The sequence below is a fragment of the Hypomesus transpacificus genome, chromosome 21 (assembly GCF_021917145.1).
Source record: "Hypomesus transpacificus isolate Combined female chromosome 21, fHypTra1, whole genome shotgun sequence".
Taxonomy (NCBI): Eukaryota; Metazoa; Chordata; class Actinopteri; order Osmeriformes; family Osmeridae; genus Hypomesus; species Hypomesus transpacificus.
Genome location: NC_061080.1, coordinates 1,838,966 through 1,908,396, shown reverse-complemented (window position 1 = coordinate 1,908,396; position 69,431 = coordinate 1,838,966). Strand labels below are relative to the sequence as shown.

The 69,431-nt window shown below is 49.7% G+C and overlaps 6 protein-coding genes across 8 annotated transcripts; 4 read left to right on the top strand and 2 right to left on the bottom strand.

Moving 5' to 3' along the window:
- Window positions 1-12,143: 12,143 nt before the first annotated feature.
- Window positions 12,144-15,227, bottom strand: LOC124483227 (N-acetylmuramoyl-L-alanine amidase-like). Its single transcript, XM_047043569.1, is given in 6 exon segments — window positions 12,144-12,509; window positions 12,634-12,928; window positions 13,061-13,271; window positions 13,420-13,543; window positions 13,545-14,266; window positions 14,365-15,227. Coding segments are annotated over 6 exon segments (1,434 nt in total). The 5' UTR covers window positions 14,429-15,227; the 3' UTR covers window positions 12,144-12,491.
- A 102-nt stretch (window positions 15,228-15,329) lies between these two features.
- On the top strand, window positions 15,330-16,966 carry trappc5 (trafficking protein particle complex subunit 5). 2 transcript variants are annotated; one of them, XM_047043603.1, is made up of 3 exons: window positions 15,330-15,422; window positions 15,656-15,928; window positions 16,027-16,966. In XM_047043603.1, exons 2-3 carry the CDS (start codon window positions 15,659-15,661, stop codon window positions 16,321-16,323), a joined length of 567 nt encoding a protein of 188 aa, XP_046899559.1. In that variant the 5' UTR covers window positions 15,330-15,422; window positions 15,656-15,658; the 3' UTR covers window positions 16,324-16,966. The 2 variants fall into 2 exon arrangements, with proteins under 2 accessions (XP_046899559.1, XP_046899560.1); XM_047043604.1 differs by having other exon boundaries at window positions 15,341-15,426.
- Window positions 16,967-17,215: 249 nt separating this feature from the next.
- On the top strand, window positions 17,216-27,389 carry mcoln1a (mucolipin TRP cation channel 1a). Its single transcript, XM_047043564.1, has 14 exons — window positions 17,216-17,336; window positions 20,573-20,823; window positions 21,206-21,373; window positions 21,599-21,755; window positions 22,012-22,093; window positions 22,311-22,407; window positions 22,510-22,609; window positions 22,946-23,052; window positions 23,278-23,427; window positions 23,706-23,807; window positions 24,281-24,403; window positions 24,745-24,951; window positions 25,158-25,288; window positions 25,498-27,389. The coding sequence occupies exons 1-14, from the start codon at window positions 17,300-17,302 to the stop codon at window positions 25,532-25,534; spliced, it is 1,749 nt and encodes a 582-aa protein (XP_046899520.1). The 5' UTR covers window positions 17,216-17,299; the 3' UTR covers window positions 25,535-27,389.
- Window positions 27,390-30,254: 2,865 nt separating this feature from the next.
- Window positions 30,255-54,343, top strand: si:ch211-214c7.4 (proline-rich protein 36). 2 transcript variants are annotated; one of them, XM_047043532.1, is made up of 6 exons: window positions 30,255-30,587; window positions 42,272-42,996; window positions 43,091-43,169; window positions 48,826-48,995; window positions 49,099-51,732; window positions 54,199-54,343. In XM_047043532.1, exons 2-6 carry the CDS (start codon window positions 42,354-42,356, stop codon window positions 54,201-54,203), a joined length of 3,531 nt encoding a protein of 1,176 aa, XP_046899488.1. In that variant the 5' UTR covers window positions 30,255-30,587; window positions 42,272-42,353; the 3' UTR covers window positions 54,204-54,343. The 2 variants fall into 2 exon arrangements, with proteins under 2 accessions (XP_046899488.1, XP_046899487.1); XM_047043531.1 differs by lacking the exon at window positions 54,199-54,343 and having other exon boundaries at window positions 49,099-52,440.
- Window positions 54,344-54,493: 150 nt separating this feature from the next.
- Window positions 54,494-58,122, top strand: LOC124483704 (proline-rich protein 36-like). The gene is made up of 2 exons (XM_047044250.1): window positions 54,494-56,587; window positions 56,787-58,122. The coding sequence occupies exon 1, from the start codon at window positions 54,494-54,496 to the stop codon at window positions 55,187-55,189; it is 696 nt and encodes a 231-aa protein (XP_046900206.1). The 3' UTR covers window positions 55,190-56,587; window positions 56,787-58,122.
- Window positions 58,123-58,127: 5 nt separating this feature from the next.
- c21h19orf67 (chromosome 21 C19orf67 homolog) lies at window positions 58,128-61,142 on the bottom strand. The gene is made up of 9 exons (XM_047043583.1): window positions 61,074-61,142; window positions 60,827-60,928; window positions 60,371-60,461; window positions 60,058-60,259; window positions 59,743-59,890; window positions 59,490-59,590; window positions 59,082-59,345; window positions 58,729-58,881; window positions 58,128-58,334 (listed from the first exon to the last, which is right to left on the bottom strand). Exons 3-9 carry the CDS (start codon window positions 60,405-60,407, stop codon window positions 58,154-58,156), a joined length of 1,086 nt encoding a protein of 361 aa, XP_046899539.1. The 5' UTR covers window positions 60,408-60,461; window positions 60,827-60,928; window positions 61,074-61,142; the 3' UTR covers window positions 58,128-58,153.
- Window positions 61,143-69,431: the final 8,289 nt, after the last annotated feature.

The window sequence follows — 69,431 nt, the reverse complement described above, 5'->3', positions numbered from 1 at the left end:
TTCCCTCCTCAAGGAACTACGGCACACACAAGCGTCCACATGTCTAAATCTTCCTGGTAACAGTCATAGTCTCTGCGTCAGGACCCAGGCCAAGCTTGGCTGTTGAAACTAGGAAGCCCACGCACACTGGTACCCCTTCAGTGCAGTAAGCCATTACCGGTACGTCCACGCCCCCCACCCCTGCCCTGTTATGACTCCTGTTTCAGCCCCACACTGTCTCATTCACAGCATTGTTCCACAGCAAACAAAAGACTTCCTTTTCCCCTAGTCAAGCCTCCTTGGAGGCTTTAGCTGAGGGAACCAACACACACACACACACACATCAGTGCATTAAAAGTATAAAGTAGGCTCTGCTACGCAACACACACCAAACAAGTGGCATGTCAACATCAACACGCGCTGCACAGAAGTCGCCGCACCACAACTCTGATCTACCAGAGGACTTCCCATCGGCGTTCAATGACTCCGCCTCCTACCTCTCCTTTCCTCCCTAGCTCCCTCCATATTCTAGATGCTCTGGATGCCAGTCATTCATTAAAGAGGCGGGAAAGGGGGGGGCGGGGGTGGGGAGGGTTGTAGCTGACACACCCACCCTGCACCCTGAGGAAGGAAGTATGACAGCTAAAGGAAGAGAAAGCCCGTGAAAGGAGGGAAAGTGGAGGTGAAGGGGAAGCACGGGACGGAGGGATGGACGCGCGCGGGGGGGGGGGGGGGGGGGGGAGACGAGAGGAACGAAGCGAACGAGGGGTGGAGAGAGGCGTGAAGACGGGGAAAGGTGGGGAGGTAAGCGACAGCATGCGGAGTGGAGGGGGGGATGAGGAGGAGGAAAGGAGAGTGGAGGGGGGGGATGACGAGGAAGAAAGGAGAGTGGAGGCGCGAGGGAGGGATTTCGAAAGAGGAGGGGCTAAGCTTCGTATTCTTAACGGCGCACGTCTGGCGTAGGCGACTCGCCTTCCAGCAGTCTAGACGCCAACCGGCTGTGTGGTTGTGAACGTGGTGAAACGGACCCTTGGAGCAGAGCCGTTGCTGATGAGTCATGCCTACTCAGAAACAGGTTCTTCTTTTTGCTTATTCCGCTCGATCTGATAAGAGCAGCAAGAGTATCTGTTTATCCGACGACCGCAGCGTGGGAGAGGAACCTGACCACGAGGCGGGTAACTTCAGAGGAACTAGCCCTTGTTGACTTTATGATGCACGCAAAACACAAACCGGTCTGGAATGTAAAGTAACTGTGACCAACGGCACTGCCGTTTCCGGCCGGACAAGGCTGGGAGCCGGCGCTGGGCTGTGGGCTGCTATGGGCACAGGAGAGACCTACAGGTGCGTGAGTCAGGGGCGGTAAGGAAAGGTGTTTTACCATCGCCACCAGCTGCCACTGTTGGCTCACAGTACCGGAGTGGGATGGGACAGGAAGTGAGGCATGTACATCGACATGGAATGTACAGTGCATTAAACAGTGATTCAGCGATGGCACTTCCTGTTCATGGCGGAGTAATGAGTTACATTTTGGTTATTATTTTAAATTGGACAACTAAATGTGAGGAGGGGGGTTGGGGGAGGGGCATGACACAGGACTGTGAGAATGCAGGCACATTGCACAGGAACTTCATGTCACACCCATACCAGTCTGAATTTTCAACCACGCCCGCCCACACACACACACACACACACACACACACACTCAAAGTATGGCTCAGCCCATTCAGAGAAGATGAATCATTTCCCATCTGGAGTGGGTGATGGGGGGGGGGGGGGGGGGGGGAGGAAGAGGAGGAGGAAGAGGAAGACAGAGGGCTCGCTCCAGGAAATGGATGTGCCAGTTTTTCTTAAGTCTGTGACACAGCCACTCAGGGACACTGTGTCAGTTGAGGAGGGAGCTCCAGCACTCCGGTGTGTCAACCACTCCTGGGTAGAGGGAGAAAACGATGGGACCCCGTCGTATCTACACGCTCTCACACACACACACACACACACACACAAAGTATAGCTCACACACCAGGTCAAACATCAATGCACAAACAAGCACTATGCCAACAGACATAGCCGTCAACACTTCAAATGTTACATTGACGCCTTAATGACAAATAGAAGTGTGAGAGACTCGAAAAACGCAAGAACCACCAGCCTCGTCTAACACCCTTTCCCCCCCCACGCCCCACCCCCCGTCTGATATAACACCCCCCCACCCTCCCCTCCCCCAGTCTAGTCTAACACCCCCCCACCCTCCCCTCCCCCAGTCTAGTCTAACACACCCCCCCATACGCTCCCCTCCCCCAGTCTAGTCTAACACCCCCCCCCCCCCCCCCCCAGTGTAGGACGTCTCCAGCAAGGAGGAGGCTCTGTCGTGACCCATCCAAGCCCAATCCTCCCCACCCCACATATGGGCTGGACTAATGAGACGCCTGGGCGGCCCTGGCACATGGGGCACCGGGGGGCTTCGCCTTCTCGCCTCCAGCCCCACAGACGGTACGGCAGCGATGCCGCGTCGCCACCTGCCAGTATGGCACTGCGACCGGGGGGCGCAGGTGCCAGGTGCCGTGTCTGTTCCTTCAGCATATGGACTCCCTCTCTGGCACAATCATGTGTCGCGATAGGTGAAGGAGCCAGGGCAGAGAGGAGCGGGAGAGGAGAGGATTTCCATGTGCAAGCTGGTGAGAAGAACAGTAAGACGGAGAGAAAGACAGGCGTATGCGAGTGAGTGAGTGAGTGAGTGGAGAAGAGAGAGGAAAGGAGAGATGGATGACGGAGGTAGAGAGATGGAACGCAGCCTGTCATGTTCAGTCTCTGCTGTTCAGTTGATTCCCCCCCCCTCCCCCCCCACCCACCTGAGAGGGAGAGAGAGAGAAAGCTAGAGATGCGGGAGGGAGAGAGAGCTAGAGATGCGGGAGGGAGAGCGAGCTAGAGATGGGGGAGGGAGAGCAGCAGCTCTCTGTGTATACATAAATATTCAGCCGAGCTTGGCAGACTTGCACAGGGCTTTTGTGGCCTGGGAGCGCCATAGTAAGCATGTAATACCAGGCACAGAGACCAAGCACAGAGACCAGGCACAGAGACCAGGCACAGAGACCGGGCATGTAATACCAGGCACAGAGACCAGGCATGTAATACCAGGTACAGAGACCAGGCATGTAATACCAGGCACAGAGACCAGGCACAGAGACAAGGCATGTAATACCAGGCACAGAGACCAGGCACAGAGACCAGGGCATGTAATACCAGGTACAGAGACCAGGCACAGAGACCAGGCATGTAATACCAGGCACAGAGACCAGGCACAGAGAGCCTGAACTTGACACCCCTACTCAAACACAGCTTGTGTAGCCTTATCGCTTACAGTGAAGGCAGAGAACAGGTGCTAATAATGAGTCAGATAAGGCAGAAGGGATGAAGCTAATACGAATGCCAAACCATGGAACCACCCTCACTCCAACAAGGCAATGGATATTAGCCATCTCCTGCTAATATCAGAAGACTTCACCATGACATTAGAGTCAAAGACTAACCCCAGCTGGTTTGAGCGCCAAAACTTGACATGAGCGTGACAGCAAAGCCCTTCATTGTAAGTGAACCAGCCAGGTGGAACCCCCCCACCCCATTCAGGCTGGGTGCTGAGTGAGAGAGATGCAATGTCAAAGGCATTAATGCTGCAGCTCCTTCTATCGTGCTAAATAGTCAATGGACTGCCCCACGTTTTCTCCCTTTAGTACCTTTTTATGGTACTCAAAGCGCTTTACATCTTTGCCTCTCATTCACACTTCACACACTCGCGCACACACGCGCGCACACACACACACACACAAATAGCGGTTCAGCTCCACTGACGGAGCGCCGAGACAGAGCAGGCATGGCGTCGAGCCACAACCCACCAAACATCCCTCAACAACGTCAGGAGATGTAGCACAAAACTGTCTTTAGAGGGGTTGTGAACGCTGGCGGTTGCTAGGTACGGCGACAAATCTGTACTGTTGTGGCGGCGGCGGGGACGGAAGGTGGTGGGGGGGGAGGGAGAAGGGCAGGAAGAGGAGATGCTAGACGAGGCAGATTCAAAACCGCGACAAGAGGCGACGCCGTCAGCACCTGCTGTCTGAGCCAGATCCGGGGCAGACGGGGAACGGGGAGGGCGACACCGAGAAATAGGGGGAATCGAGGTCATGTTGGGGTCAACGTGAATGCCATACCGATACAGGTCTAAGTGCAGGAGCATTGGTGAAGTGCGCCTTGCAGCGAGTCTGCGTCTTTAATAGAAAGAAAGAAAAAAAAAACCCTGCCTGGAACACAAGTCACGACACTGTACAGTGTGAAGCCTACAAGCCTGACCGAGTCCATCAATGCTTTACAACTGCGAAGCTGTGAAGGAGTTCTTTGCCAACGACAAGCGCCTACCCAAGGCTTTAAACGGCACTTTGGGCCGGTTTAATGTATTCTGCATACCGAGTGTGGTCTTTGAGCCCACCTTGACGTCTGCAGCACTGCCGTTATACAACCGTGAGGAGGGCGGTCTTTCCGTTTCCAAAGTTCAAGTCTAATTTCAATAGCAGATAAAGCGAGCTCGCTCTCTCTCGCTCTCTTTTCAGTGCAAGCTTTCGGATTTCGACAGACTGCGTCACGCTTGTTAGGGGTTGAAAGAGAGAAGCCGAGAAGGTCTATTCTTTATTCTCGCCCTAATCTTTCTCTTTGACTTTGCCCGCCTCAAATTAAATCATCAGAAACCATATTGAGTATCAAGGCAATCCATCATGAGCTAACCACGTTAGCCAGCCTGTTAGGGACAAGTCCCCAGCCAGCAAACTTGTCTCGGCAAACAGATTTTCCATGTCGACTGTGTCATGCGGACAGACTCAATATGAAGCCCGTGTAAACCGAAAACAAATGTATCAATGAAACCGGACGCCATAACGTGACACGCCAAGCTTTGGGGGCTCGCCCCCCTCACAGCATGAAAACAGAAGAGGTGAAACCAAGATGGCCACAAACAGCGAGGCTGTGCCATTCCTCGCCCCGCATTATGGAATTACACCCCCATAAATCAGAGTGAGTCGTGCCAGAATCCAAAACAAAAACACACACGGTAGTGTGAGAACATACCAAAATGGCCCGTTCTGTCGGGAGAGGGGGGTGGGGGCTCTTTTTAAATCCTCGGATTCGAGAGCTGTAATAACAATAAAATTCTTGCTTGTTGTCTAGACAGAACTTCGGTGGCTGCCAGAATTCCTCGGCTGCAAGAAATCCGAGGGAGGGGGGGTCAGAAAAGGAGGTGTGGGGGGGACAAAACTTGCATGAATCATCAAAACGAAGACAGCTTGGAAAAAGCCGGCACCTCCAGACGTGGAGGGTTGCAGGTACAGCCGGGCGGAACGTAGACAGCCACATTAGGCTAGACCACGTCTTCCAATGACACGGCAAAAAAAGAAAGAAAGAAAACACATTTCAGCAGACGTTTTGACAGCCTCCCCCCCACCTCCCCCCCCCATCTTTTCAACGCCTCGGACCACAAAGGGGAACATGGAACATCGGTTAGGAGGCGGGTCTACATCTCCTCCACCTGCTTGCTCTGGAGCAGAGTAAAGACAGGCCTTTGTATGTGGTGTCAACATTGCAAACAGACAGCTGCCTGCCACCCTTCGCTGCCCGCCCGCCCGCCCCCCCCCCGCCCGTCTTGTCTGGGCAGGTGAGCCACATGGGACAGGACATGGGACATGAACCTGCTACAATCAGAGCACGCACAGCAAGGCGTGCGCCAGAACCCCGGTAAAGAAGTCGAAGTCATTACAGGCCCCTAGACTTTTAGAGTTTGTTCCTATGCCAACGTGTCCGACATTAGGATGAACTGAGATTAGCTCACACTTCAATCCCCCAGACCTGTTGGCGAACTGGTGCCATCCTACAAAAAACACACACAGACACACCACGCAGTGGGCACTTGGCAGTGAGGCAAATGAACTAGCCCATCTTGATTGGAACGGAATGTGCCAAAGAGGCTGCTTAAGCAGCTGTGAGGCTACATTACAAAACCATTACGCGGGCAAAACCATCTGCTTGGAGAAGGGGAGTGGGGGGGGGGGGAAGAGAGAGAGGCGTTGGCTGAAACTGAATTGGTGATGATTCCACTTTCTCACTTCGAAGTCGTACGTCTGAAGCACGAGACGCGTCTAGTCAGATATTCCCCTCCCGGCGCATGGCACGGCCGTGGCAACGGAGGGCATAACAGCCTCCTAACCATGGCCCGGGCCCGTTAACGACGACGGCTCCCGTTATCTTTCTCTCCCCCCCCCCCTCGCCCCGGCCAGCTGAGGCTCGGCGGCGGAGGGACGGGAGAATGGGTCATCTGTAGCGAGGGGCCGCGTCTACACAGCCTTGACGGGCAGGACATAAAGCATAAAGGGCTTCCATGTGAGAGGGAGGGGGGGGGGGGAAACGAGCGAGGCGCTGACACGTGAACACCGGGGGCCCCCTGGCGCAGCTCCGCGTCTGGGCCCAGTCATCTGGAGTGTGTGTGTGTGTGTGTGGGGGGTGGGGGTTGGGGGGCAGACTAAACAAGAGGGGGAGGAAGTCTGGATGGACGTGCGTGGCAGGCAGGACGGGGCCGGGCCCGCACCTGGACCACAACACAAGGACCCCTCTCTCGCTCAGGAACATCCCCCCCTTTGCCGCAGTTCACTGACAAGGCCCCTGCACACAGACTACACAAGCCCAGCCTGCAGCCCGGCTCCTGAGACTGGGGGGGGGGGGGGGGGGGCCCTTGTGGATGACACAGGTCTCTCCAAACAGGAACTGGCAGGCTCGCACTTAGCCGGGGAGCATGCATTATACACAAGACCACCCTATATCACTGCCCCGCTTTGACAAGGGCTCTATGCGTCGCGGCACATAGACTACACTCTGAAACAGACAAGACTATTCAGACTGAGGGTGGTGGGCGTAGGGGGGGGGGTTAGGAAAAATGGCTGGACGGTATTGATTCCTGCATCAACTTACCTAGTCATCTCATCGTTACCTTCAAGAACATAATGACACAGTCAAGGTTATATATACTAAGAGCTTAGAGCCAGTAGCTTCTGGGGGGGGGGGGGGACTACATTACCCAGAAGGCTGTGTTGAGCTATCAGCTCACCTTCAGAAGCCTGGAGGGCATTCTACAGAGGAAGCCTGCTTTCTGTGCGTCTGCGCTCGCTTACAATACGACAGCATAGCACACGTTTGAAGTTTTTTAAGGGAAAACACGAGAAGACAGCCTCAAACGAGAGAAGGAGGAGGAAGAGAGGGAGAGAGTGAGCAGGAGGAGGAAGAGAGGGAAAAGGAGAAAAGAACAGATGCATACTCCCAGATGGCCCGCTGCATCGCTACAGCACGTCAAGTGTGAAACGTTTGAGCAGACAAGACATGCACTGCCTACACACACACACACAAGCACACACACAGAGCTCTCAGTGGAACATTGTGCTGACGTGTCCAGAAAGCACAGTGACAGCCCCTATAGAAGAAACATGGGGCCAAGTCAAAGAGGAGAGCGAGAAACAGGTCTTTGATACAAGACAAGAAAGCCAGAAGTAAGCATTATGGAAATGGCCAAGGTAAAGACCAAAGAATAGCCTACCGTACCCTTGTGATCACCAAGGGTCGGGTCACGCACTCCTTCTCTTTAACAAGAGCATCAAAAGCTCTACACTCGGGGACAGCGAGCCCTCAGAAGAACACAGACACGAATGGCAGCGCCAGGCGTCCATTGATATTCAGCTCGAGAGGCAACACAGGGCCTTTTCATTTTTCAGCTGAGAAACTTAGGAGGAGATTGCTGAAATGGATTTTCAGCAATCAACAAAGCCCTGACAAAGCCCCGGGCTATTGATTGCTCCTTAAGTGGGTCAAACCGCTCGGCGGGGCCTGGCGGAGTCCAAATGAAGCTTCTGTCTGGATGCTGCCGTCGCCCCGGCCAAACGGCTGAATCACACCATTGTGAAATTCAGACTTGCTCATCGCAGGCCACTTGCGACCGTCGTGCTCTTTTGTATGAATCTAGTCTGGAGCGGAAAAAAAGGACCGGGCGAAGCCACAGTGGCGAAAGCGCGATAAAACAAAAGGCTCAAAGACCGGCCAAGTTGACAGGACAATACCCAATGCGTGCTTGATTCTTAACGCTGGGCAACCCACGTTTCACGTATAGATTAAGAGCAAATATGGGCCTTTAATCTGCTTTCATTCAAAACATCTGGTCAGGCCTGCTGGACTGTGAACCAGCACTAATACAACAGACTTGCTAATCCAGCTAGCAGTTTGCAGGAGGAGAAGATGGATTGATGGGTGTCTCGCAGGCAGGAATAAGGGTATGGACACAGACTACTCCCGTTTGTTGGTTTGCATCCCAAAATGCATTTCCAACGTTTTGGGAGAGTCAACAGGGCTCCCGAATTAGTTCAGCATCGCGTGCTGACGATACATCCTGTGGAAGTGTGTGTTCCCTTCGAGGAAACACACAGACACAGAGGAGACATGCGCTCACACACACACACAAACAGCTCTATTTTGTGGCCGCTGACAGAATGCCTAGACCGGTGGCCCCGTCTAACTTCCCTAAAATGCACTCCCCTCCACCGCTAATGTTTGGCCTAGGACGGAGGCTGGGCCTTTATCTTAATCACCAGCTTCCTGGCTTTTCCCCACTCACACACACTCACGACGGCTCCAGGGTAGACTTTCCAAAATGCTAGCGAGAGCGAGAGAGAGTGAGACAGAGCGAGAGAGAGCGAGAGAGAGCGAGCGAGAGAGAGCGGTTGGGAGACAAGGCGATGAGGGGTACAGAGGGTTCTTCTCAAGGGAGAGTTCAAGTCTCATGATGGTTGATCTGGAATACTATTCCACTGAGAGCTCTGTGTGAGTGTGTGTGTGATCCTGAGACAATTCTTCCAGTCTGTCACTGCGAGCAATGTGCCAACTGGAGGTGAAGGACCACATGGATACGACAGCACGGCACAGCAGTGAGAGTATGCGGCCAGGCCGGCTCCCAGCAGCAGCTATGGCCCGCTAGGAAGAGACAGAAAGACAAGACAAGAAGAGCGAGAACAAACAGCGATTGTCACCTCCCTGCAGTGTTAGAAATAGTAGCTTTCTTGTGGCCCAGATTGTTCCAATTTACAACCTTGGCAGTAAACATGGTGGGGGCGCCCATCTCATTCGGAAACCGACGGGCGACATCAGTGAAGGGGGGGGAAATGCCCAGTGGGCAAACAATAACAGAGCCGCCAGTGCTAAACAATCCATCAATTCCCCCCTGAGTAGCGCTTCTGGGGCCAAGGTTTGTGGAAAACAGTCGGGAAAGAGGGAGGAGGGGAGGAGGGGGGGGGGGGGGGGGGGGACTGATCTCAGATGTCGGAGGAATGTAGCTGAACCGCTGGGTCTTGATTAGCCCCCTTATTCCTTGAGTGAAATTGCATCTGAGACAGAGAGGAAATGGTAAATAAATTGCAGGCAAGCAAAAAAAAAAGCTAACTGACAATTTGAATGCTCGGTAAATGGCAAATCCACAGAAGGAAAAAAAAAAAATACAGAAAAACACTGCCAGGGAAACCTCCCCAGGCCTACTGGCAGCAGATAGGAGTTTATTGATTAGACAGCGGAGTGTGTTGGCTAGGCACTGAAAAGGTACAGTTCTAGCCTGGTCGAGTGATCTAGTGGTTGAGGCCATCTCTAAGCTCATCTCTCTCTCTCTCTTTACCTTGTTGCAAGCCAAGCACTGGGGGAGAGCGCAGAGCAGACACCATGAGACCATGCTATGTCAGAAACCTACACACATCCACACCCAGAACCACACACACACACACACACACTAAAGAACAACTTGAATGCAGTTCCCCTCAGAGCGGAAGGTGGAGGCCCTCCCCTCCCCCCTCCCCCTCCCCCCCCTCCTGGGTGAACCAACGAGACAGAGGATGTTCCTATGATCGGGAGAGACTCACATTTCCTCTCTGAGGTCTCACATTCCAGGGATTCCTAATGTAGACCACTGTGGCCCATTTAAAACCATTTCCCATATGGAAAAAACAAGACCCAGACATTTGCAATGGCAGCTCATTGGTAATGCTGCTCCCTAACACAGAATTTCTTGATTGTTGCGTACCAGCCTTCTACGGATCGCACACAGACAGACCCAAGATCCACTTATCTCAGCATTCAAAAAATTTCATAAGGGAAGCCTATCTAGCAGGTATGCCTTGACAGTAGCGCACCACAATAGCAAACGATAGCAAGATATCATGACATGTCGAGTAAAGTATTAAGAAAAGGAAAAACCCATCGGAAACCATAACTACTGCCAGACCGAGAAGCCCTTTCTTCCCCTCTGGAAGCTCCAGCTAGCACATTAGCAGATTAAATATTTAATTTGGCCAGTCCCACAAGATAGAGAGGTCTGGAATTTGCTTTGACCTGATCTGGGAGAAACATGAAAAGCAACGCCTGTCATCTCCCTCTCTTCCCAGTCAAAACAGGGCCCTCTCATGTAAACCCTGCAAATGTTTGGGTTGTAAAACACAAGAGAGAAGCTAATAGAACATGTCGATTGGATGACCTTATAGGAGACGTTAAAAGGGATTTTAAAGCATGGCTCATTGTGCAGAAACATTCCAATAATTAACTAACACCACATTTATAACCTCCTTGATATGGCTTAGTCTTGGCAGGGGTTATAAACTGGCTCGTGCAAAAGGTTATTGTCTTATGAACGCAACATCATTTGTTTAATGTAGCCTAATGATAATGGGATGATAATGGGATAGCCTACATTGTTACAATTTGGTGCATACACACTGAACTTGATGAACCAATCAAATTTTATGCAACCAATATGACATGCAAGACACTTAGCAGACATTTGGAAAACAGGCAAGTTTATTAGCTTTTAAGTTAAGGAACTAATACTGTTTGATAGCATGATATCAAGCCTATTTTTCTTTTAACAAAAAAATATTGTGTACAAGCTGGTTAGAACATTTGAGATAAGAACACCAGCTAACTACATACACATCCACTGAAACTGAACAGAGGCTCGCACAATTTAAGCAGAATTGGTAGAACGTAGGGCAGATATTCTCTTTGGAAGAATGGGGGTTAGCCAACGGGGGGCTAGACTAATTCATCAGGTTAGCTAGCCTAGCTACCTAGCATTGTTGTTTGCTAGCCAGCTTTATAAACCCATCCATCAAATGGTACTAGCACGCTGGTTATAGTCAGTGTGCTAGCTACCTATCTATAGTTTCTTTCAACAACATACGTGCGTATATGACTGAGTTAACGTGGCTAAAAGACAAAAACTTTATCTGAATAAGTTAACAACACTGAATTGAATTTGTGGTTATAGCCAAAATGCACGACATACAGAACTTGCTAGTAGGCTAAGCTAACGTTAGCTAGCTAGTAGATGGTTAGCTGGGGTTTTAAATTCTTACCTGTCAACCGCAGCTTTACTGGGCCATTTCTCCGAACTCCTTGATTAGACATACCCCTTAGAGTTCCAGCTTGACGTAAGTTTATAGAAAATATTTATCATTCATGTGTCTGTGTCTATTACTTTTCAAAATGAATTCCGACGAACCCTATGGTTGTAGCGGGTAGCTAACGTTAGTCTCACAGTGAATGGAGAAGAATGGAGTCACGGCATAGTGGCCTGCATCAGCATAGCAGTGCCATGATTACACCCTCCCTCGGCTCGAGCAGATACTCGGGTGCAGGAACAAAAAAAATTACGAAATTCCCAATAAACGTGTATTTCATCCCCTAAAACGCAGGCTTATCAAAATCCGTCAGGGTTTCAAAACCGAAAACTGATTTTATCTCCCATTTGGGCCGGCATAGTTTATGTTTGAACTCGATGTTGCTGCAGAAGTTTCGCTACTATGTTGCTGGTGGTGATTGTTGCAGCTCCACCGCCTGGTCTCAAGGAGTCGAGGAGATTTTGAACGGCTAGTTACCCTACCCACTTGTGACATCACCAATCTGAAACACAATCTACCCAAGTTTTCTTCCAGCCATCAATTCTTTTTAACTACTTTGTCCATCCATAGTCTCTCCATCATCCAACCATCAACCATGCATGCAGGTTTCCACCCATCCATCTAGTCTATAAGCTGGTAATTAAATTATTCAAATCAACTCATAAGTATTGTCATGTTTTATTTTCCACATCGAATCTTTATCAATGTATAAATGTATATTGGTATTCCCAAATACATTATTATGACCACATGTTTTCCTTTCATTATACATTATATACTTTTCGAATGACACTGGGACAGTTAAGGTACCTCTTGCAGAATGTAGTCCAAAACGGAATGGCTTTGGGCTCCACCTTGCGGCCTCTTTTAGAAGTTCACAATTCCACTGACATTGATTGCCTATCCCATAGGTGTACACATAAGTGCACTGCTTGAATCATTGACTCCAGTTCAAGTTTTGACAACAACACCGTCGATCAAAAATTAATAATAATCCTTCTTTTTTATTCACATGGAACTCGGCTCCTGTGAGGAAAAAAAATAAGTGAGCAAACTTTATTCACAGTCTGTAAATCATAACTGAAATACATAAATGATTGTATAGGCATCCTTCAACTTTATTTTACATTATAACAGACCCGTTTCTTACCCTAAAATTCTCCCAGCTCTTGATCTCTGAGAAGAGGGAGTCTCCTGGGCAAGTAGTGTTGACCACTTGTCGGTGCCCGTGGATGGTGTAGTTGGCGGCCAGTCGCCCCTTATCCACAGCACACTTGACCAGATGGTGTCTCACCAGCTCCAGGGAGTGGCGGCTGGGCACAGAGGAAGAGTAGTCACCGATGAAGGCCACCCCATAGCCTATGGAGTTGTGACCCCTGGTGTGGCGGCCACGGTGAAGCCAGCCTCGGCCCTCGTAGACGTACCCGTTGGAGCCTACCACGAAGCTGCAAGGGGAGGGGGTGCAGTCCCAAGCCAGCGTGTCAACAGAAGTCCTTTTTGAATCATGACGACTTTGAATCCCGTGGTTGTGTTTGGCTGTTCACGCGTTTGCCAGCAAACAGATGAGGTCAACCCACCTGTCTCCAATGTCGTCCCACCCGCGGACGTCCTGGTGGAAGAGCTGCATGGCCCTCATGTCCCTGGAACACTGCTGGAAGGTCAGACAGGGCTGGCTGGGCTCATATGTGTGGTGGATGTAGAGGAAGGGGAGGGGCAGGGAGAGTGGGATGGGCGAGGCCTTGTGAGGCTCGGCGCCCCACTGACACCGAGGGATGACCGGTGGGCAGTCTGGAGGGGTTCGAGGAATGACAGAAAAGATCATACTATATCTTGTCATTTATAACCAAAGTATTGTTTTCCAGACAAGGTTTGAGGCTCGTCTCAAACAGTTCGGAAATCAAAAAGGGAAAAATGTTCAGTTTTAGATCAGACTCACCCCAGTACCTGTGGACAAACTCCAGTACCCCATCTCTCACAGCCTTCTTCACCCCTGTATCCTTATGGATCCATTCAGTCCCCTCCAGTTTCCAAACCATAGCTAGGGTCTCCAATGACTTGTCTCTGGGGATCCAAAGGGCCGAGGAGGGCTCTGGAATTTTCCCTGCGCCTGGGGCTAATGTGGGTGGATACACCCTCCAAACCATGCCCCTTGACACCATCAATATAGTAACCCCTCAGGATGTCACTGAGCCTGTTAGGACGTTCAGCGGAGGGCTGGTGCGCCAGCTCCATCCCTAAGATCGCGCCGTCCATCCCTCCGTTGATCAGGGCATCGGTGGCCAGCGTGGGCAGTCGAGATAGCCTGAAGACCCGAGGGAGGACCACGCTGTCCCAGCAGCCGTCTGGCCCCAGGCGTTGAGAGGCCGGGAAGTCCATGAGTTGGAGGAAGGAGAGTCCGAGGTTCTGGGCCAGAGTGAGGGGTATCATCCCCAGGGGAGGGGTGCCCTCCGTCTTCGCTTTCAGCCCCACTTCGATGCCGAGCAGCAGAGGCGCGAGGGCCACAGTGGTCCCATCCTGGGTGAGGACCACCCCTCGCTCCTCCCCGTGGTCCGTCACGACATGGTGGATGGCCTTGTCGAAGAAGCTGAAGAGCGTGGTGTTGAACTCGGACATGCTGAGGTTGTTGGAGGCGCCCAAGAAGTGGAGGGTCAGTTGGTCCTCGTGCCCTGCGGTTTTGCGGAGACCTCGGACCACAGCGAGAGGGGGCAGGTGGAGGTTGGACTTCTCCACCAGCTCAACAGCATTGATGAAACTGTCCATGTCCCTCGTGTGGAGCTCTGAGACTAGAACATTGTCGTTTTTAGTTTGACGCAGTGCACATGATGTAAGTGACATATTAACACAATATTACATTTTCAGAAGATCAGGTTGTGTTCGTTACCTGTATTGTTTATGCTGTAGCATATCCCAGACAGAGAGAAAAGCCATATGATCACAGAACCCATTCTGAAAGTTGTTGACCACCGAGGACACAGTGCATGAATTCAACTCCCAGACAAGGGCAACACTGATAACAAAATAATCAAACTGGTTATTTCAGTCTGTAAATTGGGTTTGGAACTATTGGGTCTGTTCCCAGTATTAAAGTATTTCAAAAGGTTGTCTACCCAAGATTCCAAACAATTTGTTCTCCGAATCAATCATAGTTCTAACTCGAATGAGTACCGTGACGTAGAAGTGAGTGTCTTTGTTTGCATATGCTGAGTCAATAAGCAAGGCTACTCTATGTACACACATTCCTTTTTGTATTGATTGATTCCTGTCCAGTTAAAGTTCAAATAAATAACTACTAAGTTTTACTTTGATCAGATATAGCTTCAGTTTCCCTGACACAAATTAAGTCAGACTGAAGCTATTGGAGAACCCTTACAAAGAACGCAACTCTCTCATATACAATGTGCTTATCGCTCCATTGTACTCATTCAAAACACAGAGGCATGGCCTTTGGAAAGGTAAACCCTGGTTAATGTGTGCCAGGTACAGGGTAAAACATGTGGCTGTTTACAGAGAGGTAGTGTAAGACCACCTGGTTCACCATCACATGTGTTTTAATGAGGGCGGGCACTATACAATCATGCTATATGATCCTACAAAATAGAATATCATGGTAATCAGGCTGTATAAGTTATTCCACGCTCACCTGCTTACTGACATCCTGAGATAAACCCTATATTGAGGTATACACCCTATTATAAGAACATTAGTTTTAGTTGGTTCTTTTTTGACATAATTTGTTGCTTTTCAAGTAGTGGGACGTCTTTATTATTCTGTCCATTTGTGTTGTCAAATGTTCATGCATTGTAAAACATGTTTAAAGTGCTCTGGTTTACACCTAACATGTGACCCAATGACGTATTACCCGGAACAGGAAACATTCGATCTTAGCACAAATCCAGAACAACAACATCAGTTTGGTAAAGTTGGCTACATTTAGCCCTTGTAAGTACGTTTTACTCCTTTACTAAATCAATATCTATATTGTATTCAGTTTCATTGCATGTATGCTTATAGAGTCTATTATCACAGTTTTTCATTCAGACTGAACAAATGGCTTTTGCTGTTAGCTAAGCTATGTTAGCCCTAGCTAGTTTAGCCAACTCCGCTAAAGGCTTGTAAAGCATTAATACCATGTTTCGAGAAAACAACATAACAGCATTTCCTATTCTGTGCAGAACATGGAGACACGCTTCACCAGAGGGAAGTCGGCTATTTTGGAGCGATCACTCACGCGTCCTAAAACGGAGGTCAGCGTGAGTGCATTTGCGTTGCTCTTCTCCGAGATGGTACAGTACTGTCAGAGTCGAGTCTACTCCGTGTCCGAGCTTCAGGCTCGCCTGGCGGACATGGGTCAGGGCGTGGGTGCCAGCCTTCTGGATGTGCTGGTGCTGAGAGAGAAGAACGGTAAAAGAGAGACAAAAGTACTGAACATCCTGCTTTTCATTAAGGTAAGTTAAGATCTGCATGAAAAGCAAAATTAGCAGGGGGCTTGTGTAGTATGCCCCAAGCTAGACCCGCAGTTTCACCGCGACCTATCGTACTCCAGGTGTCTGTGTGGAGATCCCTGTTCGGGAAGGAGGCAGACAAGCTGGAGCAGGCCAACGACGATGACAAGACCTACTACATCATTGAGAAAGAGCCCCTCATCAATGCCTTCATCTCGGTACCCAAGGAGAACAGCACCCTCAACTGTGCAGCCTTCACTGGGGGCATCGTGGAAGCCATCCTCACCCACAGTGGCTTCCCTGCCAAGGTGACCGTACACTGGCACAAGGGCACCACTCTCATGATCAAGTTTGACGAGGCAGTCATCGCCAGAGACAAAGCGCTGGAGGGCAGATAGAGGGAGGGTGAGAGAGGAGGAACAGCGGACGGTGTGAATTGACTCGTATTAGGTCCGTGTTTGTCGGTCATTTTCTTTTTTGTAGAGGTTCAAGGATTGTGACGAGTCATAAAGGGTGTTTGATTCTTGTGCAGTTCAAGCTGACTAGCTGTCTTGTTGAAATAAAAATGAGTTTCACTTCAGTAGCCAGTATTTAGTCTGCTTTGATGAACGACAACAACATGGGGACACAGATAGGAACCATCTGTGTGTTATGATCAGTTAAGATATGTACAGTAGAAGAAGAATACTCATTCAAAAGAAAGTAGAATAGATACTGTAATGGCAGTTTGGGTGAGGTTGGGTAAATGAAATGACGTTTGTTTAATCTGATGAACGTTTAGCAACATACATACAAGTATGTTTTAGTCTTTTTGGAATCATCTGATTAACTGGCAGCACTTTAAACTAAGTAAAATGCATTTGCATTGACATCTTGTGGGTGTACCATGTCAGTGTCAGTTCAAACCTGTAAGCGTCATTGAAAAATGTAAATACAATAAGATATACAGTTATCTGTTATTGTTTTTTGACTTGCATGTGTAGTGTATAGTTTATAGCTTGTATATTGCTTGTCAAGCTGAAAATAAAATGCTCAAACGAATTTGTTTGCTTGTTTTTGGCATGAAGGAAGCTTTGTCAAATAAGTAAATCAAGTATTGTGTGCCGTGGGGGAGGTTTACTGAACAGAGTAGAACATTTATATGAAATACCCACAACCTAACTGGTTTATTGTTGTCTTAACTAAAAAAAAAAAAACGGTTTCACGCTGTCACATGGCGTGCGTCACATGACTTTGGTCGGAGGAAGTGCTGTTTCAGTATAGTCTAGGGCAGTAACATAGACCTGATTGGATCCTGATTGGAACATTGATGTGTATTTATTGTGACACTGTTCACATTTTATGTGTATTTATGCATAGTTTTAAGACATTTACATGGCTTCCTCAACCGTGATCAACGATGTCTCAGGAGGTATGTATGCCGCTGCCCGGCTAGCTGGCTAGCTTTTGCATTTTCCAGGAGTTGCGACTTTAATGTTACTGTTTCTGATGTTAATTATTTTAGCTTTAATGTATGTATCATATGTTGTATCACTGAGCTTTTAATTATCAAATGAGGATCACGGATTCTACATGTTATTCAAGCTCGTGTCGCCAACGTTTCTTAACGTTACTGCAGCAGGTTGTAGACCACAAGTTTAGTTTTTCGTCCCAGACGATAACGTCCTAAAATGCTATGCACATGTTCAAATGTTAGCATTAACAGTGTGATTGCAACGCTTTAGCGACGGAAAAGTAATAACTATCAGAGGTGACAATAATACAACAACAGATGTTGTTACTAACACATGAATTACATTGTGTGTCACGTAATCCGTAGTCTGTAGGTCATGTAAAGTGAAGTCTGAAAAACAACTATTATGACCCAGGCTGTGCATCAACATGTTTGTGAACGTGCTTGATCATCATCATTTTGTGTAAGTGCAGTTACCATACTATTGTACCCTAATGCTGTTGAGGGATTTGGCCTGAATTCCAAAGAGAAAAGTAATTGTGCCCCGTGCAGGTTGAAGCTGAAAGAATCTATTGTTGTCTATCCCCCCTCCCTCCCTCCCTCCCCTCATCCCAAAGACCTCTCCCAGATTGATCTTGCCCCATGGTCTGCACCCCCCGCCCTGCACCCCCCGCCCATATGTCTGACTATCGGACTGACATTAAAAGTTTGCATTGTTCCATTCCATGCACTTTAATAACCCCTCTGTGGAGCCAGACCCTGTCCACACGAGATCACGTTTTTCAATATGTGCGGTTAGAAACTGTCACTTCTGTATGGCAGGAGATGTTGATTCAGTTGACACTCAGCTTAGCACACCACCTGTGTGTTTTATTACGTTTGTCCAAAGTAAATCAACGTCCTCAACTCGTTACCGATTTAACTCTCTTTTATGACAGGAAGTGAGAGCGTAAGCTTACCAAAAGCGTGTGGATTTTTGATGGTACTATAGCGTGGATCAAGGATCCTTTTACATAACAAGACCTATTCCCCACTAACAATATTCCTTTAGTCAACAACACGTGTTCTGTTTATTGTCCAGTCATTCACATTTCTTTGGCGATGCGCAATCTCGGCCACCACAGAAACAGTTCCTCTTGTTAAACGGGAAATGACATGGAGGTGAACTCGATTAGTGTGCTGTGGTCGAGGTGCGAGCACTGTAGCATGAAACACCTACAGGATGAGATCGTGGGTGGCCAAGTGCAGACGGATGGCAGCAGATCCAGCCGTCTGATACAGAGATTTTGTCTGATTTACGGAGATCATTTCCCTCATCTGGTGGGTGACTGACTGACAGGTTCACTGCTGTGACAACATAGCTGGTGGGGGGGGGGGCGGGGCATAGCTCGCTGGTATGTCTCCATTGGCCCTGTTCAGAACTTGATCCACCGGATTTGATTTGCGTTGAGTGACAGTATCGCAGCATTGCTGATACTGTTTGTTTTGCTTAATCCTTATCGCCTTGTCCCCATCCGTGATAAAACATCTGCCCTTTTATTGTCTTGGCTTGTCTCTTGACATGGAATGGTGTTTGGAAGGAGAGTGACACATTCCTTTGAAGCAGGCCAGGAGAACGTTATTGCCTCTCGAGTTCTTTGGAGGCCTTTCAAGACACAGACTTCGTATACCTCCGATGGATTTGTTATATTCTTTTATCTCTTACGCCTACCCACTCATATATACTCTAAAGATCAGAGTGGTTATCTAGGTGCTTTTTAATAGGAAGAGGTAAATGCAGGTGCTGTTAATCGGAAGAGATTTTTTTTGATGTAGCAGTTGAACCTTTTCATTGTGGAGGGATTTTAAACAGTCACATAAAAATCACACTTTTTCGCGGAAGGTTTTACTGATGGAGGGTGTGTCATGCTTGTGTGTGTTCCAGGCTAGAAGTTCACCAGAAGTGTGTTGAACAGCAGTTCATTTCCACGTCCAACTCCTCTTTCCTCATTTGCTGCAAAGATTCCGTTGGGTCAGGGTTTTTTTCAAATGTGCCATAGCCTGTTTCAGTAAAATGCTGCAATAATCTCCAGCAAGCATCAATAAAATATCCTAACCCTAACCCAACAAGACAATGTTTTTCTTGAGCGCAAAAATAACCACCAGTTGAACTTGTTGTGCTGGAGGGAATTTGCCAACCTCAGCACCCACATGCATTGCATATCCAGCAAGCTACTAGAAACTCAGGTCATCAATCACAGACAAATTGTGTATAGGATAGCGATCCTGAAACATTGAAGAGCCTGTCACCTGAAGGTTAAGGTGTTGCTTCAGCCCTACTATCTCACTCATCCCAGGAATCTCACTCTCCCAAATATCTTCAATGGTTTCAGTTCTGGCGTGGCGGAGCTTCGCATGCGTAACCAGAACCGCCCATCTCCGCTTCCGTAAAAGGCCGCCAGGCTGCCCCGCGCGTCCAGGCCAAAGGTTTACGCTGTGGGAAGGCTGTTTTGAGTGACATGCCTCTGCCTTCTGAGCTCCAGAAGTTGATTTAAGAGGCTTTTTCCCCCCCAGATGCGTGTGTGTAGAGCCAGTGAAACTGGAACAGACGGTGACACTTTCAGCCTGGGGGATTTGGGAGAGATGGGGACTTCAGGCTGTGCTCAGGGCGGTGACAGTACAGGACTGTCACACGCAGCCACGTGGGCGGTGACGGAAGCTTGTCGTTGGTTCGCGGTCCAAACACGCCAAGAGAGCAGCTTTAGCAACTAAAACAAAAAAGTAAATTTGTCTAGTCAGTAAACTAGACACACTAGACAGGACACTAGTGTGAAGCAAATTGAAGTCAGTCATCGTTCTGTAGGATAGTGCTAGATCATCCACTTCCTCCTCCACACCCTCCTCACTTCCTCTGTCAAACACATTTCCACGTACCAAGGAAGACTGGGTAGTTGTGGTGAAGTGACACAAGGGCAGAGGTCAGCGCTGCAGCAACCCTTGTGTTCATTGTAGAGACGGGCCTTTCAGTCTCCTGCAAAAGGAAAAATGGAGGGAAAAGGGAAGTTGCTGAGACTGAGTTTTTTTGCGGTGGTGTCTGGTGGTCATCAGATTACCCTGGCGTTCTCAACCCACATTTGTTAATCTGATAGTTTACTTTCACATCCTGAAATTCACATTCTAACCCTGTTCTCTCTCTCTCTCTGTTTCTCCTCCAGAGAAGGAGAGGCTGTTCTCCTCTGTAGCTCACTACGGCTCCAACGACAGCGGGGGCGAACACAGCCATGGCAACCCCCGGTTACCCACGACAACGGGGAGCTGGCTGGGCGCCGACCAGGAAGAGGAGGAGGCACTCCGCAGGAAGCTGAAGTACTTCTTCATGAGCCCCTGCGACAAGTTCCACGCCAAGGGGCGCAAGCCCTTCAAACTGGGCCTGCAGCTGCTCAAGATCATCATCGTCACTGTTCAGGTGAGACGTGGTCACCTTGGAAGGCGGCCATTTTGTTTTCGTAGGGATTTACTACTGTCAAGCCAGGCTCGTTTTTATGCATAACAAGCGATGCAAACGTTGCTTACTAAGCGGTCCTGTGGTTAACCTTCCAACTGTACAAACACCGTCGATCCATAAGGGCACGTTGACAATCAATGAAGTCTCTTTGGGTAGGATAGGAAAGCTGTATTATGTCACAAATTATGTACACAAGTTATGTAACATTTGTGGGTATGTATGATAATTCTTTCTTTAAAAGTTGAATGACTCACTCTTACCCCTTCACTCTGTCTTTCTCGCTCGCTCGCTCTCTCTCTCTTCCCCCTATCTCCCCCCCCCCCCACCCTTCTCCTCTGCCAAGCTGGTGCTGTTTGGCCTCAGCAACCAGATGGTGGTGACCTTCAAAGAGGAGAACACCATGACCTTCAAACACCTCTTCCTGAAGGACTTCGACGAGGGCTCGGACGACACGTTTTCCGTCTACACGCAGGGCGACGTCTACAAGCACATATTCTACGCCATCGACCAGGTAACTCACGCCGCGTGTAATCCGTTCCCCAAAGTCCCCTGCACATCTCAGTGAGGGTCCACTGCATCGTGCGAACGATCCATTTCCTTCCCACTTCTCTTTTATCCGGCTGTTTCTTTTCCAGAAACAAAAAAACTAATCGTGTTTTGATTAGGATTTCGCTTCTTTCACCCTTCCGCCTCGCGTCCTCACCCTTCCCCCTATTCCCTCCCCCCTCTCCCCCAGTACTTGGTGTTACCGGAGACCACCGTGGGGCGCTACGCGTACGTGTACGGCGTGGGCTACAACGGGAGCGCCCTCTCCCTCTGCCAGCAGTACTACAAGAGGGGCAGCATCGACCCGGCCAACGACACCTTCAACATAGACCCTCGCGTCGTCACCGGTGGGTGTGTCACTCTCCCCCTCCCCCTCCCTCCCCCCACGTGCTGGTACAAGGGAATCACCTGTCTCTTTTAAGCGTATACACACGCGAGTACATTTAAAATAAGACGGTATATGTGTAAGCGTGCTTTTCCGAGGGAAAGAGAGAGAATATCCTTTATCCTTAAGCTACCTTTAATCTTGGGAATGGCATCATGTCTGTCTGATGGTGTTATAGACATCTACTGGAAACTAAGGCCTGTCTGTCCTGTCTCCAGACTGCATAGGTGTGACTCCCCTAGCTGCCCCTCCAATGCCTTTAACCAGCGATTACAAGAACTTTACCCTCAAGTTCCACAAGTATGTTTTCCTCCATGCCTCCTGGCCACTGTGTTTGGTAACAACACTTTGGAATTTAACAGTGGAATGAACTGAAGTAAACGTTGTTTTCTACACACACTTTATGTAAGTTTTGTCTTGTAATTTTCCTTCTCTCTCTCTCCCCCTCTCTCTGTCTCTCTATGTCTCTCTGTCTCTCTCTCTCTCCCTCCCCCTCCCCCCCCCCCCCCCCCGGCAGGCTCATCAACGTGACAATAGAGTTCCAGCTGAAAGCCATCAACATTCAAACCATCATCAACAACGAGATTCCCGACTGTTACACCTTCTTCATAACCGTGAGCGGCGGTCCTCAGCGCACCATCACCCCCCCGATCATGTACAGCCTCTGTGTGTTCCAGCAGGACGGACCGTGTGTGCTGTCTTTTCCCCCCTAACAGATCGTGTTGGACAACAAAGCCCACAGCGGCAAAGTGCAGATCAGCCTAGGCAACCAGGCGTCGATAAAGGAGTGTAAAGACCCCAGTGTGTCCGGACATGGTGAGAGGACCATGCACACACACACACAGATACACACACACAGATACACGCACACACACACAGATACACACACACATGTACACACACATGTAGATACACACACACAGATACACACACACACACACATGTAAATACATACACCCATGTAGATACACACAGATACACACACATATAGACACACTCACACAGACATGTAGATACACACACACACCAATACACACACACACAGAGATACACACACACACACATGTAGATACACAAAAAAACACACACAGAGATACACACGCACACACACACACAGAAAAGAGACGCGCCGTCCTTTCCCCCTCCCCGTAGCGGAGAACTACACGCGGCTGACGTTTGACGTGGCGGTGGCGGTGGTGTGTGTGCTGTCCCTGCTGCTGTGTGGACGCTCCATCCTGAGAGGGGTCATCCTGCAGCACGTAAGAGGCCCTGCAGGGCCAGGGGGGGGGGGAGGAGGGAGAGGGGGGAGGGGGAGGAGGGGGGAGGAGGAGGAGGGGGGAGGGGGAGGAGGGCGTGTGAAGGGAGGGACTGTATCAATACCCAGGTGTGGAGTCATTGATGAGCGAGATATTTTCATCCAGTCCCTTACTCTCTTCTCACATCCCCCCCCCCCCACACACACACACCCCCCCCCACACACACAGGAGTACGTCAAGTTCTTCAAGGACAGCCTGAGCCGCCCGGTGAGCTGGTCGGACAGGATGGAGTTCATCAACGGCTGGTACATCCTCCTGATCATCAGCGACGTCCTCACCATCACCGGCAGCTTCATCAAGATCGGCATCGAGTCCAAGGTGGGCCCACGCTGCCCCCCAGGAGACCCCGTGTGGCCTGGCATTCTCCAGGAGTTTGCCTGGTCGAGTCGGTCCTTAACCCTGGTCCTCAGGGCCCTCTATGTTTCTAGATGTTTCCCTGCTCCCACACACCTGATAGTTGTTATCGGGCTCCCGCAGAGCTTGGTCATTCCCCATACGTTTGAGTCAGCACTCCTATTCATTGTGACACTCTGAATAGTTTGTGGTCCATCTACAATCTCTAAATGTGTGTTGTGTTTTTGCTTGGGCCTGGTCAGAACTTATCCTCGTATGACCTGTGTGGTATCCTGCTGGGAACGTCCACCTTACTGGTGTGGGTTGGAGTCATTCGCTACCTCAGCTTCTTCCAGAAGTACAATGTAAGACGCGCTCTTATACACGCACACTGCAGACTTGTGTGAATGCCTTTATACAGGTAGCACACACACAGCTTTGATGTATGTGAGACTGACTGCCCCTCCCTCCCTGCCTCCCTGCCTCCCTCCCTGCCTCCCTCCCTCCCTCCCTCCCTGCCTGCCTGCCTGCCTGCCTGCCTGCCTGCCTCCCTCCCTCCCTCCCTCCCTCCCTCCCTCCCTCCCTCCCTCCCTGCCTCACTCCCTCCCTCCCTCCCTCCCTCCCTCCCTGCCTCCCTCCCTCCCTCCCTCCCTCCCTCCCTCCCTCCCTCCCTCCCTCCCTCCCTCCCTCCCTCCCTCCCTCCCTCCCTCCCTCCCTGCCTGCCTGCCTGCCTGCCTGCCTGCCTGCCTGCCTGCCTGCCTGCCTCCCTCCCTCCCTCCCTCCCTCCCTCCCTCCCTCCCTGCCTCCCTCCCTCCCTCCCTCCCTCCCTGCCTCCCAGATTCTGATCGTCACCCTCCGGGCTGCGTTCCCCAATGTGATCCGTTTCTGCTGCTGCGTGGCCGTCATCTACCTGGGCTACTGCTTCTGCGGCTGGATCGTGCTGGGGCCCTACCACGTCAAGGTAGACCAGCACACATCCCCTCCACAAACGAGGGCACCCACACCCCCGTTGCTACGCTCGCTCCATACCTGAACGGAGTCGGAAGTCGTCAGAAGGCTTGGAATTGAATATGTTGGACGTTTTTTTTGTTTGTTTGTTTATTTGGGTCAGACTGAGGGCAGGGAAGTGACGGGCTAACAAAAACAGGAATATGCCCCCTTTTTCCCTCTAATTCTGTTTGTCGATCTCTCTTTCTCTATGCCTCTTTCACTCTGTGCCTCTCCTTTCTTTCCATCTCTCTCTCTCTCTCTCTCTCGGTCCATCTCTCTCTCTCTCTCATCCCCCCCATCCCTCCCCCTCAGTTCCGCTCCCTCTCCATGGTGTCGGAGTGTCTGTTCTCGCTCATCAACGGCGACGACATGTTTGTGACGTTCGCCGGCCTGCAGGAGAGCAGCACGCTGGTGTGGGTGTTTAGTCAGGTGTACCTGTACACCTTCATCTCCCTCTTCATCTACATGGTGCTGTCGCTCTTCATCGCGCTCATCACCGGCGCCTACGAGACCATCAAGGTGGGCCCCCCCCTCCCCCCGTTGTGAAAAGAGGTCACGTCGCCCGGTGGCGTCGCGTAGGCTTACGGGAGGCGTCGCCGCCCACACGCACGCACCTCATGGCTCCTATTCGTATCCTGTGATACGCTTGTGTGTTAGATCCCGCCCCCCTTCCCTCCTCCGCACACACCACAGCGATCTTGTTCCTCCTGTTCCCTCCCTCACAGCACCAAGTCCAGGAGCCCGTCCACATCACGGACCTGCACGCCTTCATCGCCGAGTGCACCGACACCCCCTGCTCGGGGAAGTTCCGGGGGCTGGAGACCTCGCCCTGCTCCTTCTTCTGCTGCTGCGACAGGTGCGGGGGGGTGGGGGGGTTGGGGGTGAAAGGTCAAAGAGGTGGTGGCGGGAATGATGTTTACTGTACAAAGTGTGAATATATTGCAACACAGGAGTAAGGGAGAGAGTCTGGTCATGCGTTGACAAATAGTGACTGTTCTGACATATTGACCGATAGATAGGATTTTTTTTCTCTTCTCTAATCTTGAATTTGTTTTGTTTCTTCAGAACCACAACATACGAGGACACCCTCCTGGTCAACTGAGTCGCCTCCTGTGGCTGAACCCACAGCGCCCTCTGGTGGTCGACACACGGCACACTCCAGTCTGGCTTGGTCAACATCCTCTCTGGACCATACATGAGCACATACTTAAGCTTCGAGGTTCTCTGCTCAACAACATACAGACAGGGGCCCGACACCACGAGCTTAAAGGAACTGGAGAGGAGAATGTGTTTTGTCTGTGTTAATGTCGTGCAGGATGTTGTGCAGTTGCGTGCTGGTCAGCCAACCTGTGTTTTGCACCACGGCCCCCACCCATATTAACAAATCTGGATTAGCGGACCATGCTAACACTATCATGTCCACATCCGTGGAGAGGGGATGCTGGGAACTGGACACAAAATCTGAGTTTCAGTGTATTTTAATTCTTTATGTATATATTATAATTTGTTCTTCCTTTCTTCAGTGGGTACCACTACAACACAAAAAACGTGGACAAAGCGGGTTTTTGCATCTTGTCCGGATGCTTAAGTAGATGAGATGTATTTTACGAGGCTAGAGAAAATGATAAATGACAGATCTCGTTACCTCTATAGAGAGCACTTATGCAGTCCTTTCTCAAAAACTCTTGAAAATGTGTTACTATTTGCCTGGCCTTCGGTTCTGAACAGATCTCTTGCCAAATAGTGTGTCACGGTGAAAGATCACCGAATACTCCTGAATAAGCTGAAGTACCTTTAATATATGATTATTTCAATCTCAGCTCAAGTACCAGAACTTCACCCAGGTTTATGTAAATGGTTCACAGGGTAGTAATGAGGTGAGTTTTCTCACACAGTTTTGTAAATACTTTTTTGTCAACTGTACACTTGTCAACCATCCAAATATTGAACAAAGTTATTTGATTGTGGACCAGTAGCTGTGTGAATTTCCTCTTGCACGCCAAGGAAACTAAACCGTCTTGTCACATTTTGCATGACTTGGATGTCACTTCTCTAAAGGAGGTAAGCGAGGGACGGAGGGAAACTGAGCTCATGCATCTTTTAAAAGCCGGATGGCGTTTCAAACGTTCCGTCTATCTCCCTTTACCTCCTCTGCTCGTGGTTAATGTACGAACTTTGTCGTTCAGACTGGTCTGAACAACAAAGACTGGAATGAACTGGGGGAAAATGAGAGGATGAGGAGAGGTAAACAAGGCCGGTATAGACGGCGCACTGAACTATTGACCCAGAATCATCTCAGTGTTTTTATTTTTCTGGTTTCTGTTTCTGTTGTTTTTATGTTGTTTGGTTTTTTATTGATAACTATGTCTGATATAAAAACTCTAACCAATGACTTTCTCGCTAGAGGGAGTTCAGTGTCTGTTTTTAGTTGTTGATCTGTAGCTTGAAAAACAAACGCACAAGGGGGGGGATAAGGACTTGACATGTAGGGACTTTTCTATAAGTGGTCAAGTGTTGTGCGCACTCTGGATTTTCTTCCTCAGTGTCGGATAAACTGCCTTGCGGTGATTTTAGACTTGTTCTAATTAGTATATGTTGAAAGGGGTATAAGGCTAATGTTAAATCTAAAAGCTTAGGTTAGGGAAGGACCTTGTCTGAAGAACATTAGGTCATAGCTTAACCATTGAATAACCTGACCAACAAACAACAGTGTACCATGTGGTAAATCTTGATTCAAAATCTTCTTGCCTTTTACATGTCTGCCTACTTAGATGTACCTATTTGCAGTTTTTAGTCATTCGTAAATCTTCTCCATGTTTACAGTAGCCTACCGCATTTGAAAATGTTGACCATCTGCCTGAGTTTTAATCTTGATTATGAATGTGTGCCTACCACTCGCAGTACGATGCTAATCCTCACATTAAAAAAGCCTGCCTGAAAAGCCATGTGGATATATTTAATAATATGTCGTAAGGATGACGCAAAGCACCAACCATCTGTGTGGAATTTCCATAATCACAGCTGGATTCATTTACTTCATTTGAAGCATGAATATTCACCATATTGGTTAAGACGGCCCTTGCCGACCAGCATGCAGTCTCTGGTAGAAGCATCTGGAATTTAAGATAAGGGCCCAACCGTTCCTTCTACCTTTGACTGTAATTACTTGCAACATCCACAAGAGGGAGCACATGATTCACCAATCGCTCCTGCTTTCCAGACACAGACAATAACATCCTTGAGGAAATAGCCTGTCAAGGTTAACAGAAGGAAATAGATAACCAGACACACAACAGAAACATACATTATAAGCGAGCATATGAATAATCCCTTTTAAATATGAATAATAGCATGTCTGATCAACCTTGGAGCAAATTCAAGGCAGGAAAATTCTCAACAGACATTTCCATGGTGACCTTCTTGCTGATGTAACTTCCTGGACAGCGTTTGGCAGCTGATAAAGTACATCGTTGCCTCCACTCCACTTAACCTAATATGATCATACATTATAGTACTGGCTGGGCCTCCACTCGCAGGCTGTTGGCTACTGACCACCATCAAACCCCAGCTCACCAAACTGCCAGACCAAGTCAGTTTACTTACAGCTACAACATGTACATATTGTTACTTTCATAGTTATTATTAGCTTAGGTTGTTCTCAGTTGTCTGTGAATTATTTAGTATTATTCTTTCTTTTTTGTATTCTCACCTTGTTAGATATATTGTTGATAAGTATAGCAGCTCCTGTAGGTAAGGACTCTTTATAATGTTTTTATAATTGTTTTATTTCAGGGTAAATAGGTTGCTAGGGCTTGTGGAGTGGATGGAGCAGGACCAAGTATTTGAATTGTTAAAAATGGGTAATAAACTTGAACTTGATGCCTTACAGACTAAATGCCTTTCCGTTGGCGGTTTGATTATATGTGTGTGTGTGTGTGTTGGTTGCTGGGTTATTTGAGGACAAAGAGAGGGTGTCTTTGGGAATATGTCTGACTCACTCTCGGCTTTGCAAGTACATTTATTTTCTTTCATATGGCGCATGTACTGTACTGCATCTAAATATAACAGGGATAAATGGATCGCACTATGAAGAGGAAACTGTGAAGATATTACTCAGAGTGGTACAATGAAAGGTGTGAGATCATTGTTTACACTGTGTCATATGAACCTGAAGTTTCACAAAGTCAAAAGAAAGTTGTGTTCTGTTGTCAAGGGTGTTGTTTTTAATGTCCAGGGAATCGGACATTAAAAACCGGGGGATTTTTCTGGGGAAATATCCTTGTGTTTCAGCTGTCGTTTGTGTGTGTACGTGTGTGTGTGTTTGTGCACCCTCGTGTCGTATATCTGTGACTTCAGCGACGTGTCAGTGTGAGTATGTCTGACTCTGTCTCACCCCTCTCCACCGCTGGGTATGTGTGGGCTTGTTTATTTGTTTGTGCTGTGGGCAGCGCATGCAGCTGTCGCGTCATTCCCCCCCCAAAAAAAGGAATGCTGTTTTCTCCAAAGGCCAAGAGAGAAGACCACACGGAAAGACCCAGAGACAATCAACCAGGTGGACTGCAACCAACCTCCTCGGTACCACAGTCCCCCCCCCCCCCCCCCCCCGCCCCACGCTGAGCCACGCCCGTGTTTCGACGGCAGGACAGGACGTCAGGTAGGAAAGCAGGAAGTGTGTGAGCTTAATGGCTTCAATAATGAACCGATGACAGCTTACCAGCACGGCGTGGAATATACTAAGCTAGTGTTAGGGTTAGGGTGAGGCCATTCAGCCCATGCCCAGGCCCAGGCCCACCCCCGACCCCCACCCCCTCCCAGAAGACTGGAAAGGCAGGCCAAAGATTACACTATCACCACAGCCCTGTGAGCAGCTGGGAGAGAGAGGCGGGTCAGTCAGTCAGACAGACAGGATGACTCATCCACTTCCACACAGACTCTAATGAGGTGCGGCTGAAGGACGGACACACTCTGACATCCACACACACACAGGCAGGGCCAAAGACACGCACACACACACACACAGACACACACACACTTCTGGAACGGGATGAGATTTCCTTGTCAGCGTCTTCTTACTCAGACCTGCGTTTGTGTCTTCTGGCGACCGCTTCCCTTCTCCCCTCTGGCTCTGAATTGAGTTTTCTCTGCCCGAGGCTTACTCTCTTTTCAAATCCTCCTCTTCTTCTTCCCGCTCCCTCTTTGTCCTTGTGTTCCATAACAGAAAAAAAAAATGGTTGATGTCAGATTTCTTTGCCCATTCAAACTCTCTCTCTCTTTCGTTTTCTCTCTTTCTGTCAATCCCATAGTCTTTGTATGGTTTCGTCTTTTTACACAGTCCTATTGTGAGGCCAGCAGCTGCAACTGAGGGCTGGGAAAAAGACTGCCACTTCCTTTGTGGGTGTATCAAGAAGACCCATGCAGAAAAGAGACTCTGTTCTCTTCATAAGATCAATGTACAGATTTACTTCATGAAAATATATGTGAGGCATTCTTGTTTTGAACGATAAGACTATATGAATATGGGCTTTCCCGTGTTTTAAGGAATTTCTATTGTTTAAAATGCGTTCATGTTAGACGTCTCTGCGTGTCTTGATGTCTAATGTGTAGTCTGGTTTCAATGGAGACACTCAGAGCCATGTTTACATTGGTTTTAAACATTAACCATTCAGCTGGATTTTGGAACTTCATACAGAGGGTATGGATGGAGGGTGGGGTGGGGGGAGAGGGTGAGGACCAGCGAACTAAAGAAAGGGAAAAGAGGGAGGTGGTTCAATCTGACATCATTGCTGCTTTGAATAAACCACGGCCCGTGTTTGTGATTGGCTAATGACTGTGTGCGACTTATTCTTTGACCATGCTTCTCCTTCAATTTCACCCCCGCGCGACAATGTGGTGACTCCCCCTATTCGATTCCCGAGCTCCAGAAGTAACGTCTGTTGTCCACAGAACGTGACTCAAGACATCCCGCTGTCCGGAAATTTTGCAGGGAGCTGTATGAGAATTTCCTACACTAACGTTGCTGTTTTGCCAATCCTAGCTTGTGTCCACTCGATTTGTAGTTGTTCATACTCGTCTGGCCCTGCATACTCGCTGGCAGGACGGGAAAAGGAGGACAGTCCTTCAAGAATCTGTTGAAACGCTGAGAAACGATTCTGACGGTAAGAATGTCGTGCAGATATGGCAAATGCTTTGCTAACCAGCTTGTTGTAGACTATAGGTTACATTGTTTTCCTTAATTTGCATTTTTCTTATATCGTTTTGTTTTTCTTGCGTGAATGACCCGGTATCATTCGACCTATGAAATAAGCGATATGAAAAGGCCATTATCCCTATTCGAATGCCATGCTTGTGGTTTGTTCATAAAATAATGGGACAGTGGATCTAGCCTGTGGTTTCCCTTTCCAGCTCGTTATGACATGCACAACGAAACGCACTGGCTTCGAGGACAGCTACCATATAAATGTGGATTCTGATTTGGGCAGGTCAGACCACATCGCTTAAAATGGTTCAACGTGCCACTTGCCTCGTCTCCGTGCAGACTCCTATTGTTCTGCTACCAAGATGCCCAAATGGCTAGTTGGCGTCTGCGAAATCGGGATTTTGTCCTGAGTTTTCGGCTGTTAAGTGCTGTCCGATCGAGCTGTCCTATCAGCAAGTGTTTTATGGAAACTGGGTGTGGCGAATCCGCAATCGATTCATCAATTGTGTATGATTAGGGACGCTCCATCCATGCAGATGAGTTCCTTTGTTGGAATCATTCTTGTAGCCCACAGAAAAGCAATAGCAATAGATGATAAAATGGCATGCTACTTTGGTTGTCTATTTAAGGCACTTCGCATAGATTTAGGATGTCATGCTTTTGGAAACGGGAGGTGCCCCCTTTCAGGTCTTGCGCGCCTCCAGGTCTGGAGATGTCTGGTAGATTATGTTGTTTACGAAGATTCGCATCTTGCTCTCCTGTTTTCACTTTTCGCACATAGCCTGCACACCGAGTGATATCATTGGCATGAATGTGAGGAGTGCTCGGTACTAGCATCAGACCGCTACGTCTGCAGATCCCAGCGATAGGAACCAGGCTATCTGTCATCCGGGTTTCGGCTCCAAATACGAATTACATAACTAGTTGATTCCGGAGGGGCGCCGTCTTCAAACTGCTTCTGACCAAGCCAAAGTCAGTGTAATAAAGTGGAAAATCTAAGTCCCTTGGTTTTAATGACTTAACAAATGAATGCCTTGGGCAGTTAATCAAACTATTGATTCTGGGTTAGATCTGTAGCCAATATTTACTCATGAGTGGTAAATGTTTGTCTTTGATACTGTGTGTGTCTGTGTAACACCCTATTGAAGAGGGTTTCTGTCAATTTCAAGGAGTCCGTCTCCCCCCCCAGCCACGGCGGGAGTTGTCACAGTGCTTGTTATCACTCTGGTGGTTTGAAGCCCTCACACAGAAGTTCCAAACAGGCCTGCCATTATGACAAGTGCCATTGTTTATAAGATCCAGCATCTGTCCTTGTCCACACCCCTGTTTCCTCTTCCCCTTCCTAAACACGGAACCCTAAAATAGAAGCCCACCTCCGAGGCACCCGGAGTTCTTCCGTCTTCAATCGGTTCTTTGAACTCTCCCCCTCTTTCCTAGCTCGCCCTATCGAGTCATCGAAAGCGTACCTGACCTCGGTTCACCAGAGGTGGAATGGGATCAGTGTCGGCCTGTGCTTCTGCCCCAGGAATGTGAAAGCAGTGTTTGAATTATCTTCAAAGGTTTCTTCTGCTCAACGATATCTTTTGTCAGGCGGTGTGGAGCGTCGTTAAGAAACAGCTGAGGCCCTTTTGTGTCAGTCGTGACTGAGGGGAACTGCAGGTGGTTGGCATGTTTGGCAGAGCGTGCCCTGGAGCTTAAAATGGACGCCATTGAGGGGAAAGTTCTGGGTCAGTGGACGTTCCTTGCCTGACTTCTCTCCAGGTCTCAGGTATTCACCAGAATACCCACTGCTCATTCAGCTGACCTGCCGAAGCCTCTGTGCCATCCAAAGACCAAATCTGCACAAAGACTCTTTTCTGCTCCAAAACGGGTCACTTTATTAAAAGAGCCCAGAAAATGTCCTTCACGCGAATTATTATTGAACGAGTTCAATAGCAGGGCGAACCACAAATTGGCAAGGCAAACAAAACCGAAATTATGACCTCTTTTTTTTTTTTTCGTCAAAAGAAACTGCTGTGTGGAATGACAACTGTAGGCTGATGGTGGGTGATGTGAAAGCCCAAAAGCAACAGCTGTGGAGATTACTGCGGACGTCGAGGCCACTGGGTTCACCCCCTTCACCCCCCCCCCCCCCCCCCCCCCAGTAGTTAATGCGCCCGACATTAACTACAATTCCCGGCATGCCGCCTGCCTAGCTATTCTTCTTCACCTCGGCAACCATGAAGTTACCCTATCGCCAGCTAACATCCACTCCCTAACGACATCACCTCGCGTCAACGTTAATAACGTCTGTTACAGCCCGTTTCATCATTTCCTTATTGGTGTGTGTGTGTGTGTGTGTGTGGCGTTTCTCGTCCTCCTTCCTGGATGGGCTCGGCCTCCCCTTCAGACCGTGTGCTCGTGGTGTTGGAGGCTGATGGGTCGCTCTCGTCACTGTGGTTTTGGAGTTGGCGTTTTCCCAGTCTCTCTCTAGCTTCAGGGCTGAGGCAATGGACACTGGTATTAGACTGGCTGTGGTAGTCCCTGTTAAACCAGGAGCCCACGAACGTTGTCATTATTTGAAATGGCACTCTGCACGTTTGGTGTTTTTTCCCTCCTGGGTCATGCCGTTTTGGGAAGTTGGTGAGCATCATACCAAAGGCATTTTGGGCCTTGTTTCATGCGTTTAGTTTTTCCACATTCAGTACTTCCTAATGATCTCTCGAGTTATTCCTCTAGCTGTTTCTAGCAATCTGTTTATTGTACAATAGACAGTAGTACCTTTTAGTGTGATTCATTTCGAACTACTTGGTGACCCGTAGGTTTGATAGAGTGAACTTGAGCGCCCAGAGGTACAATAGGGAGTGTATTTGTGTTGGCTTGGTTACACATATCCTGTTTTCATTATCGGGTCTGACTCGCCATCCATGAGTAAGAGCTGTGCTCTTTGTAATGGATCCTCTGTGTGCGTGTGTGTGTGTGTGTGTGTGTGTGTGGGATCAGTGTCCATCTGGCCTGGCTTCGCCCTGCCCAGTAAAATCCCTGGTAACTGATCTGACCCTGAGGCACTCTCCTCCAGTATTGACTTTCTGCATGTGCGCTAATGGTTAGCCGGATCCACCCATCACACTGTCAGATATCACTCCTCCTCCGTCCACTGCATGCCTTGTCATCCATCCATCAATCCATTCCCTATCTATCCCTCCTCCCTCTATCCCTCAATCCATCTCTCCTGTCACCAAACCCCCCCCTCTCTCTCCCTGCTTCAGCGACCTCTTTGGTGACTCGCCCCCTCCCTCCCTCCCTCCCTCCCTCCCTCCCTCCCTCCCTCCCTCCCTCCCTCCCTCCCTCCCTCCCTCCCTCCCTCCCTCCCTCCCTCCCTCCCTCCTCACCAGACTCACTGCTGCCCTGCTGCTCCTCTGGTGTGTTTGGGCAGAGCCAGTCATGCCAGCTGCTCTCCTGCAGCTAATCCCCCCCCCCCCTCTCCTCTGCCCAGGGGGGCACAGGAGGAGACAATAGGACCCCTCCCCCCTCTCCCATGCCAACCCCCCCCCCCCCATTGTCCTCAAATAACCCTGTTACCAACACGCACACCACATTCTCCCAGGTCCCTCTGACCTTCAGTTGTATATGGTCCCATTTAGACAGTGCTGGTAAGATGCTGATTCCACTTGAAGAGTTCAGGCAGGTGTGCTTCTCTAGACGAGCCCCCCACCCCCTAGGCTAACTGGCTAGTCTCCACTTGTCTGTAGCACCCTTTAGCACCTGCGCATACATCTCATTTTATTGAGTGGTTTAGCATCACTTAGCACATGTTTAACATCCCCCCAGTGGAATTGACCGGCATTTAACACACGCTAAGCGTCCACTTCAATCCTCCCTGATGAATAGTTTAGCGTGGCTAAGCCCTTGCTAGGCCGTCCGTGGCGTTTCTAAGGTTTTCGCTTGGCCTCGTAGCACATATCTTGTCTACGGGGAGTCCCAGTACCACTCCCGTTGGCATTTGCTCTAGTTGCCGTAGTATCTACGGACACATGTCCTATGTAGGTTGGACCGTTTATCCATGTTGTTTGTTTGTGTTTGGGGGTGTGCGGGGTCGAGTGGGGGTTACATGTGGACCACCGGTCAGATCATAGTGGATTAACGTCTAGTCTTTGTCTAGAGTTAACAAGCTCTGTCGTGCTGTGCACTAATTCTCCATGGGGGCGGAGCCACGCGAGGTAACCCCTCCCTCCCAAGCCGAGCCGCGTGGGGGAGGGGCTCGATGGGGAAAAGAGCATGCCATGTCTTTTGTACTGTGTACAAAAGAATGGCAAAACCCCCAAAATATGATGCCAAAAAGTGATATTATGCTCAAAAATGCTTTGTAGTCAAGGGTCTGTTTATTCCTAATTCTTGAGTTCTTGAGCTGCACAGTTTCACTGTGTGGAATGAGACGACAGAGCCCGCTTTTCTTAGCGGGCTCCTAGTCGCAGTGGCTCCGTTCTTCCCAGGTCTTCAGTGTTCTGGAGAGGTCAGTCTGAGGTGTGAAGGTCAGCGAGCAGTCTTCTGTGGTGGAGCAGAACCTCCCGGAGGATCCATCACCCTGTCCTCGCCCTCGGGGTCAGCCTCAAAGACCTGCCACCATAGGGTGTGTATGAGAGGGCACTGAGGCTTAGCGCTCGGAGAGCCCTGTGCGTGTGTGTGTGTCAGGCAGGCAGGCAGGTCCATGGCCTGTTTTTGTTATGGTCAGACATCAACGACTGTGAGAAAGAATGCATGTCCTTTCTCCCTCCCATAAGGGCTTGGGCTGTGTTTTGTTGTGTGTGCGTGTGTGTGTGTGTGTGTGTGTGTGTGTGTGCACAGTTTCCTGGCTCTTGTGCAGAGCATGGTGAGGAATGTGACCGTCGCGATTAGAGAGTGTTGGGATGTAAACAACTGCCTTCGGTTGGGAGTTATCGCCCACCCTGAAACCCACGCAAATACCCCCCCCCCAATTATTCTGTCACACCGGCAGACAATTTCAAAGAGCTGCTGATGAATGGCGTCCTAAAGTGCAGAAAGTATTTGAAGATGGCAGAGCCCACTGGCTACTTATTAAACAGTGTTGCATTTATGCTAGTCAGCTGGTTGGTTTCCCAAACTACCAAGCCCCCTTTGGATTGTATCTCTTTTTGTTCCTCAGGGGGACTGGTCTTTCTTTGTTGTCTTTCTCTTTGAGACAGCAGGAGACTCATGATCTGCAGTGAGGGCTGGGGTGGGAGAGCTTCTGGAACCATCCGGACACTGAAGCAGACATTCAGTCGGGTTGTTCTAACGGAGCACGGCCTTGAGCGCTGCTAGTTATACACACTCAGGTGAACCTCTCCTGTCTTTGTGTGTGTGTGTGTGTGTGATTTCATCAGATTGTATCTCTGGGCCGTGTATGTATTATCCACTCACTGGTGATGAAGCTGAGACTATAACACTACCTTGTATGGTCAGATGGAGCAACAAGCTCATGCTAGTCTCCAAACACACACACCTCTACCCATCCTCCTTTCTTTCATCACCAGTACCCTCCTTCCCTCAATAGTTAATTCACCTATTCCCTTTCTCTCTTAGTTCAATGCTTCAGCCAGGCATGCACAGCTGGTCTAGATAGTCGATAGGCCAGTTTTTCGGGACCTTCCAAGTCACTTTTTTCCCCCCAGAATGCAATGAGAAAGTGGTTCCCATTAGCTCCCTTATCTAGTTTGGTATTTATTGGCTGTCAAATGACTGCCAGGGTGTTCACAGAAGCCAATAATGAAACGGAATGTCTATTATGAGTTGGTGGTTGTTGAGCTTGTCTGTCGTATGACCCAGTGCAGTGTGCGTGGTGAGATAACCAGCTGCTGGTCCACATCCTGCCTGCAGTGTGCGTGGTGAGGCGACCAGCTGCTGGTCCACATCCTGCCTGCAGTGTGCGTGGTCAGATAACCAGCTGCTGGTCCACATCCTGCCTGCAGTGTGCGTGGTGAGGCGACCAGCTGCTGGTCCACATCCTGCCTGCAGTGTGCGTGGTGAGGCGACCAGCTGCTGGTCCACATCCTGCCTGCAGTGTGCGTGGTGAGATAACCAGCTGCTGGTCCACATCCTGCCTGCAGTGTGCGTGGTGAGAGAACCAGCTGCTGGTCCACATCCTGCCTGCAGTGTGCGTGGTGAGATAACCAGCTGCTGGTCCACATCCTGCCTGCAGTGTGCGTGGTGAGATAACCAGCTGCTGGTCCACATCCTGCCTGCAGTGTGCGTGGTGAGATAACCAGCTGCTGGTCCACATCCTGCCTGCAGTGTGCGTGGTGAGATGACCAGCTGCTGGTCCACATCCTGCCTGCAGTGTGCGTGGTGAGATGACCAGCTGCTGGTCCACATCCTGCCTGCAGTGTGCGTGGTGAGGCGACCAGCTGCTGGTCCACATCCTGCCTGCAGTGTGCGTGGTGAGGCGACCAGCTGCTGGTCCACATCCTGCCTGCAGTGTGCGTGGTGAGGCGACCAGCTGCTGGTCCACATCCTGCCTGCAGTGTGCGTGGTGAGATGACCAGCTGCTGGTCCACATCCTGCCTGCAGTGTGCGTGGTGAGGCGACCAGCTGCTGGTCCACATCCTGCCTGCAGTGTGCGTGGTGAGGCGACCAGCTGCTGGTCCACATCCTGCCTGCAGTGTGCGTGGTGAGGCGACCAGCTGCTGGTCCACATCCTGCCTGCAGTGTGCGTGGTGAGGCGACCAGCTGCTGGTCCACATCCTGCCTGCAGTGTGCGTGGTGAGGCGACCAGCTGCTGGTCCACATCCTGCCTGCAGTGTGCGTGGTGAGGCGACCAGCTGCTGGTCCACATCCTGCCTGCAGTGTGCGTGGTGAGGCGACCAGTTGCTGCTCCCACCGTGAAGGAAAGCCCCTTCTTCTCCTCCGGCCCTGGCCCCTCCCTTTCCCGAAACTCAGCTCCCGCACTCTTTTATTTATTTTTTCTCTCCTCTCTTTGCGTGCCCCCCCCCCCCTTTTTCTACCAATAGGCTTCACACACACTCTGAGAATAAGGCCTGTGTTCCTGTGGTCAGAGCCCCTCTGAGGGAGTCTCTGTCCCCCCCAACCCCCACCCCTCTCACTCTAAGACAGACAGCGGCCCATCAATGACTCCACAGAGAGGGAGAGAGGGATGACCAGAGAGCTCACTTGCAACATAAAGGCGACCGTCTCGCGCACACTGTGCTGAAAGCTCCATCCATTGGCCTTGGCCACGGTGACCAGGGAGGGGAGACGGGGAGGGAGGGAGGGGGAGCGTAGGAAGGGAGCCAGTCAGAGGGTTCAGTGTTGGCTCCATCTAAAATGGGGCTCTGTCGTGTCTCTTGGCATCGATATCAGGCAGAGGAGATGATGCAAGGCTATTTGGTAGCGAAGAGGAATGAAAAGAATGCAGGAAGCTGGGGATTGGCCACTGTGAACACACTCATGCATTCATAGTCATAAACACACACACACACACACTCACTCATAGAAAGAAATACACGCAATCCAGCGGGCACAAACACATGCTCATATACTCTTATGTATGTTACGCAGCTACATGTATGAACTTATGACAAGCTCACGCTTACATGCACACACACACACCTTCTCTTCTTTTCTTGCATACCTCATGGGTCAAACACGCACACACCCTTTCCTCTGGCAGCTGTTTAGAGAGAGAGCCTTGAGGAGTGAGCCAGAGCAGGAATGCTGCAGGGGCGGCCATGTTCTCACGGACACCCCGACTTTCTCCCGGCATTCCTGCGCCGCATTCACAAGGAGGGTCTCTGACATCATCCCAACGACCCCCCCCCCCCCCCACCCCTAGCGCAGGATCCTCTTTAAAGACTAACACACACATACACACACACATAAAACCACACTCCTCACTCACTAGCCTCTGTCGCCTCGCATTGTTAGCCGAGCTTACAGAGAAAGAGAGACACTTTTCTTTTCAACACTTTCAGTCTGTGTGGCGTTCAGCTGGCATCGGTAGCATCGCCCCTGTTTGTTCCTGTCCCGGCAGTCCCAAACCCTCCGAGCCAGCTCTGAAAGGCAGCTAAATCCCTCTCTCTGTGTTTGTATTAAACGGAGGGAAAGGGGGGGGTATTAAAAGTGACCCATTTAGCTGCGCCACATGGCTAATGTCTGATGTGTTGGCGACTGGAGGAAGGCAGACAGATGTAATTAAAATGCTCAGAGAGAGAACGGGATGGAAGAGGGAGGGAGGGACGGAGAGAGTGGAGCCAGAAGGAGAAGGTGATGTTCTACGACACAGACGGAGACAAATAAAGCCGTATTAAAAGCACAAGTTCATCAGAAGACGGAACGCAGCCGGGTGACCTGAGAAGAAGATAAGGTCGATACAGGTTCCAGCTCTGTCTGGGCAGCCTCCTAAATGCTTGTCACATTATCGGACCATGTTTTATAAACACTTCGATTTAATCCTCACTTTCGAGTGAATTTGATTTCTTCTTTAAAAGTCTAACCGGGCCAAACCCTGTTGTCGAGCTGCAGGGAGGCCAATACAAACACGGCGTACAGATTTGCGTATTTTCTAGCACGTTGGTAATTGTTGGCAAGTGTATAGAGCTAATTGTGGTATTAGCTACGGCGCTCGCTAGCTGGAAGGGAGTCCTGCTGTGTCCTGAATATGTTATTCGTCCTCTTTGAACTGGGATTTGTTATGCAAATGGTGGACCGAGGGAGGGGTTACACAGTAGCACTTATATTTCATCAACATGCATGACGCTCTTTGTGTCTGAGAAGCATCATCTATTTAATCGTTGGGCGTTGCCTCCGTTGTTCCCGGGGCAAATATTTGACTCTGAAGTAGGCCTAATCCCTGCTAGATTTACAGTGACCTTTTTAATAGGTCAAATAACGTTGGTCGCTAGCCAAGTCCTACAATCTTAAGAAACCCTGACAGAAAACATGAGTGCGTCTGGGAAAATCTTTTAAATCCTGGTATGACTGCACCTCCCCGTGCGCAGTCACCAGACGTCAGCCATAAAGGTTGGGGCGCTGCCCGCAGTCAAACTTGCAGGGAATGTGATTCACACTGCACTTTAGTAAGCCCCCCTGGCATTAGTGACAAGGGCATGGCTGTGGATATCGGTGCCATCCTTTCCCCGGGGGCTAAACGTTCTCTTTTATCCTGCCCACAAATGCGGGTGGGGTGGTGGGGGTGTGGCGGGGGGTGTTAATCCGTCTCCCACCCCTGAGAGTCTGACACTCTGGCGCTGTTGACGGAATCCGCTGTCTGGCTCGTCCTCACTGGCAGGCAGCCTTCATCAGCCTGCTGGTGTCCAATCAAGTGTCGCGAAGGACAACCTGGGTGTCTGTCTCCTCTATACCTAGAGTCTGGAGTTGGGACTCAACCAGCCCCGCCCCCCTCTCCCTTCTGTCGCTGTGTCGCTATTGAGACGTTACAGCAGAGGTGAGGAAAAAGGGGGGAGGGGGGGAGTGTAGGAAGCCTGTTCCTGCCAAATGTAAAAGGAGGCGGAGGAGAAAAAAGGGTGGAAAACGAGGGGAGAACGGAGAGGACTGAAGGCTGCTTGTTTGTACTCTCTGAATTACAGGTCAGACCTGCTCATTAGTGAAGGATGAGTGGGTTTAGGAAAGGAGGAAAGGTGGGGGGGGGGAAGGGCGGGGGGATGGGGCAGGGGGGCGTTGATGTAAGCTACTATCAGGTCCAAACCTATCCAACTAGTTCTTCAGAAAGTCTACGGGCTGTCGGCTTGTTCTTTCCATTGATTTGTTTGCTGAAGTTCACCCTACTCGTGGTCTCCTTAGTAAACCAGTCTTTTAGGGAACGGTGAATTATGTGCAGTGAGGGGCAAGGCGAGTTGGAACGGAATGTGCAACTCTTTGGTATCTCTAGCGTTAATATGTAACCAACCGTGCCCCCACGATGCACTGCTTAAGTAGACATTCTCCCTTTCAGAGACTGAAACTCGGTCAGTAAGAGTTCATACAGATCAATAGTGTAACTTGATGCTTTAGAAAACTATGTTTGATTGACGTCTCCGTCAGACGCTATTTAGCATGACCTCCGTCCAGACAACCTTCTGCTTCAAAGACGCCCCGATGCAATAAAAACGTATTATCTGGACTCTCCGCTCTTTGTCCTCGTCCTCGTCCTTAGTCCTTGTTCTTTCTGTGTGTCTTTTTTGCTCTCTCTGAAGTCTGTGGAGTCCTCTATAGCTCTTGCTCGTTTCCTAACTTCTTTTCTCAACCTTTTTTTTATTTGTAATTAATTACGTTGGCCCCTTAGTCCTTTCTTCTTTCTCCCTCCAATTTCTTTCTCCCTTCCTTGTTGCCTCCGTCCCTCAGCCTCCCTCCCTCAGCCTCCCTCCCTCAGCCTCCCTCCCTCAGCCTCCCTTCCTCAGCCTCCCTTCTTCCTCTCTTTAGCTCCCGCTTACTCTTTCAGGCCAAGCATGTTTTGTTGGAACCATACAAAGGCTGTGCTGCCCAGACCATCTGTGCGACTGTCTTCTGGGAAGAGATCTTATAGGAGGAGGGGGGGGGGGGGGGGGGAGGGGGAGGGGGAAGGGGAAGGGGGGGCGAAGGAGAGGCGAAGGAGAGAAGGGTAACAAGTGGTTTCGGGAAAAAAGAAAGGAGCGTGTGGGGGGGGAGAAGCCACTGCGGGTACAGGGGGCAGAGGGGTTAAGGAGGGGGGGCGGTTGGAAAAAAGGAAGGGATGAGGAGGAGGAAGGGGGGGGGGGGCAGAAGGGGGGCTCGAAGAAAAGTGTAAAATGAGTTGAAGCCACGTTTTGGTTTGGGGAGGGAGCTTGCGTAGGGCTGGAAGAGCTTTCGTAAGGTCAGTTGGTCCGAATGCTGTATACAGTACTATACTTAGCCCACTTAGAAGAGCAGTGACGAGTGTTCCCCTTCCCCAGTACTTCTTGGGCCACAAACATTCACTTTGTGTCCCCAAGTTTCCACTACTTCAGCCCTATTGTCTATTGAGGCCTGGCCCAGAGTAGGAATCTGAATGTTGCATTAGTAATCGCTGGATGTCATCCTTAGCATCTGGCCTGCACAGGAAAACGGGATCATTTAACAAATGGCACATGTGGTTCAGGTTTTCCATCCTCCTCTCTTCATTTACGCTTTGTCATGACAGGGAACTGTGTGGCCTCAGTCTCTCTGCACCCCCCAGACCACAGCCCTTTCCTCTCCTCTCTCCAGGAGCTCATTAGAGTTCTGGTGTAGACCTCAGTTCATGTCATACATTGACTCCCAACACCAGTCATTAACTGTGGTCACTCAGTTTGTGGGGTTTCTTAGTTATATTGGCTCTGTCATTCCGATGACTAGTCCTTTTCTTAATTGGTATATCAACAACTTTAAGTGGAAATGGAGACTTTTCTCTTCAGAAACATCGTAAATGGACGTTTCTCCAGCTGCTTACTTCCTGTTTTTCCGATTCCCCCTGAATTCCTAAGAGGCCTCTTTTCCATAAATGGCATTTCCTTTTAGCCCCATCTACAGTCTTTAAATGCTACCGGTCATAAGCACATGTCATACATCATATGTGGTTATTGTGATAAGTATATCTGGGGTTCTTTGCAGTTTCCACATGAGCAAAACATTCCTAATTGTCCCCCATCTCCAACTGCTGGCTAAGATGCTCATGTGTTGTGGTGTTCTGTTTTTCAGGTCGGCTCCGTTTGCAGTAGGACACAGAACTCTCATTCGTGTGCCACCTGATTCTGGGGAGAGCGAAGCCACGCCTTAGGGGATGAAACCGGATGGGGTTGCCATGGCTACCATGGAGCCCACAGAAGCACTAGGAGGCGAGCCCTCCCAGCCGGTAACGTCCGTTGTGGTGATGGAGGAGGAGGAGGAGGTGGTGCCGCCAGAAGGCTCCCCCCCAACGCAACCTGAGGAGCAGGCCCAAGGCGCCACAGCGCCCCCCGCCCCCCAGGAGGGCAATGACAAGGCAGCAGAGACCAAAGACAAACCCAAAGGTACAACCAAGGCCCGGCCTGGCACGGGTGGCACCGCCGGCACCAAGCTCACGAGCCAGACGAGACCCAGCTCTCGCCCGGGCACCGCTCCGGGCCGTGTGATGAACGGAGTCAAGCCCTCAACCAACGACCTGACCAAGAAAACCGCACCGGACAAGAAGAGAACTACAACTACCACAAGTACTGGAGCGGCATCGGCCGCCGCAGCTAAAAAGCCAGTGGGCGGAGCCACAGCTGCTGCTTCTTCTGTCAGGACCCAGACCAAGGTGACTGACAAGAAGCATGTGGGAGTGCCCCGGACCAACTCTGCTGCTACCACAGCAACCAACGGTACCAAGACAACCACAGGGAATGGTACTCTAAGCAAGAGACCAACGACTGGACCAGTTAATGGGACCAGACCTAAAACTACAGGTGAGACAAAGGGCGTAACTACAGGTTCAATGTTAAATAACCATTCAAGTGTGGAATCTCCATCCAAACGTCCTCTCTTCCTCCCTTTCTCCAGCTCCCAGGCCGACATCTGCCCCGAAGCCCAGCACTTCCGTAGCCAAACCAGACAGGATGACGGTTCCCAAGGCAACCAGGTAAGACTGCCAATAGCAAGCCTTCCTAAGGGGAACAAGGCCATGCAAACTAATTTACCAGCAGAGTAGCTTTGTGACTGTTGTAACACTGAAGCACATTGAATAGTTTAACCCCCCCCCCCCCATCAAGGCCAGCTAATGTTTAAACAGACGTCTCCACTCACTTGCGCAACACAAACATCCCGAGATCAGGAGCTTCTACACAAGACTCTGAGCCCCAACAGAGGTGGTGGAGGGGCGGGGGGGGGGATCAAAGGGGGAGTTGTTCAGCTGTGGGGACCCTGGAGGACTTCACAGATGAAAAGTGTCCATTGTGGCCCCCAAACCGTTACTGGGTCAGGTTTCGCTCCGAGAGTCTGAGTCACGCAGACAGAAATAACCTGAGACAGAGAAGCCTCTCTCTCTCTCTTGTAACTCTTCCTCGGTCTGTCTTTCTCGCTCCCTATCGATGCCCAAAGCCAGTGCTGCCAGAGCGGCTGGATAACATGGTCTTTGTCATGTGGAGGGACAGGGCACAGGCCACCCCAGGGCATGGGGGCGGGGGGAGGGGGGTTAGTCATTAGGACGGTGCCCTGTGCTCCGGGGGATTGATTTGGGGGGCCCACGGGTCCCCAATTATTAAGATGTGGCTTCTTTCCACAGTCTTTTTTTTCTTTTCTTGTCAAATGCTTGTACACTGACCTAACGGAGTCTGCCTGAGACTACCAATAGTTAGCCTAGTGTTCTTGTCTTTCATGACTACTGCTTTTGAAATGAATGAAGTATGTAGAGACGATTATGTCAAAGACACGAGGAGGGGAACCCACTTCAGAGTCTTTAGATCGGCCTCAGCCCACACAGGATGTAGTGTTGGGTTTTAAGAAGGCCTGATTCGTGTTGGACCACCTCCCTTCTCCTCCATAATGCTGCTCTTATTAGATTAGGAAATGTTGTATTTGACTCGACACGGGGTTAATGCGTTCTCCGTTAAACCTCATGAACAAATGGACACGCACGTCTTTGTATAAATATGAACACACAGGATGCCTTGGACTCAGACTTTAGGCTCTCAGACAGACGCTCACGATCACACTGTCTTGTGTTGTCTGCACCAGCTGGTGTTTTGACAGGTCTATGTGTTGTTTGAGCCGAGTGGCCATTTTGTCCATGTACTCGACACCGGGCACCGCTTCACTTTGTCATGGCCAGCGTTAAAGCCGTTGGTGTGTGTGTCTCCTCCTCCTCCTCCTTTTTAAATGATGCAAAAGCAGGTTTCAGGTAAAGAACTCCTATTACCGTTGAGGATGCCCTGGGGCAAGATGGATGAATAGGTGCAACTGTACGTAGCATCAAACCCTCCTCTCCCTGTGTGTGCGCGTTCAGGAATGTGGAGCGTGTGTGCGACGGTTGGAGCCTCGTTTTGACGACTGTGGGTGAAATCATGCCTATATTTGAACACTAGCAGCAGCAGCGTGCGCGTGTGCGATTTCATTCCCTGGCCTCGCCGGGTTGTCTGGGAGAAGAGAACAGACCCTTTCGCAGCCAGACCTCTTGTCTCCGGCTCCCTCCACATGAGTCAGGACTCTGTGAACAGCACACGGCATAAGGGGGCGTTACAGCTTCACCTTACACTGCAGTTCACCAGAACACCATCTGCCATGGACTGATCCGGAAGCCAAAGGTGCATACCACCCAGGCTTTCGTCCACGACCACAGAAGTATGTAACAGGCGCACAATCCCCAAGTAATGTCCCCGCTCTCATCAACTATTAATGTTCAATGCCTTCAGGGGAGAGCATGAAACTGTTCCTGAACAATTTAAGGCAAATGAGTGTACTGGAAAAGAAAGTACAAGGACAAGTTGGATTATATTTTGGGCTCAACAAGGTGATGGCTAACTGGTACCCCAGGGTAAGGAGAGAAGGTGACACGGTAGGATGAATAAAGCACAAGGTTGAGAGAGGTAGAGGGAGACCAACCGTCCTAGAGAAAGAGAGAGAGAGAGCAAGACTCCGATATATCACAAACTGAAAATGCTCATGGAAATGTCTCACGTTAGCACTTGCATGAAACATATGTCAAGACCTAGCGTTCCAGTTACCCAGTCATGCGTGATGGGTCACAGGGATGCACACAGCTGGTGAACGAGACAATCAGTCTCCTAAATGCGTTTCACTGTCATCATCATCACCTGGAGTAATGGACCGTCCGCCTGCTGCTCAACCAATCAACCACCAGGTCTGTCTGACCGACAGCTGGATGGCTTCATCTCAGTAGAGGAGGAGTCCGTGGAGATGTCGGGGGAATTGTAATGCCCCGGTATCCATCTTCCTCCTCTCAATGTTATTTAGAGGAGCGAATGTCCCTGTACCGACGGAGCAGTCAGTCACTGTCGAACCCCCTTCCTCCCTCTCTCTCCCCTCCTCCCACCCTCTATCTCTCCTCCTTCAATTCTCCCTCCCTCCCTCCTTCTTTCCTCCCTCTGTTCTTCCTCCCTCATCCTGTGTATGTACAGTACCAGGCAGTCGGCCAGCATCCCCCCTGGGCCCTCCCTCTATCCCTCCTTCCCCCACAATCCTTCCCTCCCTCCCCCCCTCTCATCTGTCATTTTGGTCGGCCTTAAGACTCCCTGTGAGATTGAGTGTCCGGTGTTGTGTAAGAAGTGTGTAAGCACGCAGATTGTAGAGCCCTCAATGATGGAATTCACTCCACATAAATAATGGGTCGTCCATTATTTATCCCATACAAGGGCCGCCAAGGTCACGAGAACACCTCAGAAATGTCGAAGACGACGAACATGAATTAACCACGAGACTAGAAGTACATGGCTCCTCCCACGTATCCCATCCTGCCCTCTCCCTCAGGGATGAAACCATGTCGTTTTACTGCTACATTTGGCAGGGAACGGTGTAACTGTCCAACGCAAACACAGTCTCATCCATCACTGTTCCTTCCACGCTACCCTAGGCCTCACCGAAACAACCACCTCTCTTTCCGTTGCTAGGCATCCCCTCTACCCTTCATTTGAAATCCTGTACAAGGCTGATTTTGGTCGTGGGTTCTTTTGTATTTTATGGTGAACTGTTGTTGCGGCTGCTATTGGGCCAGAACAAGCCCCAGGAATTTCTCCTCCTCTCTTAATAATGAAAAGGGGAGAAGAGCAAGGAGCTGTTTTTGGACAGCTCACAAGCCAAACAGTGTATTGTTGGAGGGGTTTGGTTGTTCAAGTCTTACAGGGGGGCCTGTAGGAGGACTAGGAGAGGGGGAGAAACAAGACTTGGCCGCAGGGGAAAAAGATGGGTGTTCAGGAATAGAGATTGTACCTCCTAGGTCTCTCTCTCTTTCTCTCTGGATTGATTAAAATGGAATATTTAATCTGCTAACAGCGCTGCCAGGAGAATCTTGCTTCCCGGCTGTCTCTGAAAGAGCCGGAAATTCTTGAAACGGTCGCCGTAAACAAAACCAGAGCCGCCCAACCTTGTCTTGTGCCCTGTCTGCGACAGAGCTTAGTCACGAGAGTCAACTCTCCCCGCTCTTACGGGAGGTTGATGTACCGTGACCCAGCGCGACCCCATCCATCCCCTTTCGTCCGTCCCTCCCGACATCAACCCCTCCCAATCCAGATGCAGTCATTTTATCAACTTCCCCGGAGTGTCTCTCGCGACGTAATTGAGCGTGGCTGTCAATTCACATTCCCTGTTCGCTTGTGAAATGGGAGAAATGAGGGCAATCTGTTTTTAATGTGAGGCTGTATAGCTCCCTCATTCAATTTTACGTCTTTCCCCTCCTCTCCTCTATTTCCATCTCTCGTTGCTGCTCATTTCATCACTGTAGACTTCCTCTCCCCCCCTCTCTGTCAACCCTGGCTCTATGCATCCCTTTCTCCCCCTGTTGTCTTTATCGGCAAACACAAACGCTCCTCTTCTTCCAGTGCTCATTTAAGAACACAGATTTCTGTTCTTTTGGTCGACTTAACCATACAGTCAGCTTCCCTCCCGAGCCCAGTAGATGCAGCCTATTATGATAATGACCCAGACTCTTTGTTCGATCCCTGGGAAACAAATGAACATTGTTGTTGTTGTTGTGTGGACTCATTGTGGGAGAGGCATTTGTGTCCAGGCATGCAAGTAGCTCCCCCTCTTATGTACATGTTATTGTCGTTGGCAAGTCATGTACTGCATTGTCTGTCCACTGTACAAAAGTGGATGAAGTGAAGGGGAAAGCATGATGAGGGTTGCGGTAATGGACGGTGAATTGCCCTAGTGGCATTGGCGTTTCGCTATTCCCTTTGACGTCTGGCGCATTTTCATCCAAAGACTGAAGATGTTCGGATGAATCCTTGTCGATGATGGGGAGCAGTAATATGAAACGTTTTTCTTTTCTTTCTCCTCCACATCCACAGAGTTTGCATTGTTCTACTCCACCTGGCTGTATGGAGGTTACAGAAGTGCTAGCATGGCCTGGAGCTAATGACACAAAAGCCCCTCACTGTCTATAGGAAGGTTGCTGTAGTGGGGAATTGGACTGCTGATTTCTCAAGATGTACCATACTAATGCATTATATGTAACCTTCAGCGGGTGGAGAGTAAAATTAAATTGAAGAAGCCATCGAACCGTATATTCTTTGACACTACACTGTTGATGGGCTATGGAATGTTGCGCAACAGAGTTGGTAAAAACGAAGGCATGTGCTGTATGCGGTTCCTACTGTGGTGCCGATTTGGTATCCACTCTACAGGGACTACCGTGACAAAGTTGAAGGATCAAGGAGTTCCCTGTCACTGGTCAAGTCTATTTCCATGGCCCCTCCCTCCCAGTGCAAATCTAGGATCAGCTTGTAGCCTCAAATTCAAAACTCGTCCTCAAAAGACGAGGGCATAAATGGAAACTGACGGGAGGGGTTGATTTTAATCCAGTGCTGTCCAGTCACGCACTTGCCTCCCAGAGGCAACACGGTGCAAGAGGATCAGAGAAGGGGGACGATCCGAACCAGACTCAGAGATTTAGGAGCGTCAGGCTGCGTCTTGAGTTATGGACTGGATTAGACGTGTCTACTCTCTAACTCCTTTAGATTGAAGAGCAGATTGGGGAGCTTAGTACAGGATCGATTATAGTCTCTCTCCCCCCCCCCTCTCTCTCCTTCTGCCCCCAACCCTGCCTCCCCTCCTATCCTCCTTGGCTACAGTCTCCCACCTCGTCTTCCTCCTCCTGCTATTACCCACCTCGATTGCTCTGTTCTTCGCTAGTTCCATCCCTTCTCACTCCCTTCCCATCCACTAGAGTGGGATTAGAGAGTGGCTGAGGGGTGCATTACAGTGGAACGATGGATGGCTCCCGTTGATGCGTTTTCGGCTGCCTCTTGAAATTGCTTTAGCAGTGCTTCGTCTGATCCTCACTGTAGTTGGGGAATGTTGAGCAACTGGAAAGGGTTTTCAAGACATGATTTCCAGGTCTCTATCGGTAAGCTAAAACGCAAAAGAATTCGAGATGATCCTTTGGTTAAAGGGATTGGAATGTTGACGCGAACAAGAAGCGTTCCAAGTCTTCTTGGAATGAATATCATTGTGTGCTGGTGTGATAAATACGAAACCAGTCTGTGTTGTTTAATTATGACCAACGGTCTTGTTGACGCCGTCTAAAGGTGGTTAAGTTACTAACACCTCGTTTGCTCCTCCAGACCTGCCACCCAGCCACCAACGTCTCGCCCGGGCGTCTCCACGGCCACATCCAAGCCACCCGGCACCTCCACCACGGCCAGGCCTCCTGCCCATAGACTAGGCGCCACAGCTCCCCCTGCTGTCAGGACTACAGTAGCACCGTCCTCCAAACCCACCACTGCTAAGAAAGGTAAGCCTGGGCTACGACGCAATGTTGTTTCTCTGTAAATGGACCAAATACCAAAATGCGAGTTGCTCAACTGGTGCCAATCCCCTGGCTTTTTCCATTTCAGATGTTACCAAACCACCGGCTAAAAAGCCTGTGGCGGCGGCCACTAACAAAACTACCAAGCCAGATGCCCCTAAACCGACCGCTGCCCCCAGATCCGACCCAGTCTCCAAGCACCCCCCTCCCTCCAAGACTGCCGACCTGAAAACAGCCAGGCCCCAAGCCACACGGAAAGCACCCCCTACCGCCCGGCCGCCTGCCACCCGACAGCCCCTGGGCCGGACCCCACCTGCCTCTCCCATTACCAAGCCGGCCGCCGGCGGCACCGCTCAGTCGATCAAACGCACCTCCAAGCCCACCCAGTCTGTTGTGCCGTTCTCGATCACCAAGAAGCCTCATGGCGCGACGGTGGCCGTGACGGCGGCCGTGACAGCGGCCGTTGTGGCCGTTGTCTCTGCAACTTCCACGGAGCCCGAGGTGGCAGCACAGGCAGAAGCGGAGGAAGTATCACCGGAGGTCCCATCAGCCCTTGTCCCAGCTCTGATCACCGTGTCTCCTCCCTCTCCTTCCCCCGTGGAGGTTACTCCACCCGGGTACCACGACACCCCAACAGTAGATCTTACCTCCCCTCCACTCAGCCCCGTCATGTCAACAGCCAGTCTGCAGCAGGACCCGATACTTGCTGCTGTCCCCCTCAGTCCAGAACAGGAACCAAGGCCTTTCCTAGCAGAAGCTACCCCAGCTGTGGCCTCACTTGTAGAGTCAACACAGTCAGAGGAGCCTGCACTGCTAATGCCCGAGGTGTCGGAAACGTCCTCGCCGGTAGCTCTCGAGGCTTCTGCCCCTCAAGGGGACGTTATTTTCAAAGCGGAGGCCAACCTCAATGAGGATGAGGAGGAAGATGATGAAGAGGAGAGGGAGGGCAGCCAGCAGGTGTCCGTGTCAGACATGAGCGGTACCCAGCCCACGGAGGAGTCCCGGCCCGGCTCGGCAGGGCCCGCCGGAGGGTCGGCGTGGCGAGGGGGCGGCGCTCTCCTGTCGGAGCTCGACTCCGAGGAAGTGAGCTGCAGCCAACAGGGGGCGTCCGAGCTGAGCGCTCCGGGGGTCTTGGAGGGCACGGAGAGCATGGACGACCTGGGAGATGCCAGCCTGAAGGGGGCCATCGTGGACATGGAAGGGGCGTCTGCTGGCTCCCCCGACTTCGAGAAGGTGCCGGACATCCCGGCGAACGATTTTGAGGAGGACGAGGAGGAAGACGAGGACGATGACGATCGAGTGTGTGACATGGAGGTCGGGTCGGAGCGAGCGGAGGACCCGAGGAGGGTGAGGCATGAAGAGGAGGAAGAGGAGGATGAAGATGTGGAGATGGCCAGCGAGGGCGTGACTGAGAGCGGGCTGGAAAGCTACGGGAACGCTGACGAAGACGACTTTGCTGAAGATGAGCGGTTGGACAACCTCAATCGTGCTGCCCTGCTTCACCCTGCCCCCCTGCTGCCCTCAGCCGCGCAATGGGACCAACCAAACAACCCCTGGGCCCAGCCATTCCAGCCAGCCCAGAATGCCTCAGCACCTCTGTTAGCCCCCGCCAGCCCTTCAGTAGACGCCTGGCAGGCGGACTCTGAAACCCCAACCCAGTCTCCCGCCCAAGCCTGGCTAGAGCTGGGCTCAGCCCCCTTTGTTCCCCAAGAACCGGCTCTCCACATGCCTTCAGCTAGCTTGCCGAAACTTAGTCCTGCTCAAGGCCTGGATGAGGAGCACCAGCCTGGCCTGGGCCCCATGCAGACCCTGGCCCCCGCACCCATCTCTGGCCCGGGCATGTCCCAGTCCAGCACCTTGAGCAGTGCCGACCTGGCTACCCATAGCAGCAGTGAGACCAGCACACCGGAGGAGCTGCGAAACTACAACAAGGAGGGTAAGCTCCACGGTGGGCAGGCCCCTGCTCCGGTGCTGTCCCTCCAGCCTGACCCAGAGGACCAGGACTTGGGCATCCACCTGGAGCAAGGTGATGGGGAGGAAGAGGAGGCAGAGACCCTTCCCGCAGACGAGGTGCTGGGCGGTCCTGCCACGGCCCCCACCTCCAACCCCTCGTCCTCATCCACCAGCGAGGACGAAGCCAGCGACACGGAAGGCGAGGCCCAGCTGGATGAGCCCCTGGAGGACGGCGGGATCGTCAACGCGGCGTTCGAAGCCAAGCCCGCCGCCGCCGCCCAGCGCTGCCTGTCTGCTTTGGAGGAAGGCGAAGAAGCCATCGGCGAGGAGTGGGGCGGCGACACGCCGCATTCAGCCAACTCGGCTGCATCTTACGGCTTCGACATGACGACCACGGCTTCCAGCTCCAACGCCCACTCCGCGGGGGAGGGCTGCCCCAAGAGCCCGGGCATCTTCTCCCTGGAGGAGCTGCCGGAGGAAGACAAGGCTCCATCCCTCATCGGGGAGCCGACCTCCCCACGGCAGCCCTCCTCGGGTGAGCCACCCGTAGACCTCCTGCCTCTGGGAGGAGACGGGGGTGGTTCTCACCCCGATGAGCATCTCTATATGCTGTGTGGGAGGCAGGGAGCGGAGCTGGGGGAGTTTGGGGACCTGGGGGGGCCCCTGGACCCCTCCCTGTCTCTGGGCTCTCGGCACCCAGAGCCTGGGTCTGATGCTCAGCCGCCCTACTACTCTGCCATCTGTGAAAAGACTGAGAACTCTCTGGAAGGTAACGTATAGTGACCCCCCTCCCCCTCCCCCAGCCCGTTTCCTTACTTCCTTACACCAGATAATGCGCCTTTACCACTCCCACCCCACCAAATCCTTTCTTTGCTGTGGTTCTTGTCATTGTTTGTCCAATATCTCTTTGATTGGGGTGGATAACATGTTCAAAGGTTAAAAGAAGAGAGCAAAACATTTTTTAATAAAACAAAGGGAAGAAAGAAAAGACTTACTACAGCAGTGCCACTTCCCTCTGCGATATATACCCATTTACCATTATGAATATATGGCTTAAACTCCTGTATGTGCAATAGCTACTACTATCAATTATTGTAGAATGTTTGTGTTCATTTAGTTTTTTTTTTTTAATTAACACTGCATATCCAATCACCCTCAACTGGCATGAATTGACTGGTCTGTTTACGAAGAAGCAAAAAAAAATAGAAACTTAACAAAAGAAAATGTTGAATGGACTGTAACTTTGTGTATTTATCCAAACACTTTTTACTGAACAAAATGCAAATGAATTTTGATTGTAATTCTCGTTTTTTCTTTTGTTTACCACTCTTGAGATACATCATTCTTTCCCCCTCCAGAACAATCCCCCTTTATTCTTGCACTTTTGAGGCTAGATTTACCCCTTCCTCCTATGTTTGTCCTTATTTTGAATTATTTACAATTTCAGCTTTAAATAAAGATTAGATATTTACCATGACTCCTCTTTTCCCAGTCAGTTGTATTTATATAGGTATTGGGGAGATGTATTGAGTTGACCCACTCAAATCTCTTGTTGTCATGAGGTTCTACCACATGGCACGTCAATTACATGTCAGTAAGGATGTTATACGTACTCATTAGGCACTTACACACACACACACTCTCTCTGTCACACACGCACTCTCTCACTCACACACGCACACACATCTACACCCACACAAATGTTTCTTACCATCCAGAATAAGACCAAGGGACCTTCAGTGATCTCCAGTTCCCCAACCCTCTTCTCCTCCCCTTCACCAACATTTGTGAGAACCGTCCTTCATCACCATGGAAATCTCTCACCTCCACTTTCCCTGTGCCACCAACACCAATATGAACTGAGAAGCAACAAGAAGTTTCCTGTCGTCCAGTTAAAGAAGGCTCTCCCTTCCCGCGCTAATGCTGTGTTTTATTTTTATTTTTCTCCTGTATGTCTTTCTTTGTTTTGCCCTTTCTCTTATGTTTGTTAACCTTGTATTGTGTTCAAATATCTCTGGAATTTTGCATGTTGCACCATTCTAACCTCACTTGGCTAATATCACCGGGCTTTGTGATTGACACCCGTTTGCATGATGTCACAGTGGCTTGACTTGCCTTTTGATGGCTTTGATTTGCCCAATTCAGGGCCTGGTCCTGTCGCCTGAGTCCAAGGCCTAGCTTAATACTGTTCAATTGCATCCTGCCCCTATCTACATTCCTTGGAGAGATTACCAATCTGATATGACCTAATATAATAGCTGTTAAAAACCTAGCTTTTCTAGGAACCCATCATGTTGATTTGAGATTGACTTCAAGGAAGGAATGGGGGGAAGAATGTATTTGTAAGTATTGGAATTGGGCCTAGGTCTGTAGGTGCTTTAGTTAACACTGGCTTAATGCATGCAGATTTCAAGCCAAGCTACAGGGCACAGTTTTCACATGGTGCCTTGTCTGCACTTTGTTTGCGTGAGCACGGTCAACGCACATGTCTTGCATGTGTATCACTAACTTGCCCCAAAAGGGGACGGCGGGGACAGACTGTGACTGCGCTCACAAGCTTTTCTGTTACTGGTTGTTCACGACACTGTAGTCGGTAGTTACTGCGTATACAGGAAGTTGGCCGCTTTTATTGACACACAAAAAAAATGGGTTTTCTGGTTCACCTTTTTAAAGGGTTAATGGTTGCATTATTTGCATTATTGCTCTCTTGCTTTAACACCCCCCCCCCCCCCCCCCCCCCCCCCCCCCCCCCCCCCCCCGCCCCAGCCCATGTTTTCTCCCTCTCAGCCCATGTTCTCTCCCTCTCACACATTGTCACTATTTTCTACTTGGCACCGTTTGCTTCACAACACTCTCCTCACCCTTCCATGCTTTGCCTTTCAGGTTTGTAACTGTTGCACTTATTCGCTAATGATGTCATGTTAACATGGACACACGGTTTAGTGGAATCTGCACGGCCTCTACAGAGCTGGTGCTACAGTAAATGCTGTTGCTTTAGCCTCACAAACTAACGTCTCTGCTAAAAGGGAGACTCCATCTTGAATTCCCTTCCTCGCCCTGCTCTCACCCACACTGCACTGCTCTCTCACTTTCTGTCTGTCTCTGTCTCTCTCTCTCTATAACACTCCACCGGGCCGCCTCGCCTTCCTCTCGCAGGGCTGAACGCGCTACCCCACAAGCACCGCCGTGACCCTGCCGCCCCCAAATCCCACTGTGACGTTGTGACTCCGCCCAGGCTGACCTGCGCAGACCTGCCCCCCAGGGTCCCCTGCCGCCAGGCCAGCCCCCAGCTCCGACGCCTGGAGCAGCACCAGCAGCAGCTGCTGGAGCTGCAGCAACGCCGGGAGCAGCAAAGCAAGCCTGAGGAGGAGAGGCGGATACAGCAGCAACAAGAGGAGGAGGAGGAGGAGGAGGAGAAGAGGAGCGAAGGGGAGGAGCTGAGACGGAGGGAGGAGCTGGACAAGCAGAGGAGGGAGCTCCAGCTGCAGCTGCAGCAGCAGCAGCAGGAGCTGAAGCAGAGGCAGCAGATCATGCAGTGGCAGCAGGAGTTAGAGCAGCAGACTCAACAACAACCAGCAGCAGCAGCAGGCCAGAAAGCCCAGTCTGCCGTCCAGCTGTCGCCTTCCTCCGGGCTCTGCACCATCTACGAAGCACTGGAGAATAGCGAGGAGGAGGATGATGATGATGAAGAGGACGACCATGTAGTAAAGGAACTGAGCATGGAGGAGAACGGCGATCTAACGCCAACTCTGAAGGATGGCGAAGGCCAACGAGAGAGGAGGACGTTCATCGAAGAACAAGAAGATACGGACCCTTCCGTCACCAGCTCCTGTCACACCACGCCCCCGCCGGACTCCCCCCCTCAGGTGGAGCCCCGGCACCCCTCTCCCGGAACGGAGAGCCCCGAGGGCGAGTCCCCTCCCCCTCCAGAGTCGCCGGAGCGGCCCCCTCCCCCGGACCTGGACTGGGGGAAGAAGGTGGACATCGTCCAGCAACTCATCAACCAGACCCTTCTGCTGGCCGGCGACGGCTGCTCTTCCCTGCTCCTTCTTCCAGGGGGAGGGGGAGGCACACTGAGCCCCCTGGAAAGCAGCCTCTGGCCCAATCTGGCCCCCCTCACCCCGCCCTCGGCCACTGTCACCTCCGTCAGCAGCTTCTCCCCAGAGGCTCCGGGGAGCTCGCCACAGGGAGAGTGGACGGTGGTGGAGTTGGAGACCCACCACTGAAGGTCACTACGCACACATGGAAGCACATCGTTACACCTTTTTTATTTGGTGGGGTACCAGGGATGGACACACACACAAGTGACACACACAAGTGGCACACACACGCACACATTTTCACGTGTACCTAAGGTCGTGCGGAAGATTCAACTTTGACTCTTTTATTCATATGCACACACCTGCACTGTTTCATGGTCCTAGGGTTTGTCACATCACTGCTGTTCACACGCTAGACTACTGCAACACAACACTACGTTGACCCTTTACACTGTAACCCGATACCTGTATTACCTCATTTGTGCCATCACAACTGCATCACCACAAGTACAACACTGATACACGACACTGATATCACTAATGCGCACACACACAGGATAGCCGTTTGATGGGTGGCTTAATATATGCATTTGGCACACACACACACTACTGACTACTGTCCTGGACCTGTGTTTCATGCCAAACCAATGTGCCATGCTAAACTACACACACCAACGGCGCCAAAAAGTCAGTCGATCGATTAGGTTCAAATAGAAGGCGGTGCATTCCATGTACTTTAAACTAGTTCACTGGTTAATTGTGGTGTTTAGGATATAGTAGCTATGAATGCTCCCTTGTTCGTTTTTTGTTTTTTACTGAAGCCAAAAGTGATGGTAATTTGACCGTTGGGACACAACTACTGTTTATTACATAGACAAACACTGAAGAGGATTCACTACTGACTCAGCATAGAATGACTGCAATTTATCGATCTCAGCATGAAGTGTTGTGTGCACTAGACCTGTGTTCCTCTTTGATACCGCTGACAAACTGCACATGACTTTGTATGGACTCCGAATATGTCACTCGATGCCTGCTGTGAACTCCGGTTGATCGATCTGCCCTCCACAGGGCCGGCTTGTTCCTGAGGAGGTGTCCCACTGGAGAAGCCTTCTAATAGCTCAAACCACTCGTTGGCAATATTTATTATTCGATCTGAATTTGAAATGATTATTTATTGACAATGTAGACCTTTTTTTTCCTGGGTGGTGTTTTCAAGCACTATTGGCTATAATGTGGTTCTAAGTAAGGTCAAAGGTGATGCGGAAATAACGTTCAAATGATATTTGTTGTAGGAATTGGTTTGGTGAAGGCTAGCATGTTTTCCCGTCTGAGCGTATCCCCAGGGTGGCCCCTCTCTGTGGGTTACAGATGCAAAATGGGTGTAGTAACAGGCGTGCCGGAATGATATGAAGTCATGGGTGAAATTAGCTGGGAGATTTGAATGGCTCAGAGTGTCCAGCTGCACAATGACTCTATTGAGTACAACACTTCAACTCTGGGTCGGACCGATTCTGCTGTGAGGGTAATGCGTCCAGTCCAAAGGAGGAAGTAAGGATGTAGCGAAGGATTGAAGAGGGGAAAGTATGACACTGTTCAACTCTAATATTGTGGTATTGAATTGGTGGTATGTTTGTCACTGTTTTTAAGTTGTGTGTATATTGTCTGTCCGTTTGTGTGGAAATGTTTGCCTCAAAATATTAATAATTTGAGCTGCCTCAGTGGATTGTGTTGGTGGTAATGAAATCATGAGTATGTTAATGTCATTATCATGTCCATTCAGGTCATAAAATGAAGGCACATAGACTACGAAGAAAACGACTTGTGTTTTTACAAAGAAGACTTTGTATGGTGAAATAGGAGGACAGGTTGTACAAGGACTTCAGCTGTTAAGATGATGGTTCATCTTGTGAGAGCGGTTCCACCAGGACTTGACATGAAAAACTAGGGTACGACCAGCCACTCTTTGTAGCACATTGGGATGGATGACGCTGCTTAGTCATGAACCGAGGGACTTGACAAGCAAAATGTCCTTTACTGAGGGTGAACTAGGGTAGGCTAGCCATAGTGTCTTAATTTACAGCTGTCTCACAGTAAAGCCAAGAGGCAGGCACTTGCCAGTAGAGAACTCGGGTACATTCCAATTTGAGGGGTCGGCCATGTTTAGGCCCTAGCTGGTGGACAGCAAATGTATCAGTGAAATCTGGCCTTTTATTCTCTGTGATTTTTAAGTGTAATTATTATATAGTATTTTGTATTTCTGTAGTGCATATTATTGAAAATGCAGATAATTTGAGCCTGTTCATGGCAATGAAGGGAAATCACTGGAATTTATTTTGTACTGTAGAGATATCTAGATTTATCGTAAACTATGAAGAGTTAAGATTTTATTTATAGATGCAAATCATTTTAGGAAATGAAGGATACAATTGGTTAACTGAAATCTGAGCTGCAGATTGAAATGAGACGATAACTTTTTATTTTGTCAGTTTTATTGAACTGCAACTTGGCCTGCCTTTCTGATGTGTGTTCAGCTATTGAACAGGGAATTGGGTCTGTGTGCTTTGGCTGCCATGCCCCACACAATATTTGATGTCTAATTTGGAGATCAATCACAGAATTTGCCTTACACTATCCTGGTCATATCTGAAAACAACTGATACTTTTGTAACCCACAAACCCACCTACTAACATAACACACACACATGTAATGTGTACTAATACTAGTACTGCAATTTACGGAAATTTACCAATTTTGTAATTTATTTAAAATGAAGAAAACCACTTGTGTAATTTCTGTGAAAGTTTTGTGGAAGACATTTAGGCATTTTTACACATTGTGGGGCTCAAAATCATGGCAGCTCGTATAATCCCTGAAGTTTTGAATTTGTAAATGTGTTTGTGTAATTATTTTGATGCATTTACCTCTATGAAAATAAACTTTTCCAAAACACTGTTGCTTTCACAAATTATCCACTACCATAAAATACGTTAATTCAAAAAGTACTTTTGTGAACATGACAACATTTAAAATTAAAGACTAAATAGTCAACCACAAACCCTTAAAATATACCTTCTACATAACACAATAGAAACCCTTCAGAACAACAGCAATCCGATCCCCCCCCCAGTCCCACGTGAACCATCGGGTCACATACCAACATGTGATCCAGCAGCAGTGTGGTCAGAGGGGGAAGCTTTCTCCAAACTGACCCTCTCCTGTGACAACAGCACCCCCAGCAGGCAGTCTGTGGCGCTGCAGGCAGAGGGCTCCTCCCCACCCAGACACAGCAGCTTGCCATACTGGCCCTGAGGAACACGGCACAGGATCCTGGAGAACACACACACACTGAATGAGCAACTGACATGTATAGATCTACATACATAGATGTATAGATACATAGGTCTAAATATGAGTGTACGATGCATTGTGACATTTAAACAGAGTAGTTGTAATCTACATCTTAGCAGGTACAGTATTGAAGAACACCTATATACTTTTGACATTTATGCATTTAGCAGACACTTTTATCCAAAGCGACTTCCAAAAGAGAGCTTTACAAAAGTGCATAGGTCACTGATCATAACAACGAGATAGCCACAAACATTGCGGGTAACCAAAACACAAAGCACACATTGTGAAAACTAAATAAGTCCCAAAGGGAGGAACCATAGGAGCATGTAGTTAAACAAGATACAATTTAACAAAGAGAGACATAGAGTACCAGTCATAGATATCATCTGGGTCAGGGTGGGTTGGGATCCAATAGCCAATGGACCACATCCTAACTACATCGCCAGTGGCAACAGGCTCCTCCTCTCCCTCGCTGCGTCCCACTGTGTGCTCCTTGGGGATGTCCTCGTAACACAGGAAGTAGCTGCTCACACGCAAAACACACAAACAACACACCGGAGGTGAGAGAAGTCGCGCATTCCAACATCGGAACCACCCAATATCCTCCCATTTCAAAGCAGAATACGGCTCGACCTAGTCTTACAAAAATCTTTTCTTCGCTTCCTCTTTTCCCCCCCTCTGTCACTACTCAGCCTCTACCCATAAATGCTGAGCTGTACTCACTACTCTGTTGTGACGGCTGACTCTTTTACTGATGCGGTCTCTCGCTCCGAGTCTCCATCTGTCTTTCCTGTGTCTCTCTCTCCTTTGGCCTCTCCTCCTCTTCTCTCTCCCTCCTTCCCCTTGCAGGGCCTCACTACGTTCCAGCGCATGCGTTTGTACAGGCCGGTATGAACCCCTGCCAGGTAGGGGGTCGGCTGGCAGTACCGGAATATGGAGAGTTTGATTCTGTCTATCTGACAATAGCCTATGTAGAAGTGGGAGATACTGCAAAACATGGAGGGGAGTAGTCAAAAAATGGCTGCCTCGGGCGAGAGTAGGAGACACATAACTTGGATGTTGTGTGTTTGTGTGTGTGTGTGAATGTGTGTATGTCCATGAATGTAAATGTATAAATGTATGTGTGTGTACCTGTCTGGCTCAGACTCAACCAGGGACAGGAAGTTGTAACGGGCATAAGTGAGGACCAGCTGCTCCAGGCGAGTACACAGCTGCTGAGAGAAGTCTAACAGCTGTGTGGGCGACACACACACACACATTACTGACCTTCTCGGTTCCACGGTCAATCTGGCCCTGTCATTTAACAGTCACATTCTTGTCAGTGTGCTTTCTACGAGCACGGGGTTCAACAAAGGGTGTATGTGTTTCTGGGTGTGTTGAGGACCTGTGAGCGTATACATATGGGTAGAGGGGTGCGCTTGGACTGAGAGCTTCGGGCGGTGGACTCCAGGTAGCTGAAGTACGGCTGACAGGAACGCAGGAACACAGGCACCGCACAAGAAAAGCCCTCATTCTGCACGTGGTCGCACCTGCTAAGAACACACACACAGACATAACTTCATTTGTTTTGTTAAATGAATCTAGATTTGACCTTTAACTTCAGTTTCTAACTTTGTAAGTGCCTGTTGAAATAAACACTAGTCCTACACCATGTTTTACTGTTGATCAAATCTCCCTGAATAAGACATAAGTGACCTACCTGTGCATTAAGTGCGCCTGAACCTCTTCGGCCTTGTTCAGAAGATATTTAAGTTGTTGTTCTATAGGTCGGAGTTTCTCATCCAAAACGTTAATGTCTTGGCAGGGCTGTTTGGAAGCGTCACACCCAATCTCTACAGCGCTGCAATCCGACTGCATATCACCAGAGGGCGTCAAAACATCACTATCGTCTTTATCCGGCTCTGAAATGTTCAATTGCACATGGTCAGCAAGCTATAGATAACTTTACCTAAGGTCATTAGCTAAGTTACCTCGGGTCTCATTAACTATTGTTATAGAGTAAGTTCTTTCACCTTTTATTACATCTTGTTTTGGATCGTTCTTGTCCATCTCCCCTAACTCTTGCACCGTGCTTTCTTCTGACTTCACTTTAAACTCGGACACCTTGACATTTGACAGTAGCCGTTAAAAACTAGCTAACAAGTTAACAAAAAATATAGAACATCTGGAACATGAGAGTAGACTTTATGTGATTATATTAACCCTTCAGATACACGGTTAATTCAGTAAGCTATAGCTACTGTAACAACCTTTTGGGGCCTTTAACTCGTGTCTGTTAAATTTCTGCAGCGTGTAATTAGCTAGCTATCCTCCTAAGTCCTTTCTGTAGGCTACAGTCCTTTCTGTAGGCTACAGGTCCACATTGAAAAGTTCCACTTTCGGGTACAAACTACAGATTGATAACTCCCCTGGACTGCAGGTCGAGCATGTCCATCTTAGTTGGATGTGCAGTTTGCTTTCAACTTAACTGGACACCGCAAGTTTGTCGTTAACGTCTCAACCGTCCACTGTGCTGTGTCCAAATGTGTTGAATGTGGTGCTGACGTTCTTCCCACGCATCAATTCCGAATCTGGAAGGAAACGTCCTATTTTGATTTGCATGGGCTGTGCCTTTTGCATATATGAATCGTATTTCATATGTGGTGCAAGCAGCAACACACACACTTATTCGTAATTTCAATCAGAAATGTTTATAACTAAAATAAGAAAACCTACTGTTTCAGTATAAAACTTTTTTTCTCCTTGTTTTACTGCACAGTTGCTTTACTCCATTACCCGCCCTAACCCTCTAAGGTCAGGAGCTTATACAGCGTGAAGAAAGAATACTGTTTGAAGTTGAACAATAAGAAAATACATTCAACAGTTGGTTTATTAGGGCAAGAAATGAGAAATTACTAATCCATGGATGTTCTGGGCACAGTCACATGATACTCGGGCGCGCTCCTGCTGCCTATCGTACCCATTCGCGAGCATCAACCGCGCGCAGCTCCATCTGAAAAAGTACCCTCCCGCCCGAGCCATCAATGGCAATGCGTGGATAGAGGAGGCGATTCTGTCCTCCAAAACCGACAGAAAAACGGAGATCTTACCGTTGACACTCCTTTTTGATTTCGGCAGTTTACCGGATGGATATTTCAAACGGTGTTTTTAACGAAAAACGTCTCACGGCGGCTTGAAAGGAGGGTTTTGTAGCATGTGATACGGAGACTGACGCGTGTTCATGTTTCACGGATGTTGCAACGAAAAAGAGCTCATTAGTTGTTCGCCTCTTTATGGCATGTGAGCGATGTTCGGAGCCTAAAACGTTGATATTCAGTCGTGCCGATTTTTTATTTTTTTTTGTGCTGAAGCTAGCTGTTGATTGCCAGACACCCAAGGAAAGAACAATGAACGGAGCAGTTTTGTTTTATCTTTTTAATTTGTAAATATTTCAGACGCCGAACTGGTAACAATTTGGATGTTGTGCCGCATTTGCTGTTTACTAAGCAAAGTAAAAAGGTTTTGTGATGACCAGTCTCCTTTGGGCAGTGGCGCGTTGAGGCAAAACAATGCGGATTACCTCCCCGAGTCAATAATAGGGTGTTGATAAAAGTTCGGATATCATTAACAATGCGACGAGTCTTCTGATATAGAGCAAATATTTGCATTGAAGTTGGATGAATTGACAATAATACTACAAATTGAAATACGGAAGAGTCGGACAATTCCATATTTACCGAGTTTGTTGGTGAAACGACATTGCTTGTGAACGACTACCCAGCGAGCATCTTTCAGCAAAATCAACCATGGCCAACGATTCGATACAAGTAAGTTGAAGTTTCATTTTGCTAGTTCATTGTAACATCCGTTATTTCCTATGACTCATTGACTAGACTGGTTGCACTTCTCTTGGTGGACATGTTGACAATTAACTATTTATGGTTAACTGCGAAATGATTTTCGCCGGTTTACAGGGCCAGTCGCCCACTGTTCGCTGTCTAGACACTTGTGGCTGCCACTGCGCGAGGATCAGTGCAGTTATGGACGGTCACCTTGATAGTGTTTTCCTGGTGTCTTTTTGTATGAGTTATGGTCAGGCAGGGTGTTATCTGCACGGTCTTCGTATGTGCACCGGCCATAATACAGGTGGGTGTTTGGAAAACACACACACACACATACACACAATCACCCAGCTAGGCCTATATTTCCTATGGGCCTTGTTAGTTCTAGGAACTAAGAGTAGTCTGCCACTTGCATTTAGATGTGAACAATGATGTGTCAACAGCAAACAATATTTTCATGTCGGTGCCAAATGTCCTAATAGCATCATTATGCCACTTGCTACAGCTTGTGTGTGTGTTTCCAAATGCCAGCTACAAAAAGGTTCTGTTGAACAATCTGACAACACATTTATGCACAAGGAAATGTACCCATCCAAAGTAACAAGATTTGAGATATTTGAAAGGGCTTAATGTTTCATGAGACTGTATCCCGATAGAGTGTCTGACATTTAAGCCCAATGTGACAGTATTCAGTGTCAGTCACTGTACTGTCAGGGTAATAACAGCTCAGCACAGGTGTTATTCACACTGACACTGCAAATGCCATAACATAAAGGGAACTTGCATGCAAGGGGATTCATTTGAATATCGCCAATGGGGAAGTAGACTGCAACAGTTCTGGTCATGCTCTTGAGCAAACTCTAGACCCAGTTCTGTCTCCAGTTTCCTCAGTTTGTGTGTCACTAAACCGTGCTGAGCCGTACTGTGTACAACTGTGTGTAGCTTCAGGCAATCCCAGTGCTAAATTATGCATCCTATTTAAGTGCTACATCTCAGCTGACTGTCTTAAACAGGACCTCTGCTGGGTTACTAAGCTCACTCACCTACTTCCATTATCGAGCTCTGATGTCTTCAAGGAAGACCACAGTCCTTCCTGATTCAACAGTTTGGTTTCGATTTGACACCATGCCAATTGCTTGCCTGTAACCTCATTGAAAATGTACCCCCCGCTCCCCAAACAAGCCCGTATGTCTGAACTTAGCGACACAAAATGGAGCCTAGATGATGGAACCCTGCCTAACTGAACACAATGCTCGAAAGCTGTAGGTATACACGGCGTTCCACGTTGGGAAACCTCCTGGTGCCTCATAAGCATGTTGACAGGTTCATGTTTTCCATACGGGGGGGGGGGGGGGGGCTGTCTGTATCTCTGTTGTGACCTCTCTGAGCCCATAGCGGGCTGTGCACTCATCACAGACAGAAGCATGACTAGGAAGGAAGAGGGCGAGAGAGAGAGAAGCCCAAGGGACTCGGGCCAATCGTGGGACCAGAGATGGTGAAGAAGCAGAAAGGGGGCCACTCCTCCTCCGCGTGGTCACTTCCGGGTTCTGGAAATACTGGGACGACTTTATATGTCTTTACCAGCGACACTTGTTTCCTCATGGTCTTAACCGAAGACCTCTGCTTGCCCGAGCGAATGTCGGTTGCCGAAGTCTCACAGAATCGTGGCTCTGGTGGCTCTGTATCTTCTCCACAGCATGCCTTTTGTTCCCTGAACAGGAAGGCAGACACAAAACAACCCCAATAGAAATCTGAACCCAACTGCGTCAGACTTCCTCCTAAAGGTCAAAGGGGAGCATGAATGGAAAGGGGAACTTTAGCGTTGGGGAGAGACATGCCAGCGGACATGTGATGTTCTGTCAAATAAAGCCAGTCTTGGGTATTGCTATCCAGTGCTGAAGCTTCTTCGCAGTCGGACAAGTTAACGCTACGCATGCACAGCCGAAGTCAGACACTCAGGGGAATGCACAGGGATACTTCCCATAAACTGTGGCATGACGTAATGAGACAGCTATGCACATACCGCATCTCAGGCTCTTTTCTCAGCTTAGACCCCGGCGGTCATGTAGACACACACTAATGCAGCAGAGAGGACAAAGAGAGTCCCGCTACTCTTCCACTGTTTGGCAGCTCCGGGATCTTTTGTTGTCACAAGGATTTATGGCTTGTCAAGGTTTTCTTAGGAAGGCATATTGATGTGTGTTGATGTTTTCTGCACAGTACAAGCAGCAGTTAAAGCAGTCAATACCGTCTCGTCGTATCGGGTAACGCTTTGTTGGCTACGCGGGCATTCTGTTTGTACAGCACCATCTGCATGCCATTACAACTGTATGACGGGTTCCCCTGTCAATATCTCCATTTGATGTCCAATTACAGACACTGACTCAAGAGTGCTGTGTCTTTATTGGCTCGCGAGAGCCCGGAAACTCAATTGATGGTCCAACAAAGCTCTCAACTGGCTGGAGCCAGTGTCTCCATGCGGTGTCCATGCTGGCTGGCTGTCTCAGGCCCGTGTCTGAGGCCAGTGTGTCTGTGTTGGGTGGTGGGGTTGGAGGGTGGGTCTAAAGGGCATTATGCTGATGGGGCTCCAGCCAGTGCAGAACAATGGGGGTTATTGTCTGACAGATAGGCCAGATCACATTCATCATGTTCACTGTTTCCCTATCCCGGTCGGCCACACCCCGGCGTACTACTAATATCGAACAGGGAGGGCAGTGTGCATTTAGATCCGTAAGGTGTGGAAGTGCTGAGAAGGAGTGCATCTGTTACAGTTGTCATTATGATTTGTACTAATGTGGTCATAGGCTAATTCAGGCACGGTGTGTGGGTGTGTGGGTGCCTTTTACGCCTATTTTACGCCAGCTGTTCCAAGGGCGTTCCAAGCACACGGACGTCCTAGTTTCCTCGGTCTGTTTTCTCCCTCTCTTCCATCCACTGTTCAAACATCCCATCGTTCCCATGACCTCATGACAACTGTGCCCCAGCCCTAACCCTTCCCTTCCAATCCCCACTTTGTTCACACCCTGTAATGACATCACCCTGTAATGACATCACCCTGCTCCCGGGCCAGCGGTGGCCAGAGTTCACCCCCCCTTACCTCGGGGGGGCCCTGGGCCCTGCTCCCTCCCCCTAGCTGTCGACACTCCCCAACGCGGGGCCCTGATGTAGCTTGACCCCCTAACCTCTGCTTGTTACCGCACCACCCTGGAGCGGGACCACATGCATCGACCCCAGCCTGACAACCAATCAGGAGCCCCCCGGTTCTGTTTACCGCCAGCACTGTGCTCTCATCAGTGGTTTACTCTCCTAACTCCAACCAGCCAGGAGAAACTGCATTGGATACGATCCTGGAGCGCTGCCACAGTGGTGGCTGGGGTCGCCACTACCAACCAGGGAAGGTTTCAGTCATGCTAGCGGTTGAAACTGTACGGAGGAAAGAGCAGGGCTCTGTAACAGCTCCACGAGTTGCGATTGAGGGATTTTTTGTTTGCTATGAGCGGCATGTAAATGACTGTTTGCGTGGAAGTTGTGGAATTTTCCCGGACGATGTTGTTATTCAGCCCAGATTGATGCTCAGATATGTTGCCCCGCTTTGCCTCGTTTTAGCTTGCTTCACTTGGATCCGGTTCACTCTGATGTCTTGGTATTCGAGTCCCATTCTTTTGTCTCTGTATCTGGGGTCGTCAGACAATACTACACATTCATAGTGGTTCAGCCACAACGGGGTGGGTTGGTTAAGACGCCCATTAACAAAGCAGAACCCACTGTCTTAACTGGATAAACCTCCATGGAAGTTCTAAATCCTATAGGATATAATCTGAAAACACAAGTGGTTTAAGCCTTGTTGGGTAGTTCTGACTCAGCCAGCCTGCTAACTCAACCCTGACAGCGTGACTCAAAGCACCATTGCTAGCTGAACCATGCTAAAATGGCGCTTCTGGGGGGGGGGGGGGGGCATCGGTCCAGCCCACTCCCCCAGTCCTGTTGCTCTCGGCCAGGGCAGACCAACAGTTTGTTGCCCTCCTGTGTAAAGTGATCCACCATGAACCTCCCACTCCCCTTGTCTCCCCCCCCCCTTCTCCCCTCCCTGTTTTAGGCTATGCACCAGCTGCTCTGTCCCTGGACCCCCCCCCCCCCTCCTATTCTCCCCTCCATCCACTCCCTCTTTCTCTTTTTTTCCTGGGGGGGGGGGGGGCAGGATCTTATCATCCACATGGGATAATTAGAGGGGAGAGAAGCCAGAGTTGGAGGGTTTATACTGGGCTCTTCATCTGCCGTCAGAGCGGATGGGGTTTGCTGGTCTCGTCAGTCACAGTAAGCACTTTTACAGCAGTGTGTCACCACAGTTTAGACACACCAAGTGTAATCTTTTTTCAGGATGTTGTTTACTGACCAAGATTGCAGCAGATAGGCTGTGCACATCGGAAACGGCATACCAGTGATATTGATTTGATAGGGCTGTCCTTAATGGACGACAATTCACTGAACTGGGTGAAATTGTTTGATATTATCTTGAATTCACGTGTTTGTGTGTGTCTGGCTTTGGGGTGGGTTTGTAGTTTCAGGGCAGGGTCACCTCATGGTTGGTGTGGGTGTGTGTGGAGGTATATATATAGACTACAGCCTTGTGGGGGTTATTAAAACTTCTCTTTAAACAATCCCCTTATTCGAATCAGCCAGAGATCTAGTTACACAGATAGCATTTCGAAAGAGGCCACGCTAGACCTGGTTAAACAAGCCGGGCTTAGAACACATCCCTCGAGTTAGCCCTGGGCCTGAATGGAAAAATAAATAATGTAAACAATTTTAAAGATGAAAAGGGGCGGAAATTGTTTCCTCTTGCTCAACTCTGATAAGGAGCCGAAGTAGTCACACAATGACTCATTCACGGTACAGAAAAGACACAAGCACGCATACACATGCACACCCTCACACACTCTCTGACTCATAACCAGCCACAAGATAAGTGACTCTGCACATTTGAACACAGACTACACCTGAATAGATAGCGGCTAGCAGGTGAGAGAAAGGAGACAGGTGGATCGCGTGTGTCACTTGGAGCCGTGCTGTCATGGAAACTGCTGTTCAGAGTGCAGACGTCATCGGGATTTATGTCATGCGTGCGACACGCACACACCCCAAAACCTGGCTCATTTGCACAAAGACTCTTATCTCTATAGGGAAGCCTTCCTCGTTCATTATATGAGTAAGACTGGTGTTTCTGAAACATTCACCTCTTCAAGTAGCAGGGAACCGGTGGTGCGTATTTGTGTGTGTGTGTGTGTGTGTGGGGGGGGGGGGCACAGGGAAAATCTGTCATGTAATTATGTGCACTATGCAATCGAGATGTTGTCGTAACTGCTGAAAATCTCGAGCAGATTATATACGGCACAACAAATTTGCCCGCCCAAATCCATAATGATTTGATGGAATCCAATCCTCCCAGCTCCTCTCCCCCTCCAGCCAGTCACTTAATCCCAAAACGCGGCGATGTCCTCGCACGTACTTAGTCCATGTGACAAAGTACAGACCCATTTCTTTTCTCCTCCCTCAGCCAAAAACCATACGCTCCAGGCTACATTCCAACAAGAGATATAGGCCTAGGCTACGGAGTGGTAGTCACAACAAGAGATACAGGCCTAGGCTACAGTGTGGTAGTCACAACAAGAGATATAGGCCTAGGCTATGGAGTGGTAGTCACAACAAGAGATATAGGCCTAGGCTATGGAGTGGTAGTCACAACAAGAGATATAGGCCTAGGATATGGAGTGGTAGTCACAACAAGAGATATAGGTCTAGGCTATGGAGTGGTAGTCACAACAAGAGATATAGGCCTAGGCTATGGAGTGGTAGTCACACACAGCAGTGATGTGATGTTGTATTCCATCAGAACAGTCTGAGCAAGGGGAGGGCCATGCTAAATCCTAGCCTACAGGATAGCATACAGAACCACACAATCCACTTCGGTTGTTGACTTGTCTCTGCACGCCCAAGGAGCAGAAAGTCTCAGACCGGCCGAACTTGTCTTGGCTACCGGCAACCACACCTGAGGCCAGCGGGTCACATGACGTGTCGTCCCTCCATGAGTCATTATTGATCTCAGTCCTTTTTGTGTTGGTTCGGGGATCTCCTCAGACAGATGCTTGGGAGTCGTTTCCCTGTTGTAACCGCTGGTATGTCATGGAGAAAGAGATTGTTGTGATTTAGTCTTGACTGCTTGGCTCCCCTGCTGTGTGTGTGTGTGTGTGTGTGTGTTTGGCTGCCTCCTGGACCTCCTGCATCCTTCTCACACACACACACACTCACACACCCACACACACACACACAGAGACACAGATGTTGGTATCAGTGTGAGAGTGGGGCTGTTCCCTGGCAATGTTTGGGCTCCCAGCAGTTCTCAGCCTGGGCTGACTGTTTGTCACGCCTCAGCAGACCCACGTTACAGCCAGCTACTCTGCTGGAAACGCATCTCTTTCTCTCCTCCCTCCCTCTCTCGCTCTCTCTCTTTCCTCCCCTGATTCGAACACACCCCTCTTCCTCATGTCTCCGTCCTCAATTCCTTCCTTGGCTTCTCTTCGGCCCCTGTCACTCTCCTTTTTTCTCCTCCCTTCTTGCTCTCAGAGTGTATCCATCCATCTATCCCTCCCTCCCTCCACCCCTCCATCCAGGCCTTGGTATGTGTGGCCCTCTGGTCAGCTTTGCTCTCTGCTGCCAGTGAAATCCACTCCGACAGTCCCGGCCATAGCTTAGTGTGGTAATCCCCCCACTAACACACACAGCACCAGGATTCCCTCTCTCTCACACACACACACACACACACTAGGTCCGCAACGTACACAACTCAGACCTTGGGACCCCTACACACACTTTCTGCGGCACACATACTTTCAATACTTTCTCATGGTGTCAGACACACACACACACACACACTCATTCAGGTTAAGCCATGTGGCATGACACACACACACACACACACACTCATTCAGGTTAAGCCATGTGGCATGCACGGCATGTCATCCTGAGTTGAGGGCAGGAAAGGGATGAGCGAGGTAATATCCCAGAATCCTCCCAACTAGAGCAGGCCTCTGCCTCTGTCTGGCCTGGTCTGGTCTGGGCCTCTCCAGCTGTTGGTGATGTAGAGCGTGTATTCCAACACATGTCGACTGTAAGCCCCTCGCCAGCCTTAAGCTGAGCCGGGCTACAGAGGTGCCTCAGCTTGACAGGCAAAGGGACACCGACACACAATACAGCA

Coding starts and splice junctions, on each gene's coding strand:
- LOC124483704 (XM_047044250.1), top strand. CDS start 54,494: ATGCAGTGGCAGCAGGAGTTAGAGCAGCAGACTCAACAACAACCAGCA.
- trappc5 (XM_047043603.1), top strand. CDS start 15,659: ATGGAGACACGCTTCACCAGAGGGAAGTCGGCTATTTTGGAGCGATCA. Junction 15,929..16,026: donor ACATCCTGCTTTTCATTAAG/GTAAGTTAAGAT, acceptor ATCGTACTCCAG/GTGTCTGTGTGGAGATCCCT.
- c21h19orf67 (XM_047043583.1), bottom strand. CDS start 60,407: ATGGACAAGAACGATCCAAAACAAGATGTAATAAAAG. Junction 59,591..59,742: donor CCATATGTATACGCTCACAG/GTCCTCAACACA, acceptor TCGCCCACACAG/CTGTTAGACTTCTCTCAGCA. Junction 59,346..59,489: donor GTTGAGTCTGAGCCAGACAG/GTACACACACAT, acceptor CATGTTTTGCAG/TATCTCCCACTTCTACATAG.
- mcoln1a (XM_047043564.1), top strand. CDS start 17,300: ATGGCTTCCTCAACCGTGATCAACGATGTCTCAGGAG. Junction 22,408..22,509: donor GTTACACCTTCTTCATAACC/GTGAGCGGCGGT, acceptor CCCCCCTAACAG/ATCGTGTTGGACAACAAAGC. Junction 23,808..24,280: donor GCTTCTTCCAGAAGTACAAT/GTAAGACGCGCT, acceptor CCTGCCTCCCAG/ATTCTGATCGTCACCCTCCG.
- si:ch211-214c7.4 (XM_047043531.1), top strand. CDS start 42,354: ATGAAACCGGATGGGGTTGCCATGGCTACCATGGAGCCCACAGAAGCA. Junction 42,997..43,090: donor GACCAGACCTAAAACTACAG/GTGAGACAAAGG, acceptor CCCTTTCTCCAG/CTCCCAGGCCGACATCTGCC. Junction 48,996..49,098: donor ACCCACCACTGCTAAGAAAG/GTAAGCCTGGGC, acceptor TTTCCATTTCAG/ATGTTACCAAACCACCGGCT.